Source organism: Thalia democratica, chromosome 2 (genome assembly GCF_965202585.1).
Source record: "Thalia democratica chromosome 2, ktThaDemo2.hap1.1, whole genome shotgun sequence".
Classification (NCBI taxonomy): Eukaryota; Metazoa; Chordata; class Thaliacea; order Salpida; family Salpidae; genus Thalia; species Thalia democratica.
In genome coordinates this window covers 84,776,456-84,848,544 of record NC_139166.1, presented here as the reverse complement: position 1 = coordinate 84,848,544, position 72,089 = coordinate 84,776,456, and the positions used below count along the sequence as shown (strand labels likewise).

At 26.2% G+C, this 72,089-nt stretch overlaps 2 protein-coding genes across 2 annotated transcripts; one reads left to right on the top strand and one right to left on the bottom strand.

Moving 5' to 3' along the window:
• Positions 1–5,710: 5,710 nt before the first annotated feature.
• LOC145829052 (serine/threonine-protein kinase pim-1-like) lies at positions 5,711–7,650 on the bottom strand. The gene is made up of 6 exons (XM_082936790.1): positions 7,332–7,650; positions 6,957–7,094; positions 6,685–6,797; positions 6,344–6,475; positions 5,908–6,116; positions 5,711–5,729 (listed from the first exon to the last, which is right to left on the bottom strand). The coding sequence occupies exons 1-6, from the start codon at positions 7,648–7,650 to the stop codon at positions 5,711–5,713; spliced, it is 930 nt and encodes a 309-aa protein (XP_082792916.1).
• A 38,197-nt stretch (positions 7,651–45,847) lies between these two features.
• On the top strand, positions 45,848–46,261 carry LOC145829051 (histone H3.3A-like). The gene has a single exon (XM_082936789.1). It carries the CDS (start codon positions 45,848–45,850, stop codon positions 46,259–46,261), a length of 414 nt encoding a protein of 137 aa, XP_082792915.1.
• The last annotated feature ends 25,828 nt before the right edge of the window (positions 46,262–72,089 follow it).

The following is a 72,089-nucleotide window of genomic DNA, read 5'->3' as shown; positions in this document are numbered from 1 at the left end:
GTTGGGAGTTTTCAAGTTAAAGAAACAAATTTATTAGAAATTATCTTTTATGTGCTTAAATTGTAATATATAAAGTATTTACTTACTTTAAAACCACTCTATATAAAATGTAAATATCTTTTAAAAAGCAAGCTTTTAATATTTTATTATGATTTAATAAAGAACAACACACAGTATTGATAAAATTAAGAACATTTAAAAGTTTTTGATTGCTGAATTATCCTTTATATGTTTTATAAAAGTTAATTAGAGTCAAACAACTAAAAAACGTTTGTTTTTTGTCAGATTTTCTTAAATATTGAAAGAAAGCCATATTTTACCACTTTTCTATGGGATCAAGCACCATTCATACCTACCAAATATAAAAAATAACATTTTGGAAACTATATACTCTGAGCTAAAATATGAAGTATAAAACATTATTATAGAAGTACAGTAAATTTACAATTAGGCGTGAAAACTGAAAATATTAGTAAAAACGGTACAAATTAGACCGTAATTAGAATGACACTTGTATTTATAATATCTAAATTAAAAATTTTTGTTTCTCATAATAAAGTTTAAATTTTATAAGTATAAAGAGAATTCACATAAATGTTGTAAAAAGTCTTATGACATAAATTTTTGGTTTTCTCAGTTTCTGTTTTTAGTTAAGGTATTATTGCCAAGTCAAAAATAAAAATTTAAGATTTACTGACTAAAAAAGTGTTTTTGTTAAACATAATGAGTTTATTGTAAATGAAAATACTAGCATAAGAGAAATCACTCCAGCAAGTAACATTTATAAATTAATTTTAAATAAGAAAATAAAGTTTTTCTCTACTTATTGTAGCATGAGCAAAATCTGCATCTATTGGCCCGATTTTGGAAATTGCTTTTCCCATTTGTTTAAACATGGAAAATAAGTACAAAAAAATAGCTTCATAGCAATTATTCTGTTAGAGCAAAACACTTTTGAAAAATTTACTCAATATCTTAATTTATAAGTTTAATGCAAAAGAGTATATTTTTTTAAGTTAGCTTATTTTGTAGAATTTATAGAAGGTTTTTTTTTTCACACTTACTTAAAAACAAGCTTTTGTTAATACAAACAGCCTATGCATGTAATTTCTTTTAGTAGAAGCTACTTTATCTAAATTTCATTTTCTCTTAAAAGATAAATTAAATTTTTGTGAATCAAAGAGTTGCTTTGCAACCTTCTCAGTGTGCAGTGCATTTTATTGAATCTCCAATAGATCAAAATGGCTTAAAGTTGACCTTTTAAGCCATGAAAGAGTAGAGATAATATCGTTTTTGAAAAAGGACCTATGAAAGTTTGCTATCAAAAACAGCTATATCAAATAAGTATTTAATTAATTTTAAGTTAGTTAGTTTATGTAACACCACAATACAGGGTTTCCACTCTCTTACTATTCTCAGGATAACTCAGGAAAGTTATAAATTTATTATATATGTTTTTAAATCATTTTAATTTTCTTACTTAATTCTAACTCTGAAAAGTTTGCTTTTTCTTAATTTCTATTATTATTTAATTAATTAAAAATACCATTACATTACTTCAAAATTGTTGTTTAGAGAGAATCAAAACTTTTCTAATGAGTATTTAATTTCTTCTTTAAGTTATCTATAAACTTAATTTAAATTAAGTGACAAAGAGAAATAAAATAGAACCACTAAAAGAGTAAATAATAAATATTTGTTTAGTGTTGAACTATTTTTGAAGAAACTTGAAGTATTTTGTTTTAGATACTATTTCTATATAAATAACTATAATATAACAGGTTAACCAGTTTTATAGGAATAATTACTTTCTAGGTGATTGGTGTTTTTATAGAAGGTTTAAATATTTTCTAAAATACTTAATAGTCTGCAAGTTTTAAAACACCACTTTGAAGTCTGCAATGAAATGGTTTAGACAATACTTGAAGTTTATTGATTGATTATAAGACTTAATTTAGTGATAACTACTTCATTAATATTAAAAGTTAATTCCCTTTAGCTCAAAGATTTTTTTTGTATTCATATTTTTTGTGTATTTTAACATTGAATTTTTATGATATTTATTAAAATATTTGATACAAAGTAAACCTAAATTTGATAGAGTAATAATGAGGATACTTATTGACATTATTTACTTCTATATTATATTAGAAGTACTGGGCAGTTTATTATAAACAAACTAGTTTTATTTACTAATATAACTTAATCTATCTTTACTAATTAAGAATTTTATTTTCATATGAAAGAATGAGTAAATTAGTAGAAATTTTTATTTTTAGTTCATATTGGCTTAGCTTAATTTTAATAAAACTTAAAAAATTACTATACAAAATCAATGTGTACAAAGATTTTATATCTTTCTTACTAATCATTACTAATCCTATAACTAATTTAAAAGACCTGTTAGTATATAATTTTATAAATTTAATTTTATTTATTATTAAAACTCATAATTTTTTTTTGTGTATCCTGGTGATAAGAATAACTCTGCGGTGAAACTTAGTAATTGTTTTTCCTAAGAATAATAACTTACTTATAAAAGTTTTTAGGAAACATTTCATAACAGATTCATAAGGTAAAGTGCAGAGTAGCTATTGTTTCAGATCAAATTTTTAACCTACTATTTAAAAATTTCTTGATAATTTTATGTCTTCACTTAGGGATGACAATTTAAAATAAACTATTAATGATTTCTTTTTTATAAGAAGTTTTTTTTTTGTTTCAATCGTTCTATTAATGCATGTTGATAAGATTTATGATTTCCAATAAAAATAGTTGTTATTTGAATATCGTTGATATCGTTATCTTGTTGCTATCAAACTATTTTAAATGCCAATTCTTGATTTCTGTTTGTTAATTTTACAATTTAATGATATACTAAAGTTTTTCTTTATTAAGGGATAAATTATTTTAACTTAGTCCGTAATATTTTCATTAAATAAGGAAGTTTTAATTTGATATTTTATTAAGTTTTAATAACAAGAATATTCTTTTGGAAAATGTTTGCTTTTTTTTCATAACTTATGTTTATATGCATAGTATGTTAGCATTATTTCAAAATACCGTAAACATTTACAATTCTCTTAACGTATTTAAATTTTGGAAATATTCCTAACTATTGACACTTTGAAAGTAGTCAACAAAATAACTCAGAGTTGGACAATATTAAAAGCGATTTGTTTTTCTTTTCTTATTATAGAACTAATAAAAGTTAACAAACTTTAAACTTCTAAGCTTAAAGTTAAAATATTATATAAAAAATAATTGCTAGATTTAAAAGATATATACAAAAATAATGGAAGAATTAGAACCAACACCCGGTTTTTATGCTCAAAACGGATATGGAGACTATGAAAAGCTATTTCTCCATCATGCAACAGTTAGTATGCTTAATATTTATGTGTATATTATTCATGTAATCTAATTAAATAAATTTTATTTTATACTTTTTATAAAATAAAAATAAACAACATTTTGGTTTAAACTAATCTTTTGCATTTTAAAAATAGTTTAATTTATACAGTATATATGCAGAAGTGTCTGCAAAAATTAATTGATTGTTTTTTTATTATATACTTACAACATTACATCAAAATTTATTAGGCCCTTAACAACTATAAGTGGCCTAAAATGTCTACTTTTGATAATCTGTCAACAGTTCAACACAATACGAATGAAGACCTAAGTTTAGAATAACAATAACATTTCCAAATGAGTTATAAAAGAAGTTAATTCATAATAACTAGCTATAAGTAAATTTTATGACCCACTAAGTTTTGCAATCTTTACTTTTTTCTTTTTAATTAAGAGTTTTATTCTGAAAGCGCCATTTCCATTTAAGCCACTTTTAAATGATCATTTGTAGTTTGCTACTTGAGCTGAACCCAGTTTCATCAGTTCGAAGCTGATGAGTCTCACGTAGGAGATCAGTGCCAAGTGTGTCTGGGAGAAGTCGAAGTTGGAAGATTGATGAAGCAACTGGACTGCGGAGGTCAGCATTCATTTTGCTGCGATTGCATCGATACATGGTTTGCTGATCACAACACTTGTCCTATCTGCAGACATGTTGTTATATGATTCTTAGGCAAATTAATGTTTTAATAATAAATTAGTATAACAAATACATTTAGTCTTTTCTTATAAGTACTTTTGGTTTTGTTAAGAGCTTATTTAAAAGTGTTAATTATCGCCTTCTCAAATGCTATAATATACTAAACTTTTGGTGCTAGTTTAACTCCTTCTTATTTAACTATACATTAAAATTAATTCAATCTGTTCTAACTGACTTATTAAATCCATGTACACACTTTTATTTCCCATCCGATCAATAATGAAAAATATTAATTATAGTTCAAATCGATTACTACTAGTATTATTTCCAGTTACAAAACCAAATTAACCCGCTTATATCAGATCCGAAGGAGTACAACTGTGTTCAATTACAGTATATCATACATTTATATGATGAGTGTAATCTAATCAGGTCAATTGCAATATATCGTAAATTTAAAAGTTATATACTAAGTCTAACAACAAAAAATTAATATATATATAATTTTACGATGATTGTAATAGGTAAAATTTACATTTTTGCTTTTTATACCTTGATCGAAGTTATTAACCTCTTTCCAGTTGTATATTATTTAGAGTTATACAAGTTTGTTTTGATTAAAAAATGTAGAGCTGTTATCAAAAACGTGTTTTGTCAACTATATAACTGTTCATAACTACTAAAGCTTTTTTTTAAAAGAGTACTTTTAATTTTTCTTGTTTAAAATTAACTCAGCTACTAAATTTAAAAGTTTAAACTTAGCTTCACAATATGTGATTTCTTATACAATCAAAAAAAAATTAGAAATAAAAATTTAGAGTCTTATTGTACTAAAGGTGCTATCCCTAGATTTTATGTTCCATTAAATCAAAAATAATTAAATCTTTACCTATAATAAATAACTAATATACGCTTTCAAAACATAAATTTTACTTGATGTTTTTAAAATTTTTAACTATTCTTGAGAGTTTTACTTAACGTTTGAGCCCTATTATTAAAAAAAAAAGAGCTTATTCAAACAAACTTTAGTCATTTATTAAAAACAAAAGATTCAAATTCGAAATGAAATTAATACAAGTTAAACTTTAAATGCTTAAAATTTAGTAAAATATACTATATAGTTTTTTTTAGTTCAGAACTTTTTATTTTTTTATTTTAAACAAATGTACTTATTTCTTTAGAAAATAAGTCAGAAATGATAATTTTACTACTAACGTGTATTTTTTACAGTGTAAGTTAGCTTTGTTTTACACCATACTCAAACTTTCATTTTCGTTCAGTAGTTTTCTAGAAATTGGTCCAGTTTAAAAGCCTTGATGTTTTTTTAGTCCGGTAGAACTACAAAAACAATTTCTTCTTAACAAACTTTAAATGTGTTATAAAATTAGCATACTACCAGATAGTAGAAAAAAATTTCAAAAAAAAATTAAAAAAGCTTAATTAATGTTAAAAAAACATTAAATAGTACTTAACTAATTGTAAAACCGCTTAAGTAATAATAATCTTATATGATAGAATAGAATAAACAAAAAGTTAAATGAATTTTTAAAATTTAAAACTTTAATTTAATTATAAATCAGAACCACGATTTTTTTTTTGCTCGAAAATTACTATGCTTTTAAACAAAAATAAAACAAAAAAACATTTTAGGTAAAACATTTAGTTGGGGTCATCTTCACTGCATTAATTTTATCAATGTTTATATAATTACACAAAACTTTTTTTACTCATGTTAATATTCCTAAATGATTTCTTCATCTCTTAACTAAGGATTTTGTAACCAAAAGTGGTTCCATACACTTATTTTATTGAGCCTTTTAAAGCGGTCTTTATGCAGCGCTTCATACAAAAAAGACCTCAACTGCAACGACAAGTCGCCACAATAAACTTGTTTCTTTTTCATAATCTCCATGGGATTTCTAAAAGCCTTGTTGCCTTGCACCATCATGTAAAGAACCAGATTTGCGCCCCAAAAGTCCAACTGTTCACCATTGTAGCGCTTAGTGTTGAAGTACTCCGGTGGATAGTACAACAATGTTCCCTTGAAATCTTCAAAACCAGCATTCTAGAAAGCAAAAAGTTCTTTAGTTTTATAGAAGAAACTCATAAGGTGCAATTTATTATCTGGGGTAAAAAAAATTATTTATACATTAAAGCTGAAAAAAGGTATGTTTTTTTCTTCATTCAGAATTTCATTTATCTATACAACACAAAACAGTAATGTAACTAACACAATACTTAGCTTTACGTTATAGTTAATTAATTATGTACTGCAATTTGTATATGACCTACCTGTTTACAAACTGCGCAGCCGAAGTCAGGGAGTTTTATATTTAAGTTTCGTGGATTAATCAGGATATTTTCTGGCTTGACATCGCGATGAACTACTCCGTTTGAGTGAATCACTTCCAAAATATTCAGTAACTGTTATATATTCAAATGTAACATCTTTATTCAAAATAAGGATTTAACTTATTAAATTTTGTAAAAAAACAAACATTTAATATATATCTTTATAGTAAACCTATAACTATACACCTATTACTGAAAAAACATTTAAATAGTTTTAGTAACACATATTAACAAAGAAAATACGTACATCAACGTAAATCCTTTTTGCGTTTTTTTCCAACAAAGCCCCTTTTTACGTGGATGTATTGCTTCATAGTAATAAAGCCCTTCGGTTTTTCCATCACGATCAAAAAACACTTTTCATATTGAAACCACTCGAATACCTTAACAACACCTTTAAAAATGTAATGATAACTAGTTTAGATTGCTTGGAACCGTTTGAAAAATTAAAACTTGAATAACAAAAATCGGTGTATTACATTTTTCAACTAACGAATATTATTTTTTTTTAAAGTAGTCTAATTGTTAAAAGACTAAAAATAACAAAACAAACCTGGATATTCTTTATTTCTCGTTGCCTTATAATAATGTACCAAGTCTTCTGGTAGATTTTGTCCACCACAAACACTTTCTTTGTAAGATGCGGCGTTTAAACATTTAACTGCTACTTCAAATCCAGTACGATTTTTACCTAAAATAATAATTAATTTAGAATTAATTGATTATAAGTTACGGGTTCGGCTTTGCTTACAAAAATATATATAGTTGCAAAAATTACAAAAAAACATATTTTGTGTGATTTCGGTTTTATTATAAGATGATAGGAGTGCAGCTTTTTTTTTACTTCAGCTTTGTTTTTAATAAAGTCAATCGTTTTAAATTGTTAAATTGATAAGATTATGTTGGAAAAACTCAATATAAGACTAACCTGTGTATACACTACCCTGGCCACCTTGACCTAACTTGGGCCCAATTAGATATTTATCTTCAAACTTACATCCATAACTAGAAGAAATGAACTTATTGCTTTCATTCAACAGTTCATTAATTGTGTTTGCTTGTTCACCTAGGTTTAATTTCTTATCGTTAGTTTGAAAGGTTTTGTTGTATTTCGGACCTCTTTTCAACATTTCAGCGAAAGTAGGTTTTACAAGGTCTCTTTTGTTGGTTAGGACTCTCAAACAGACATAATGTTTTATCTTGCTTGTTGTTGTTGGTGGAAAATTTTTGTGCGTGCATTTTTTCATTTGTTATTATTTTATTAAAAATAAATGCTAAGAAATGGTTAATTTTACATAATGAGCTTTATATATTATTACTTCTTATTTAAAAAAATCAGATTTATGTAAAATTTAATATAGAATAAAAAACAAAATGTATAGCAATCTTTTAATGAATTTTAAGTTTATTGTTCAATTAACTAATTAAAACTTTTCTATAAATCTATAGCGTTATTACTTTAAATCTAACAAAAACCTACACTTAGTTTGTTAAAAAATGTATTTAGCTTTAACATTTAGGCTTTCAATCATAGTTTTTTAGATATAACTAATTCAATAGAATAGTATCTGATTTAACTTAGTTTTAGATTATTTTTAATTAAGTTTAGTAAGTACTTGTAATTAGTGGATTAACAAAAAGTACTTACTAAAACTAACTTTACATTAACTTATTTTATTAATTTTACAAAACAACATGCCAAGCCCGAGATTTTCTCATAATTATGTTCTAATAGTTAAAAATGGTTTAAATACTGATAACTAAACTTAAAAAGTAAAAGTATTATAAGAAAAGAACTTTAAGTAAATAGTTTATTTAAGTTAATAATAAAATAAAAATGCTATAAAAATTAGCATAACATTTTTGATATACCAAATTTAACCAGGATTAGCAAACTTTGAATTTTTGAAACCAACTGAACCAAAAAGTTACTACTTTTATTTTTATTTTTCGTTTGATTCAAAAGTAAATATATACTTAGGAGTTTTACTTTTTTTAAAAAGTAGCACAATAAACGGTTTGTCTAACTTGTGTAAATAATTTTTTTTTAAATAGATAAGTTCTCAAGAAGTTTATTTTAACTAGGAACCACTTTTAAGTTCCTTAAATTTACTAAAACAAGTAAAGTCACGATAATTTTGTGTTTATGCAAAAATGGTATATATTTTAAGCTAAATACTCAGACAAAATAGAATTCTTTATTAATTGAAGTAAATTAAGATGAAAAAACAAAACAAGTTCTTTAAGAACATACTTTTTATAAATATGTGTAAGCAGAGTCTACAATAGTTATACAAACTAAGTAAAAAAAATCTTCTTACAAGTTTAGTAAAGTTTCTTTCAAAGCAAAATTGAAATGCTATACAGGAACATTTTACAGGGAATTGTTATTTAATTAGAAAGAGAGTATTTTAAAAAATATGAGAAATATCTTGTGTGTTTTTAAAACAATTTTTATAATAATTATATATTCATATGTTTATTTAGATGTTATGCTTGTTTTGAGGTTAGAATAAATTTCATTATTAATAATCAAGTCAAAAATTCTTCATAATTTTAAGTTATATTATGAATCAATTTAGCAGCAATGAACAAGTTATGTAGTTAAAAATTAAAGTTAGGTGTCAAAATAGATCATTTAATTAAAACCAAGGCCTTAATTTTATGACAAATATCAATTAGAAAACCTACTTTCACTATTCCGTGCAATTGAAATAGGAATTTGTAGAAATCATTTTTCTGGTAACAAGAAAACTAGAATTCATCTGACTAGTATTATCAAGTCTTTATAATAATAAATAATATTTATTTTGTATTTATTCTATCACAGTTTAATTTACATTAACTTTAAACTAAATGAATAAATTTTAAACTTAAAGTTGTATTAAGTGTGGGAGTACATAAATACCATTTTGCATAATTCATTGTTCCAAAAATAAAGAATAAATTTAATTTGAAAAATGAAGAAATATCTTTTTTTTTAACTTTGTATGACATGCGTGAGTAATTATAAAATAATTTTCAAGTATAAACATTGTATCTAAGCTATGTATCCTTAAATATTTATGATTTTGATAACATTAAAAACTGTATTTTTCTATAAATGTTCATGTTGTACTATATTTTAAGTTAAATGAAGAACGTTTGAATTTGTATAGCTATCTTAGAGTGGCTTGAATTTTCTGGAATGCTTATTTTTTAGGAAAATCATTTACATTCAGAAACCCTGTTGAAACAAGAAATTACACAAACTGATACAAAAAAGTATTACCTTTTATATTAGACTAGCTTAATATCAGTAATAAAGTTTTTAATAAGTTTATTATATCAAAGTACAATAATTTGATTAAAGTTTTTAAAACTTGAAAAGTCTAGCTAGTGTTTAGTAAACACTGTTTACTTACTGGAAAAAAGTAAATAATATTTTCTAAGCTATTAAACTTAAAAAATTGTGCAGAAATATCAAAAGTTATAAATTTAACTTTAAAGAGATAAGCAATGTAAAAAAAAATTAATAGTTAGAAAGTACTCTATACTACTTCCTAAAATATTGTAAGCACTATTAATACACAAAATACATCTAAGGTAAATAAATATTCATACTCAAAAATAAAAATAAAAAAAACATTTCTTTATACACTAAAATGAGTTAAAAATTAATATTATTAAAAGTTTATGAGTTTTTCAATGACAAACAACAAAAAATTTTAAAAGCAATAACTACTTACTTAAAATTATATTTGTATGGTAAATGTGTTACAGTTATTTACTTTGTATAATTAAGAAAAAAAACAGTGCTTTTAATTTTCATTTTTGTAAGTATTAAAACATTAATTAAAATATTTAGTAACTATCAATTGCTTTTTTTGGTGAAGCGAGGAGTATTAAAGATTTAGATAATGATTTGTACACCAACATTGTAAGAACCCATATTTGTAATTCTTTCAGGGCTGTTTAATTCAAAAATACTAAAAAACCTAAAAAGGAAAATTACATCTAGTTTGCAAAACTAACAGTTAACATTTATTACTTTATAAAATCTTTTAAAGAACTTATTATTTTTATTATTAAAGCTACTCTAACTTATAAAATATTAGAAAATTTCGTGTAAAACTTTTCTACCATAGTTTTATTTTGTTAACGTATATTTACAATAAGTTATTTTAGTTTTTGGTATGAGTAACTTACAAAAGTTACTCGCTAAAAATAGTATGGTCTAAGATAAACAAACATTCACAATGTATTAAGCGTTCTGTTTTCCAAGCAACAAAAGAGTCCTGGCAATCCTGGCTTGTTGAGTAATAATAACTAAACTCTTAATAACTGCTATTCTGAAGTTACTTTTCTGGACTTTTAAAATTAAATGCATATATGGACTCTTAAGATGTTAATTAACCCTTTTTTAATCTTAACCAAATATTTAGTTTTAATTACCCTGAAAAGCCTTTTCTCTTCTTCACAATAAACTTCAGAATGTCTAGTGTAAATTTCATATTATGGCCTCTATAGCCACCTGAGCCTTTTTTACTACTTACTATTACCTTTGGATCTTTCGCATTCTATGGTCTCCTAAATTTCCGAATGAGCTTACTTTTGAAAACCCTGAAATAGTATCAACTTAAACCTGACTTTAATTGTAAAATTTTTATCATAAGCTCATTCATGCTTATCCGCATAAAACTGCATGAATATGAAGTTGTCCTAGAAGTTAGTCCTACAAATTCAATTCGTTCTACAAAAAAATACATATACATTATAAGCAATTACCATTTAAACTAGTTTATTATGGTAAAGTAAACTACTATCTGTAAAATGGTTATGGAATACCTTTTATGTTTGCTCAAAATTTTAACATTTTCAGTAAACATATCATAGTAGTTTTACTTGTAGATGACTTTTTTTTACAATCAATAAAGCATTTCATTTTAAACTAAAACAAAAAACTGTTTGTTTACTTTTAAGTAATAATTTTTTTGTGTGTTATTTTCAGAAAAACTTTATTGTGTACATTTATTTTATTAATTTTTTAATCGATTAAAAAGTGGTTTTAATAGTGTTATATTTACTTTAAAAAGTATAGTGCTATAAATTATGGTCGCATTATTACAGTATAATTGAAGCCATAATTAAAAAATTCTTAGTTCAGAATTTCCAAGAGCTGAATAATGAAATTCTGAAACTTCCCTTTTTCTTCTTCATTTACTTACAAAATTTTCTTTATTTTATTTGTTAGTATTTGGCTCAATTTTGTATTTTAATGCAATGACTCTTACATGCTGCTAAATTGATATATAACTAAATATAAATTTTTGAAGACTTTTTCATCTTTGAAATTGATATTAAAACGCTGTCTAATTTCAACATAACATAAAAATTTAATATTTTTTTGTTTAACGTTTAAGTTAAGAAAAAGCATATTAGACGATTTTTACTGCTTTTTAATGCCCTCATTTTTATTTAAAATAAGTACCCTGTAAAATATTTTGTTATTGCTTTTTAAATTTATGCTTTCAATTTGACTTTGTTTTCTACTCTAATCCTAGTATTTTCCTTTTTTTCAGAAAATTGTTTATATTGAAATTTGTGGATGTAGGTACCTTTAAAAGTAAATTATATTATACTAAATAGTTATATTCAATAATACTTAGTAACTCAGCTACTTTATAAAATAATCAGCATGACAATAAAATGAACATGTTGTATTAAAGAACAATTGCGAAAACTAGCAAATATATAAACAACATCATACTTTGGAAACTACTTTAAATGTGGTCAAAACTTTACACACGAATCAATCTAACAAGAATATTCTTTAAGAATGTATGACACAAAACTAGGTTCAACTACTTAGGATTTAAATAATAATTAATATAAAAATACTTATAATAACATAAAAAAACAATATAAGTGTCTATTCAACATGAATAACATCTTTGCTGCAGCAGGCTGTGGCTAGGATCCCCCACTGCTTTCTGTGGGGGATGTTTATATAGCAGCGTTCTTAACTTTTTGCAACATTACATCAGTAATTTCTTGTCTGCGCTTTATTTTCTTTACTGTATTAAACTTGCATTACTATAAAACTTGACTTTGCAAGCTTTCTCTTAACTGTTTGAACGAGCAATGATTTTAGCTAAAAACTTACAATCAAATCTAAGCTGTAATCGAGTGCAACTTGATATCCTGTTACAATATAATTAAAATCTATTTTTTGGCTTTATTGTTCATAATAAAAGATTTTTTTACTATGATGAAGTTTTAAAGTATTTATAAGGTTTAAAATTGTTTGTGTTGATACAATACTTTTATTTAGTTCAGCAAAAAACTTGTATACAATAAGCTAATATGCACAATGTTCATAAACTTGACTGGATACCTGGTGAAATAAAAATATATAAACTTTCGAAAACTAATTCGGTAGGAAGTATAAACAGTTAAAAATTTTAAAATTTTGAGCGAAAATCATAAAAGTACTTAAAACTTTTACCATTTTTGAATTGAAAAGATAAAACTGAGAATATAAAGGAAATAAATACAATACATAAAAAAAAAATAAACCAACAAATATTAACGAGAATCATAAAATATTTTTGAAATGAAAATTGGTATCCTTTTATAAAAAAAGGTTTAGGTATGCTTAAAAAAGATTTTGGACGGGATAGTTTATGAAAAATAAAACATAACAATATTTTGTTTAGGCTATAATGAAATAACCAGTACATAGATATGAAAATTGACCAGTAGATAAACATGACTTGAATTATAGAATTATTTTTTAAAGTTCTTAATAAATATTTTAGTGTTGCTAGTTTAACACAATTTTTAAAAAGGCGTTGGCAAACTATTTTTTGCTCTGTTAACTGATTACACTCTGTTGTTTGCTTTTAGTTAAACTGAAACTCTTAATTTGTTTAAAAAATGTTTTCAATCCAGAAAAGATATAAATAGCTCCTTTTTTTATTTGTTACATGAAAGCTCAACTTTTTCTTTACATAATAGCAACTAAAGAGTCTTATATGTTTCTAAAATTAGGAAAACAAAAATCATTAAAAACAGAGCTTAAGAGACCTTTAAACTTTTTTATTTTTACAGAGCGTTTAAAAAAGTATAATTGCAATGTATTACCGGTAAATGACTATTTTTTAGTATTTAAATAGATTGAAATTTATTAAATGACTTTTATATTTAAGTCAACTAAAACTATAAATGTCTTTAAGTAACAATATATTTGTTGTTATTTAGTTTTTCACTAATTTATTTCGTTTTTATTTTAACGGAAAAATTAAAAAACATAATTTTTATTTAGTCTAACAATTTCAAGCTTGTGTTTTATTTATTTTTTTTAACTAGAATGGTCTGTATAATACTCTAGAAAGTATTAAGATTTTGTTATTCCTAGGAATTTTTTATTGCATGTTTAAATTTAAATTTAAACTTATTCGTGCTACTAGTTTAGATAAACTGAAGTTGTGTTTTTTCAACATTTATGTGAAATATGAGTAGCTTACGAATATAAAAACTTAATTAAATTTACTGGTTTAAAAGTTTATTACAAAGTAATATTCATCAACTTACTTAGAGACAATGAACACAATGAATAACATAATCAATGAAAGTTAAAATTTACATTAAAAGTAGTTTATTTTTCTTATAAAATATATTTTTATTGGTCAAAATAATTAACAACTTAGAGTAAATTAAAAAAAGATCACAACATTTTCAAACACTTTACATAACTATGATTAATAATAAATAAACTGTAAATGACTTCTCAAAAGTAAAAGAAGTAAGAAAAAAAAAGAAAAAAATGATATTTTTGGTTCAAATGCAGACCGCAAAAGAAAAGTCTGCAGCCTGCGAGCATGTAAATGTGGCCTGATGGATAAATTTATAAATTAAGTTAATATTTAATTATTATATGAAAATTAAGAAACTATGATTGATTAATACGTATATATTGGTATGAAACTAAAACTTATTTAACTTATATTACGGTAGTTTCATGCTAAACATTATGTAATCTAGCTAATAATTATTTAATTAAAGTAATAGCTCTATACGTATAAAAGTAAAACAGTGAAATAACAGGAAAAAAATTGAAGTTAATTTCTGTATTTTATTTCTTTTATTTTACTATGAAGCAAACTTTTAAGTATTATATATTAGTACTTTTATTCATTATTAATTATTATTTATAGTTTTAAGAAGTAGAGCAAAATACTACATTTGATATAAAACAACTAATATGTAAGTATTTATTATCTTTTCTAAAATTATACTATTCTTAAATTCCAGGCTCTTATTGAAAACACCACTAGTACATGTTAAGTTTACGAGTAGTTTTGTAAAAAGATTCAATTTACAAACATTACCCATAATGTGATGCAAAAGAAAGATTTTAAACAATTCACAACGTACATGCGCAGCGTTTATGAAACCATATTTTATAAAAATAAAATACATCTAATACATCTAAAAGTTAACATAGCCTAATTAATAATAGACAATAATTGGCAAAAATAGCAACTCAAAACTTTATAATTAAACTTCAAATAGATATTTATGCTTACTTGTCTCGTTTGTTTAGAATTGTATGACTACAACTTTTTGAAAAAATAAATTATTTTTTAAATAAGCTAACTATAAGTAACTTGAACACTCTTAGCTTTTTCAGTATTTAGTATTATCTATTCTAACACATAATTATTAAACAAGTTATTCTTTACTTTTAATTTAATATTTTTTAATTGGACAAAATATAATTTTCAAATAGCTTTAAATGCCTTAAATAAAATGTAGTTTTATTTATCCCCACAACTAATATAAAGATTGCTAAATAACTTTTAAAGTATTAACTAGCAGAAGTCTAAAAGCTAAAACTATTCATCAAAATACAAAGCAAACATGCTTTACTAAAATAAAAACGTTACAAGCTAAACATGTGCCTAAGCAGGTTAGTCTCACAAATTACTAAAAGGAAAAAAGTTTAAAAACTTAAATTAAAAGGCTATCCCAAAAAATATTTGCTACAAATAATAAAAATTTTGCAATTTCTACAAATCTAAATTGCATAATTATACATAAAATGAGTGTTTTGTTTGTTTTATATGTTGCATTTAACCACCACTTTATACGTAAACGACCGTAAAAGAAAAACATAGCTTTTAAACAACAAAGAACTATTAAATAATATCTATTTTATTTACTTCTTTGTACTTATCATGATTGAAATAAAAACTAAAATGTCCTATAAGTTTTTTTCCATACAAAAATAACGAAGAAAATAAAAAATACTGGTTAAGAACTTAAGAAGTATTATATTTACATACGTTTTTAGTTGAAATTTTAAAATTCCATTAACTAAACCTAAATGTAAGCAGTCGAAAAAATTACACTAAAAAATAATTTGAGGTAAATTGAAAATCTAATCATTTAACTGTCAAACTGTATCTATAAAGAAATGTTTACAGTATAACTTACTTTTTGTTTAAATCACGTTTAAACACTATTTATTAATCTCTTAATTAAGCAAGTCTTTACACTGTCAGCTTTAAAGTATTTTTATAGTTACTTTTACTTCCAGTCGAAAAATATTTAATATAAAAACTAAAAGTGTGCTGTTACTGTGTTACGGCGAAAGGTTACTGTGTTTGATAATCTTAAATAAATTTTTGTTTTTTTAGTTATCTAATCTTCTAATACACGTAGAAAAGACTATAAAAAACAGGAAACTAACTTTTATCTTACTTGTGACGTGATAAAAACAATTTTGAAACTAATTTATCTGTTCAACTGTAAACATTTTACTTATTATATTATAAATTTGAGACAAGTAATTAGCTTCGAAAATGTATATCTTTAAAATATTAAACCTATTTATTTACTTACTTAACTTACACTTTTCAAATATTTGTTGTGTTAATTACTTATGCACTATTCTTATTTATGTTTAAAAGAGTTAGATTGCATTAGAACGTTTTTTATATTATTAAAACGTGTTTTTTGTTTGGTTTATTGCTACAGTTCAGACAAAACTTAAAATTATTTGATTTTGTTACAAACTTACTTCGCAAACAACTCAAAACTTTATTACACACATGTTTTATTTGAGCTAAATCATTTTTTAGTTAGGTAAATTTAATCTACTTTTAGTTTTTAGTAGTATGGCGATTTAAAATCCTAATTAAACTTAATATATTTTATCAGTTTTAAGAAATTAAATACAAAAGCATTTGTACCATAAAACCACACAATTATAAGGTAAAAGCAACAGTTACACAATGTACTGTATCATTGTTTACATGATAATTTCGTTATTAATTGCTTCAGCATGTGCATTAGAGTGCGATCCAAGATTTTCAGGTAGTGGAAATTTCTTTGAAATTAAAGAATTCAAAAACTTTTATAAGTTTACGACTACAACTCCTGGTTTGTTTTAATTAAACTACAAAAATATAATACAACTGTTAAAAAATACGTTTAAGGTTTATAAACTGTATTGTAGATTTTTAAAACAAAACTGGTAAACCAATTAAATAAGTTTGATAATACTACGTACTTTTCGCTTATATATGCTTTGTTTTCAATAAATTTAGATAAATAGATTAAGTTCTTATATTTTAGTTTTAATTAAACTAGCATATTTGTTTTATTATTATTTAGAAGGACTTTATACAGCTAATACTGAATTTTAGTAAAAAATGTTACTTATTACTAAAACTCTACTTTAATGTTTGTAAAATACTTTCATTGTTATTCAATTCTTGATTTGAATAATAATGTTCTTTGAAATTAAACTTAAAATGTAAACTATTTATTTATATTACTTTTTATATTTTTTTAGTTACAAAAATATCAAATTTCTGTTTTATTAATGAGTATTAAAAAGATAAAATCAATAAGTTTTTTTTCGGAATATGAAAAATAGTTTAATCTTATATTACCAGACTTTATAACCGGATCTACTTCTGTACATCAGGTAAAACAAACATACGATGTACAAAACCATATAAAAGAGATATCCTACAGAGATTCATCTGTAAAACCGTACAAATTAAAAAGTTCTATTAACTACAAAGACAATCGTCGGTACGACTTCAATTGTGAGTCAAACCAAACTTTAAAATTAAGTTATAGTATGAAGCTTCTTATAAAATATTACTTTTATTCTACATTAAATATTGTTTCAGTTTTAAAAGATAAAATAAATTATTTTTGTATTGTTTACAAAACTTTGTTTAAGTATATATATTTATAAGTCATTCAATTTTGTATATAAGGATAAAATACTAGTAGTACTAATAAGTGATTCTTATATAAAAAAATCTTTTTTTAAGTAAAATAAGGAGTTGATTTTCATTTTTTTAGTATTTTGATAAAGTTTGCTTGTAATAAAATTTATTAGTGAAATTATTGTATATTTTTGTTTTGTTAGTAAGAAAGTTACAATTATTTTTTTTCAAAGACCAAAGCAAAACTGAAAAGTGCAAAATTGACTATATGACGTATAATGAATCAACAATTTTCCATCATAATTTTTCTATGTACAATTTGGATAGCACGGAAGGATTTTTTCTAAATAGAAAATACCCTGCTATAGTTTTAAGAGTGAGCATTCTCTTTTATTTTAACTTTATTTCAATATTTTTATAATTCAAATTGTATAACATGTAATAAAAACTTTTAAGTTTTTTTTTTTTACAATTTTTTTCAGTTATTGTCATTTTATTATTTTAAATGTGTTTATTTAATACGTATAAAACTTCTCTATTATAAAATATTTGAAACAGAAAAAAAGTCCAAACTCAAAAATAAATGAAACGTTTGAAAATGAGCACTACTCAATGTGTTTTCTTTCCGATGACAAACACGTTAAATATAAAGTTGAAGTTGAAAAAATGAGCATTTCCAGTTCTCACATCTTAAATATTGTCATCCAATTAACTGTAAGTTTACATTAGTAGTTAAGAGTTTTTTTTTATATACGAAAAACTTCTAAAGTTATTTTTTTAAAGTTAAAAATAGTAAAATAAATATTTTTTTTACTTATAAAGTATCTGAAATGTGTCAACGGTAAAACATGGCATTAACGTAAATTATGTTATATAATCATACTTATTGTAAAAAATTTTAATTTTTTTGTGATATGCGTTATAGTGCTAAAAGTAAGGCAATTATAAGTATTTAAAACTATTCTTTGAATTTTAAGTTTCTTATCAAATAAAAAAATTTGTTTAAATTATTTAAACGTATTAATTTTTTTTTAATATTAAGGTTTAATGTTTTAAAGCAATACGGGTTTTGTTAGTCATAAATTGACAAATATGTTTGGTATCTTAAAAGTAACTAGTTTACTGTTCGACAGGTAACCTTTGAAAATGGAAAAGATAGATCTTTAAGCTACCTATTATACGACTTCTCAACTTACAAAGAACACGATATAGGAGAACCTTACAAAGTTTTGTGTGAAGGTAAAATACTCAGTATTTCAAAGTTAAAAGTAATTTCGCTAGAAGACGGTTGATGAATTTAAAACAAAATTGTTTTAATCTAGTATAATTAATACATATTAGCTGGTTTGTACGTAAAAATATAAACAAGTATCCACAAATACTTTTATTATAAAACATAATATCGAAAGCTGTCCTAAATAACTTTTCTTTTTATACGACTTAAAAATTGTAATAACCATGTCAATTTTTGCTAGGAAACAAAAAAACAAACCAGTTTACAAAAATTTGTAGGCAGAAGAGAAAGTGATTATCCGAATATAAGACTGCCACACCAAAACAGTGGTAAGCTACATTTATTAGCAAGCGAAATTTTTAACGGAAGAGAGTTAATACCGTCACTCTCTATTGACTTTTACTTTGATAGCAGTACACAATTGTTTCGCTTAGATGTTGATTCGGACACTGAATAGTAAGTGATAAACTTTTATGATAACCATAAGTTTTACATATTAATAGCCTCATAATAGTTTTGTACTTAATACTAATCTTTATGATATTGTTTACAAATAAAAGATAAGATAAAATCAAAGAAATAAAGTAACCATTACTTTTTGTATTTAGTGAATTTAACTAAAATTAAAACAATAAACTAAAATTCACAAATAAAAACAAAATATTTTACAGTGTATACGACCCCGTTAGCCAGATTTATTACAAATATTCAAAAAATAAATGTAGTGTTTTAGAAGAAAATCAAATGTTTTATGAAGAGATTTTTACAAAAACCGATACTTTTGTTAGTTTTTTTTATGTATACTAAAAGTGAGAAAGTCATTTAGTTTACAACTAACATAGTGATCTCAGTTGTAGATCAGTTTAACTATTAAATGCAATGTATACTTAGTGATAACATATGAAACTAACTTGAATTAAAGTTATTTAATCATGTAAGTTTAAATAAATGTTTTACTAAAATAAGAATAGATTTATAATTTTATAAAATACACTTTCTTTTTGGAAACAAGTTTAGTTTGTAAATTTTATATTTTTTTAATCTAATATTTGTACATAACTAAGTTAACAATCTTTTTTTTTTTTGCTTACTGCAGTATTTAATGTTATATATATAAATAACATGGTTGTACGTTTTTGTCAGTTTTCACCCTACGGGTTGGTAGGAATACTTTTATTTAGAAATTACGAGTACGCAAACTCCCATAAAGAACAGACACATAACAGTATCGTGGAACACTATTATATTGAAAAACAAGGAAGTAAACAGGTAAGCTGTTTTATAAATTGTTAAATAACAAACTAAATATGTAAACTTTTAATTTTGTTTTCTTAACTTTTAGGTAAAATATGTTTACAAAATATACTATAACTATATTCATCTGCCGACTTATTCTACAGCTTAGTTTAAGTTAGTAATTTTTAAGTATATAATAATTAGCGTAATTCACTTTAGATCAAAATGGCCCTTCTCTTTTATTTTCAATCACATAGATAATTTCTATTTCTAACTTCAACAAATTTAGTTTTTGGGTGTTTTATTTTTATTTTTGTCAACTTGTATCTTTTCTAAATACAAAAATATTTAAGCCAAAAACCAAGTTAGGTGTTTTAAAGCGTTTGTACATTAGATTAAGAGTCGGAAGATTTTATAAAACAAACTTACTAGTAAAATATTTTGGCGTACTTTCTACGTAAAAGTTAAAAATTTTAAAGGTCGGCATATTCAAAAAACATTTACAATGTTTTGTGTAACTATTTATTACAATATAAGCATAATTTTAATAAAATGATCAAAAATTAGCATTACTGTTTGCATACACTAACTTAAAACAGAAGCAAATATAAATCCTAATGATTACAAAAATGCGTAGTCTTATTTATTTTGAACAAGTTGTACAGTAAGATAAAAATACGTCGCGGCGAAAGTCTCTAATTTTGCGTAATTAGATTCGGCCGCAGAGCGTAGGTTGTTATAGATTAATATTAGTCATTTAAATTCACTGCAAAAGACTAAAAATAATGTTTAAACTTTTATATTTTCGGATATTTTTTTTTGATTAGTAAAGTAACGGTAAGTTTTATTTAGTTTGTGTTTCGTTTAAATTTAAGTACACAGTTTAATGACTTTAAACAAACTATTGGTTTTACATAAACCAAAATAAAATATTTTAAACAAATAAAATAATCACATCTTAAAATATTTTTTACCTGCATATAAATAAGAGTTAGTTTTTGTTTGAATAGTTTGAAAATGTTATAGTAAAAACACTAAACCGGTGATTTAACAATAAGTTAAGTAATCTAAAATAACTTAACATACATGATTATTTTCAACAAGTAAAACCTTTCAGCAGAAACGCTGGACAGAAAACATATTAACTGTAAAGCAAGACATTAAAACTGAAGAAATCTTGCCAACACAAATCGAACACAGAATGTATTACGACATTGATGTAAGAACAGAAAACATATTAAGCTTTGTTATAAGTAAAGTGTTTAATTTAAAACGATTTTATAAAGTCCTACAAATAATTTCATATTCCTAAGTTACCTGTAAAAAGTAATAAGAAAGTATTATCTAACTAACTAAAAGTTTTACAGTAGTGATTTTTTGACGTTATTTAATTTATTTTTATACTTTAATTTCAGAAGTACAATTCTACACTAGTACTTATAGAAAAATTCGACTCAAACGTAAAAGATGAAGACTTTGACGTTTTGAAGTGTTATACGAACGTTACACCAACGAACTTTACTGTTGAATTCGATAAAGTTTCACACGAACAACTAGAAATAGTAAAGAAACAATTTCCTTTGTTTAAATGTTAGTCAAGCGGACATTGCTGTGAAAAATTTCTAGAAAACTTAAAAGTAACATTAATTAAAAGTAAGCTTTAACAAACCCTTAGTTTTAGTTGAATTATATTTTTTTCAAAATTACTAAATGTTTATAAAAGTTTTGTTAAAGTTCTAAAGAGTATAAACAAAGAACTTTGAAAAAGAACTATATTTAAACTTTAAGAAACTTGGGATTAAATACTGACTTTACTTTTTACAGACTATTTCCTTGATAAAGTAGTCAAGAAAACAAACATTTCCCGTTTGCGAATTGTCAACTACATAAATTATCACACTAAATATGACAGCACTTTGTTTGTTACGTTTTCAGTATATCCGCTGTTTTCAACACCACAAAATATTTCATCAACAAGTAAGTTTGTATGAGTTTATCGCTTTTTAAACTAAAATTTTATTAAAGTTTTCAGTTAGCAAATTTCAAAATAACAAGTTGCATAAACGAACGTATTATCTGTTTTTATACTGATAGTTAAATTTTCCGTAATACTAAACAACATGTTTAGATAAAGTACATTTTTTTAACCACGTTATTTCTCTTGGAGGATTATTGATAATATTTTTGATAAAAACCGCTGAAAATTTCAATAAAAAAATTTTATCGCAAAACTACGTCATAATCTTACTACTCACGCCAAATGCAACATTTTTATCAGTAGTACGTGATATGTTTTACAACCATTTCTTAACTAGTACAACAAAAAGTTTCATTCTTAAATTTGTTTGTATGTTAAGTTAAAAGTCAAATAATTAAAGCTAGCCTTATAATTTTAATTTTATACCAGATAAATCTGAAGTACTTAACAATCTATCCGTAGCAAACTTTAATAAGATACTAAAGGAACTGATTCAAACAAGAAACTTTACCATTGAATACAGTACCAACAACAAAGTGGTATTTAACTTTTTGTTTTATAAATGATGTTTGAAAGTGAAAAAATGTTTTCAAAATGAATTGCAGAATTTTTTTATTTTTTTCAATATATCCAAAGTATACCAAAATAAATATTTTTTTTTTATTTCGACATACTTAGTAAGTACTGAAATCGAAATTTTGTTTCTGCAAATAGTTAATATAGCAAAATTCATAAAAAAAGTTTTGTAGAGTTAAAATACAATTTGTTATATTAGTTTTTACAATTTGGTTTTATTTAGAATATCACCCTGAAGGCTGTCGTCTTACATGAAAACGATTTGAAGAACAGTTCAAAAAGCAACAAAAATATGACTTCATGGATACTTCTTATAACAACACTATTAGTAATTATTATTTTGTTTGTTGTTTTTAAATTTAGGAAAAAAATTCCTCTGTGTCAAAAAGTTGATATCGATCAAATTAGACTTTTGCTAACAAGTAATAGACGTTTTGATTAAGATAGTTTTTCAAGCAATCTAAGCTTTTGAAACGTAATAAAAAAATCTTATAATTACTAAGTGTAGTATTTTAAAGTTTTTTGAACTACAAACATATTAAATTGAAAAAAAAGTTAGTTTAACTAATAACTTGGGAATTTTTTCATCACGAAAATTTATTTTAAGAGGTATATACAAACTGAATTTTATTTTTTGAAAACATTTTAAAACAATAATAAAGAGTAACTTCGAAATATCTGATGTGAAATTACAGTAAAATTTGCTTTGATTTAGTTTTTTATGCTTTTACTTTTATTTTTAATATTGCTTCATTTCAGCGACGCCTGTAGCTTTACAATTTTTACTAAATCATACACTATTAAAAAAATCTTAAAACTACAACAATTTTAGTTTTGTTATGTTAACTACATACTTAATCACTACTTAACAGAAACTTCAAAATAGTTGCTAAACTTAAACTATTCGAAAAACGCAAATCAGAATAAGAACAAAAATTTATTTATATAACTTAACCTTTATTTAACGTATAGTTCAATAAGCTTTGTAACATTTAAGTAAACTTCTTGGATATTGTTACCAATATTGTATAAACTTTTTAAGTTTATAAATTAATCTCAATCATTCTCAACTAAAAGTACTCCTTATCGTAATAACTTTATGTATTTTCAAGCAAAGTAAATATCTCGATTGCTTTTCAAGAATTAATATATTTAAAATAAACGACGAATATTGAGGCTACAAAACTAACCATTTATTAATTATAGTTTATAAATGTTTATCGTGTAATAAACTCTTTTAATAAATATATTTTAAGAAATAGTTTAAACAAACATCTGATTTGATTGTGTAATTTAAAAATATCAACAGCTTCAAAAAATTTTAAAACTAGACCCATTAAATAATTTTATAACAATTTTAACTACTTATCAAACTATTTGAAATAACTCGTGTTAATTTTTGTATTAGTATTATACGTTATCCATAGCTAACTAGACAACCACTTACTTTAGCAGTTTTTTTTAATGTTTGTTCTACTAACCACATTAATTAAATCTTCTTTAACTATAACTAGCCTCTTATAGTCTTTTGGCTGATTTAATGCTCTCAGTCGTACTTAATTGTTTCAAATTTTATTACACTTCCTAGCTGAAAAGCTTCTTTACTTTAAGTTTACTTTATTGTTTCAACTGTTATTATATTTGCTAGCTGAAGAGCTACTATCATATCAATGTGTATTTTTCGCACTCAAAGCTTAAAGTTACTGTCTTCAAAGTAAAGCAAATTTTTTTCTTTATTTCCGCCGTATGTCGCTTTTTTCTCAAAGTACCAGAAAAAATACCTAAGGCACCTCATTTTGCCGTAGCAGAACTCTTTTTTTTGTATTTTAGTATTTTATTTACTTTTGATTTGTGCTTTCGTACAACGGTTATTTTTTGGCAAAAGTTATACTCTTGCACCTAGACATTACATTAGCTATCTTGTAATTCAAAGAAAAACTCCCTATATTTTTTTCGTATACCCCAGAAACATAGGTTCACATAGTTATTAAAAAATTAATTTTTGTTTAGTTTGCATTTGCTTGCACATTAAACATTACTAACAGTTACAAAAGCCCAAATAAATTTTGCTTTTATACTTAATAGTTATTCTTGATAAAACAATTTTGTTTCATTTGTTTAAATTTCCAGACACTGAACTACTTTTAAACATCTTGGCTCTATTGAAATTAAATAAACTTGTTGATTAAGCGCAAAAATTTTATTTTTTTATCTTATTTTATCAATCGTTTCTTTTTTCGTTTTAATGTTAAAGACTACATAAATATAAACTGTCAGAAAACAAAAGTTAAAATAAGTTATGATAAGTTCTAATACAGGGGTCGGCAAACTGCGGCCCGCGGGCCAAATGCGGCCCGCGAAGGGTAAATCTGCGGCCCGCGAGCACGTTATTTTTTTGAATGGAATGCGGCCCGCGAAAGAAAATTTTGTGGCCCGCGAGTATGTAAATGTGGCCCGCTGAACAAAATAAAATAAGTCAAATTTATTTGATAAATGTAGTTTAAAGTTCCTGTATAACATTTTAAAAAAATTAAAAGACTTTATTTATTTAGCTTATAAATGTGAATAAGACAGGTTAGCATTCGACCAGGTTATTTTTTTTTAATTTTATAATAACTTTCTTCTTACAAAAGCAAATTATTTTCTGAAAAAAGAGTGTAGAAAGTGCTTGAACTAGTAAGAAGTTATAGAATACCTATTTGGTAAAAACTAAATGCAAATGTTTTCCGTTTTGTTCAAAAGTAATGTCCAGTAATTAAGTAAAATGTCATTTCTTTACAGTTTAGTTTTTTCTACACGTTTTTTATACATAAGTTTCTATTACAGATGTTTTATTTATAAATTTTAAATCCTAGTTTAAACAAAAAAATTAAAAATAACACAATAATAATAATATTAATAATAACAAAAATAATAAGAAATAAGGTTAATTTTATTTTGGTTTTAACACCTTTGATTTTTTAGAAGTTTTCTTTGCATTTTAAATTGATTCCTATGCACACCAATAAACAAATATGCTCATATTTTAAACCACTTGTTATTAAATATTTAACGAGATAAAGTTTAGTTAATGCACAATTTTCTAACACTATTCTTTCTTCATGTAACATCTAAGTGTGTATAGACACATTTAAAACAACATATATGATATAAATTAAAAAAGTTTTTGTTAGGTATACTTTTTGATTTTTCAAACCATGTTTTTTGGCAAAATAAGTGTTTATTTTTATACGTTGCATACTAATATAACTAGTTGCTGTTTTTTGAAACTAACTATTTAATACAAACTAGATTGAGGAATGGTAATTTATTAGGTTTGTACATTTTTAATCAAAATAGTTCAAATTCGATCAAATAAACAAATATAAATTGCCACATACTCAGACTATGACTATTTGAAGACTTCAAATCTCAGGCCGATTTAGTCATTTTTCAGTTTTTGGCTTGAATTGCTTTTTGTATGCTAAAATATCAGGCTAGTTTTCGTCACTCGGACTGACTTTTTTGCGTTAAAGAGTGGTAAATTAAATTTTAGATGTGTGTTTTGTTCAGTGCACAGTGTTGATTTGAATTAAAACATATTCTAAATGTTAAGTCTTTCAGCTGATATAACTTGAATTAATATTTAACTAATTGTATACATATAAGTGTGAACAATTAGTGTTGCCAAAAAATCCTTGAAAAGCTTGGAATTTGACAATTTATACTTGAAATCTGAAAAAGCCTTGAAATTGAGAATTATTGAAAAAACCTGAAATTTTAAATAGTTTTTACATTTAAAGTAATGAAATTTCGATTTGACACTAAAATCTACCATATAAATATTCTTTATTAAAAAACACATTTTAAGTATCTTAACAGTATCTTTTAAATTTTTCAATATTATTTAAGACATTTTTTATTACCTTTAACTTAATTATATACTAAAAATAGAAACAAAAAGTTGTACTTTTAAAAACTTTATATTGGTGCATTGCACCTTTGCTTTTAAAATGTCTTTACCTATTGTTGTGCTTTCTATTGTAACTAAACCTAGAAGTTCTTCTAAAATGTCAAAATTAGTAAAACCACCTGTATTAAAAATTCTAAAATTAGCAATATCTGTTGTTTCAGTTTTCGCATCTTAACAGATTGGGTTAAGTCCTAATTTGGTTTATGCGGCTTTATAATCTTCAGACATTTCCTAAACACGACTTATTCTTGTTATTGAAGAAATAAACAAAAATATTTTACTAACGCAAACACAAATTAATTAAATAAGTTTTTAACTCTCAAGGTATCTTTTTTTAGTAATTACTTTTGCTTTTACTTTTACTGAAAATGATTATGTGCGTTGTTGAAACTGACGTAAGCGATTTTTTTTTTCTCGCAATAACTCCAGACTAACGTATTATAGTTCTTATAGCTCGTCTTATAATTCACATTTGCTCTTTTTAAATGCAGTATTTTTATTGCAAATAAAGAATTTCTATAATGCTCAATAAAAATAGGTTTTTCAAATTCATTAATAGTTTAATAAGTTTTTATACATATGATAAAGACGTTTAAAAACTTATTCGTCCCTTCAAGCTAAACTACATTAACTTTTTAATTATATAATTAATTAACTGTTAATAAATTTCGTTATATCTTTATTTTGTGAACTTTATATTAAACATGGTTGCCAAACAACATGCTAGTTTTTTTTTTTTTTAATTAAGACTAGGTTGAAGTTGTTTAAGAAATTTTTATAAAACTCAGGTCTATCTGAAACTTTTATTTCAAACACTTTGAATATGTCTTCGAACTCTCAAAATAGTTTTTATGACTGTAATGTAGTTTACTATTTTAATATTTTGTCTATTTACATATTGTGCTTTTTTATAATAATAATATTTGAGTTATGTATATAAGCCTGATTAAAAGAAACTTTTTAGCCATTTTAAGTTTTAGTAAACTTTGAATATAACTTAGATATTTTTGCTTTAAAGTGGCAACCGTGTAAAAGACTAACTAGTTATTAATAAGGTATTTTATAAAGTATTATTATCTAGCTTTAATTATGCTAAAAATTTATATTTACCTTATCTACAGTATAAATAGGTGTTAATTTTCTTAATTAATGAATTTTCTAAAGAGCGCAAACTATTTAAAACGCAAAAAATATTTACTAAAATTAACATTTTTAAAATATGAAAAGGTAGTTCATAATATATAAAATGTATAAAAGTGACCCATATATGTTTTCAAACTCGGTTTTTATAGAGAGTTAGGTGGTAAGTAAAATACTAAAATTATTTTATTAAGTTTAACTTATTAAGTATTTAAGAAAGTACATATTTTATAAAAACTTAAGTATATTAAACAGTGTAAATTCTATTACAATAGATATTTATATATTAAATAGGCATTCTATGTGTAGCTAAAAGTCAATTAAAGTAATTAAGTGAATAAAAGTAAAACTATCTCTGGTGTGACCAAAACTAAAGCCAAAAAATTATTCAAATATCACTAAAACTAAAACTGTGGCCCGCGAAGATTAAGCAAACTTGAAATTTGGCCCGCGAGCACCAACTGCCTGCCGACCCCTGTTCTAATACTACAACCAAAAAACATAGAAACGAAATGTATGAATCGTTTCTAAAAGTAAATTTTATACTTAATGGTAAGTAAACATGTACAAATGCTAAAAAATTTAATTTAATTTGGTTTGTTTGTTACTTATAAAATAAATACTTTTTAAAGAAGTTTTTTATTTAAAACTATCAGATATATTTAACCAAACAAGTTAACTTTTGAGTTAAAAGGTAAAAAAGTTAATATTGAAGCATATGTATATTTATCATAATTAAAATTCAAATAATTGTTTTTCAAAGTCATCGAAAGTTTAATTTTAAATGAGCAAAAAACTGTATACATAAAAAAAACGTAAGTAAAATTCAATAATTACTTTTTTCAGTTATTCAAAAAAATTTTTTTTTTTATTAAAATTTTCAAATACTCACTAAATCATACTGTTAAAAGAAAAAGAAAATTTAATACAATTTCTAATAATCTTAAATAAATTAAAGCGACGACTAATCGATTAAAATTAAGCATTTATTTTAAAAAGAATGTAAAAAACACTACCGTTTATTGGAAAAAAACATAATGATTAATTTCGCACGAGTAAGAATTCAGATAGAGTAAACAACTTCTAATAAAAAAGTATAAGATCAATAAGCTTAAAGATGAAAACGTATTTAATTTCAGTAATAAATTTAGAAGTTTATTTAACTTAAAAAATAACTAACGACAAAATTAAAAAGTTTTAAAATTGTCGGAAAAATGAACTAATAGAATTCGAAAGTTTTGAGATCACAAAAATTATTATTTAAAACTTTAGCTGCCGATTGTATCAAATTTAAACAGTTTAGAAAATAAAATTAAAAATAAATAAACAATATTGCAGCAAACAAAACAACTTGTTTGCAGAAACATCGCACAAAAACAAGTGCAGCCATTAACAAAATACTTTCCAATTGCCCGCAATACACAGCGCAAAACTGAAAACGACCACAAAAAGCCGGCGCCAAGCTGAATTGAAGCAGCGTTGAGAAATATTCAATGCAGATTATAAAGTTTGTATGAAGAAGCGGTTTTAACGAGCTTATAACTAGATTTTTTATTAATGGAAATAACAGGGAGTAATACAGAATGCGGTGTTTTGATTCATTTTTTGTTTGTGTTACTTTTCTTGCTTTTTTGTTCATTGTTAGCTTTATTTAAACTTGTTTTGAATGTTACATAAACATTAGCATTTATTAAAATAATATTTCAAGTTTTATAGAGTTATAAAGTTAATTTTATAAAGCTTTTTTTTCAAATAACTAGTTTCTGAGAGGTTTTTTTTTTCTTTGATTTAAAAGTAAAACAACTGATACAATACATCAAAGTTATAAAAGTTTAAAGTTTTAATTTTTTATTACTAACAATTTTTTATACATTTATTTTTAGTTTTACTTTTTTTTCTGTTTAACACTATTATGTGAAAGTGAGATTAAGTTGTGTTTGATGTTTTATCTGCATATTAGAAATAACTGTAATAAAATATTCAAAGTATAATTTGTTTGATAAATATAATTTAGTTCGTACTTTGCTCTAATAAAATTTGTTTATTAAAATAATTGAAATTTATCTTTTTGTTATGAAAAATGTTCATTTATTTACTATGTAAAGTTTTTATTTACTATATTAAATCTGTTATAGCTTTTTATCTTCTGTTTAAAAGTTTATTTTTCAGTTTATACTTTAATAATTACTATGAGTAAAATTTTTAGTAGACATTATAAAATTTAGAAATTAAGCTTATAATTTTTCATTAATAATAGCACTTTATAAATTTACTTTTGAGCTCTACAATACAATCTTTTCTGTATAGCATTTTTATTTGGCAGTCTACTATTTGTGTTGAAAAGTTTTTAAGGATGTTTAGATTTATTTTCTATAAAGTTTTAAGAACAACAACAAAAACTTGTAGTTTGTTCATTAAGTTCAATACTTTTTGATTATTCAAATATTTTCTTTTACTGAAGTAATTTAGCCTAATGCTCATGAGATCTGCCTTTTTAAAATATTAAGCAAACTGTTTTAATTACTTTAGTTTTGAACCAATCAAAGTCATCAATAATTGGCAAAAGATAAGATTAAAAACCTGATAGATTTATTTGCCCTACAAAGCAAGCGAGCGAGCGAGACAAAAATCAATACATTTTTCGTTTCTAATTTATAAAGTCACGCAGAATGTTGTTGTTATGCGAATACAAAACAAGTGTGTTACGTTTTATGTGTTTCATTCGTGTTTTGTATAAATTTTATAACTCTTCATGGTAAAGTAATTTTCGAAGTCTTTTCTATATCATCGTAAAAAAGTATTGTATTGCTGTTGTTGAACTTTTTCAGTTAAGTGTTTGATGAGCGTATAAGTTTAATTTTTAGAATAATAGCCGTAAAACTGGCCTTAAATTATACTATTTAGAGATAATGTATGGTCAAAATATTTTTTTTAAAGGTTTTACATGATTTACTTAATACTTATACTTATTTTGCTTTTTATAAACACAAACAAATACTTACATAGATTTAATTTAATTTGATTGTTTATTTGTTCCGTAATAACATACTTTAAAAGATGTTTTTTTTATGTAAAAAACTTTATAGAATTTTGCTCTTTGAATTAAATAAATTCCAAACAATTTTTTCCATTAGATGTTATAACCTTCTTACAACTAAATGTCTTCTATTGGTTGTGTTATTAACAAAACTTTATTTTAAGTAAATGTTTATAATACTAATGATTTTCATTACATCGAATTTTTACTAAAAGTTATACGAGTCAAAACGTAAAAGTTAAAACCAGACTATCACCATTTACTTCTGCCAAGAGGCTTGGTTTACTTTCAAACAGTATTCGACTTGTGAAAATCTATCTTTGTATTTGTTTGGGTATTTTTTCAAGTTGTGGTGTCAACAGTTAAATGTCAGCTTGGTAGGAAAAAAATGGTGAGAGTTAAATCTGCAAGGTTTAAGGTTATTTTCGTTATTTATTTACTTAACAGCTTATTTATATTTATTCTGATGTTTATTATTTTAAAACAGTATAGAGTTTTGAAAAGTTTGAAACAAGTGAAACTACATTTTTAGTGATCGTATCATTCAGTAAACATTATTTAAACTTTAGAACACGGTTCGATCTTAATTAGTTATTTATGTTTTATGTACTTGTTTCAATTTGATTGTTTTTCAGTTTAAGATAGTAATAGTTTTTAATAATTTATAGACTTTAGTAGGTTATGAAAAAATTTTGTTTTGTATGATTAGATTTTCAATAGTTTACACGTTTTGAGTAGACGTTATGATGATTTTTAGTCTAATATGTTTTGTCAGATTATTTATTATCATTTATTTACTAATATAAACATTTACTGAATTTAAGTTTTTAAATTTTAATGATAGTTATTATGTCATATATCTTTTTCAAACTTAACAAACTGATACTGATTTTATTTAAAAAAATTTTACGTTTTAAGTAGATGTTATGATAATTTTTAACTTAATATGTTTTATTTATTTATTATCAAAAGTTTACAAAATTTAGGTGTGAATTTTAATTATAGTTAAGAAGTCAGATGTTTTTCTTATCTAAACAAACTGATACTGATTAATTAAAACCAGACTATCCTTATTTACTTCTGCCAAGAGACTTGGTTTACTTTCAAACACTGAACTTGTAAAAAATCTATTTTTGTAATTATTGGTTTGGGTATTTTACAAATTTGTAGTGTCAGCCTGGTACAAAAATTAAAAACAAAAAAGTTTAAAAAAGTTAAATTTGGATCTGCGAATTTAAAAATATTTTCGGTAGACATTTACTTGAAAGTTTATTCTACTTATTTCTAGTTCAACTTTTTTATTGCCTATGTAAAATAAAAAATAAGTAAAATCATAAATTTAATGATTATTGATGGTTTCAGTCAATAAAGTTTATTTAATTTTAGCATTAAAAACAATTAGTTTTTTAATAGTTGTATTACCTTAAATTTTATTTTAACAATTTATGAAATTTTTTTAGTTTTTAAGTAATTAAAATTTTTATATTTACTAAACTTGAGTACTAAAAATAGTGTGTATAGCATTGTTTAATTTCAAAATTTTTAACATTGTTTCCAAATAGACCTTATGGTATTTTTTGAACTAAATATTTTGCATCATTTGTTTTAATTATAAGACTTGATAGAAGTAAAATGTTTAATGTTTTAAAGACTTATTATATCAGATGTGTACATAAAGCTAAACAAGTTGACCCTAAATAGTTGATACCAGACAGACTATCACTCAGCTTCTGCCAAGAGACTTGGTTTACTTTCAAACACTGAACTTCTAAAAAACTGTTTTTTTTTTGTTTTTTTTTTGTATGGTTATTTTATCAAGTTATAGTGTCAACAGTTAAAAGTCAGCTTGATGCAAAAAAAGCAAAAACATAAGAGCCTAAAAAAGGTGAAAGTTTAGTTTGCAAGTTTACGGTTACTTTCAATAGGCATTTACTTAAAAGCTTGTTTATAATCTGAAATTTTGTTGTTCAAAGTTATTTGATATGAGTTTAAACTACGTTATTATTGATAGTACCTATCACTAGAAGTAATTTAATTTTGTTCTTAACTTTTTTTTATATAAATTAGTTTTAAGTTATAATATTTAAGGTTTTGTTATCTTTTACTTTACTATTTAAAAATTATTGTTGTTTAAAACTTGTTTAAAGAAAAATTAAATTACTTAATATAAGTTTAAAACTTTATATACATAAAAAGTCGTTATCAAAATTTGACTTTTCAAGCCTAACCTTAATCATAAACATTATTAAAAAAAATACAATAAAACATATACTACTGTCAAAAATGATCAAGCCGTTATTATTTTTAAAATATAAATTTATTTTAAACAGTTTTAAATTTTATTTCTCATATTAATGTATTTTTTATGAGACCTAGCAAAACTAAACTTTACTCAGTTTTGACAACTTTTGATTTGTTTTTTCCAATTGTTAAGTATCAAAGCAAAACACAATAAAGGCCTTTTGGCTCAAAAGTTTTATGTTGTCTGAGGAAGTTTAAAAAATTTACAATAAATCCGGATTTGCTTGTTTTAAAAACATTTTACTATTAACCAGTACTATATTTTTTATTAAAATGTTTTTCGAAACTCTTATGACATTTTAAATCAATGGTTTTTTTTTACTTCTATCGTAATCTTTTTCTTTTTAATATTACCTACTTTACTAAAGTAATACTAATTGAACTAGTTAGTCTGTATTTTTTGTAACAAATCACAAATCTAGAATTTTTAGTAAAATTATTAAGCCTTCAAAAAGGGAAAATAAACATTAAAATGCTCAAATTTACAGCAGTGTTGCTTGTATTGATTTCGACAAACGCCGCCGAGTATCCATTGCAAAATGGAACTAACATCACAAACGAACATTATGACGTCATAACAGTTAGTTCCGGATATGACGTAGCTTTGAAAAGTTATAATGCCACTAACAACACGGAAGATAACACTAATAGCTCATCTATTCAATCAATTGCAAATGCGGATAACGATACGACCTTTAAACGAGAAAAATATTTTACAACAATGAGCAATGACGTATCTGGAACTAACAGGATCGCCAATATGACAACTAACAAGGATAAAAACAACTTCACAAAAGTTAATGAAAATGCAGAAAATCATATAGACAACTCTAAAGTTAGCTTAGAAAACACAACAGAAAGTAAAGAAACTCTGACAGAACAAAGAGAAACGTCACAAAAGCAAAAACCGAAATCACAAATGGACAAACTGGAAACGTATTTTGAAAAAATGACGCTATCGGACGTCAACATCCAAGTGCTTTACAGCAATACGACCAAACCAAAACTCCTTAAAAAAGTCCTCATGCGGGCTTTTAGCGACTTCTACCTGAAAAATATCAACCTCAAAAACCTCACCAAGAAAATCACCTTCAAGATGGTTGACTGCCAGTCGAAGAAAATACCCTTCTTCATGTCGGACCTAGTGGCAATGTTCAAGAGGGCCACTTTGGTCGTTGGGCCGGTGTGCGATCGACCGTATCAACCGATCGGGCTGCTGGAGAAATTCTCCTCGGTCGTAGTAGTTCCGGGCGATCAGGTAGATTTGTTATTTTAATAAAATTATTTTTTGTCATTATATTAAAACTAAATGTTATGGAAAGTTATGTAAAATATTTATATTGGTCTATGTTATTTTTTTAGGTTGTTTACTTAATGCTTTTCAGAACTAAAGCTAACATTTTTTTGTTTTTTCTTCGGTGCTTCCCGTTGATCAGGTGGATTCAAGGTACGGGACCACTAGACAAAGGGCGGTAGAGGGGGAGTTGAGGGTGATCCCCACTTTGCTAGAAACAGCATACAACATCAGGAACTTTCAGGGACGAATTCCTGCAAAGAAGACTGTGGTGCTTGCTGAGGATAATCTGAAGGATTTTGGTGAAATGAACAGGTTCAGTTTTTTTAAGTTTAAAACTTGTTTAAATTAAGCTTCTACGTATTGTCCTTGAAGTAGAAAAGTAGCAAGTTTCAGATTTTTTTTTATATGAAGTTAAATCGAATTCATTATTCTGGTGATTTCGTTATTTAATAACCAGTATTTTTTTACAAACTTTAGCAGTAAAGAAAACTGTACAAAATATTTGCTTTTGGTGTCTACTTACACAGCTTGGTTAGTTTCTTACAAATTCAAGGCACTGCTACCACCTGTCGGAAGCGATATACCACGAGTACGACAGAGGGACTGTAAAAGGTTATGACGTAAGTGAGTGGAGCGAAAACAATATAGCGGGTAGGCTGCTTGAAATAAACAGAATGAAGCAGGTTCGTCCGCTTGAGACTTACGTGAAAAACAGTGGAAATTTCTTTCTGAATAAACATGCCGATACAGGTTTGATGATAATTGTTTAGAGTTAACTAACTAATAAACAATAATAATTTTTGAGTAGGTTTTACATATACTGCGTTTGATTTTAACATGATTTATCAGTTTATTTTGTAAGATATTAACCTAACTAGGTGGACATCATCAAAACGCATCTTGAAATTTACTGTAAACATTTTTAATAATCGGTTCACTATAAAATTATTTCATAATACTTATTTTATATCTTTATATGTAAGGTATAGTTAATAAAATAAATTACCGAGATGTGTTAACTGTATCTAAAATATAGACATAACTATATTCTAACGATAAATTTATAAATGCACCAATTTAAAAATGTACTATTCTATAATTATCAATATTTATTATTTAACACTTTTTATAGAAATAAGTATAATTAAGTTTTTAAAGAAACCCATTTTGCTTACTGTAGTGCGACGGTTAAACTTTGATTTAGCTTAATTAAACTTAATAACCACTTGAGAACTAAACTTACTTACCCAGCTTTTTGTGTGTTTTAAAGAGTGCTTTGCATAAAAAATTGTTAAAAACTTTAAAGTTATTTTGTTTTTTAGTATTTTTAATACATTCATTTTTTTATTTTTTAATAACTTTTAATACTATGCAAATTTATTATTAAAAAATTTAAATAAACTGTTATACAACTAGTTGGTTTTATAACAGCATTGTATAATGCTTAATGGTCTTAAGTATCAATTTAAAAAAAAAAACTTTGTGCAACCTTGAACAACATTTTATATAAAATAAATTTTTCACCAGTCTACATACTATGTGCATCAATGAAAAAGACAAGGCAAATTTTGACGGCTGCAAGCAAACTCAAGTTGAATGATTGCAGCAATTTCAAGTGGCTTGTTGTTGATTTGTATAATAACCTAAACTTGCAACAAATTTACTCAAACAAAGGTTTGACCTTTTTTTTATTGTAGTCATAAATAAAATGTGGAGTTAATAAATTTAAAATAATTACAATAGTTTTATAAGTTTATTTTGAACTAACTTTTAAATTTTTTATAATAGCAATTTTAACTAAATCCAGTTAAGTAGTTTAGTACTACATTATAAACTTTCAAAGTTGTTTTTCAGGGAAAATGTTCAAGAAATGCGTTTAATTAGATTAAAAAAGCTAATGTATAAATCATTCACAGAAAGAAACAATGAGCAAGAATATTTATGGCCAAAAGAAAGCAGTAAAGCTTTTGATAATGCCATTGTGTTTACTCTAGCTGACTTTACAGTTAATAAAGAAAATAAATATCTAGAAAAAAATTATCCAAATATAGTGAGATAATTTCATTTCATACACAAAAACATTGCGAAAAACCACTTTCTTTGTATGATATATACTATAATGCAGCAATATTCCTAAAAAAACTAACTTATGAACAAAAAAAGTAGTTTTTTTAATGAAGTTTTCCATTTAAAGCGTTACTTCTTTAGTAAAGTTTTCCTTTTAAGTACACACTATTGGTTTGTGTTTATGGTGCATACTCAAGAAAGCAAGTAATGCAAATTGTTATAAACTTAAATTAAAAAAAGTAGGGTGCTGGATATATTTTAAGTTTTTATTTTAGTAAAAGAAGAATTATACATACCTACTTAAACTAAACATATTAATAAAAATTTTTAAACCAACCAAAACTATTTGTTATTGTTTATTTAATATTAAAGAACCATGTAAAACTTTATAGGACTATTATCTCATTTTAAAGTTCTTAAATAACTACTTTTAAAAAATAAAATAAATCTAAATTTCTTTAAAAAAATCAGTTTATTTACTTGAATTGCAATGAATTTTAATTACAGTACGTGAAATCTGTGGAATACTTTAGAGACGCGCTGATTTTGTATTCATACGAAATTGAAAACAAATTAAAATCTGAACTGAAAATAGTTAATAGAAAAAACCTGTTCGATTATATGATCAACACCACTGTTAAACGTTAGTGTTTGTCATTATTTATACTAGTTTTACTCATAAATTATTATTTTTAAGTTCATCTGTTTGATTTGTTAGGAAAATATAGATTAATAAATGTTTATTATAAAAAAATAACTAGTTTTAGTATTGTTCACAATATGTTTTTTATTTATTTAATAAACTTAAGTATAATTTTTATAAAGGGAAAGAGAAAGAAATCAGCATTGATGAGTTTGGAGTAAGAAAAGAAAAATACCAACTGGTATTTCCATCTGCGATCTCGAAAAATAAGAAAAATGTTTGTTGTTTAAGTTTTATGTTTTAGTAAATGCATCAAACAAAAATTTTAACTAGTTTTTTTTTGTTTTGAACATTTGTGTTTTAGAACGACTTTTTTTTATGTTAGATGTAATTAAAAAAATAAGTTTGTAAGATAAAATAATTTTAACTAGTATTTCCGTCTGCGTTCTTGTTATATGAGAGAAACAATTATTGGTCAAATATAATTTTTGTAGTTAAACACTTTATGAAAAATATATAAGTCGGAATACTTGTGCAAACGTATGTTTTTTAGTAGTAAAAATTGCAAACACTTATTAGACTAAGTTTTCAAAACAGTTAGTTTGCTAAGTTTGAATGTTTTGCATATTTGAGGTATTTTTCTTTTATCTTGTAAGTTAATAAAGTTAAAAAAAAATAAGGTAATATTTTGATTAGGTATTACGTATAAAAACTCAAAAAGTTAGCTATAATATTAGACAAAAAACAAAAACTTTGTTTTATGTTTTTATAAAATACCGAATTAAATTCACATTCAATAAATGTTCACATATAAAACATTATTCGAGTATTAAAGGTCAAAAGTTTTTTTTTTGTTGATGCGACCATTTACGATAAAAAGTTTATTACTTTCGTCTTTTTAAAGTACCACACACATTTTATTTAAAATGTCAAAGTGGTCGAAAAAACCTAAAATTTAAAATTTTATTCCGTCTCCGATTTAAAAAAAAAACAGTAAAAAACATACTTGTTTTACCTTTAAAAATAAGATTGTTTTTATATACTTATACAAATGATATGAAAAAAACATGTTTTAGAGAATTTTGTTTCCTTTTAAGAGCTCTAGAGAATCGGTATTTTAAGTTCCGGGAAAAAACTGCCTTAATTTAAAGTTTATTAATTAATCAAACTTAAAAAAAACAGTTTTATTTTTAGAATACAATAACACCTGAAAGTGCACCTAAATCAATATGTGAACACGCTGCGAAAAAAAATCATGTGTATTACAAAGGAACAGAAAGAAAAATGCATGAGTTTTATAAACGCATAAAATGTAAGTTTGTGTAGAGTTTAGTAAACTGATATATTTTTAAAATAGTTTAAGTTTGAGTTTTGAACAGTAAAACTCTATTTGAGTAAGAGTTTATTTTTTACTGAATGGCTCTTTGAGCTCTATTTAGAAGTTAGCATACAAGTTTAGGATGTAAAATTATATTTGTTTGTTGAAAAATATTTTTAGCTTTTTACGTCATCAAACTGTTATAAAATAGTTTTGTAAGTTCCATTAATCACTTCTGTAACATAAGTTCTAGTAAACATTTCAAAAATTTTTTTAACTGTTTGCAAATTTTAAGTTAAAACAAATACTTTGAAGTTAAAGCAATTATATAAAAAATAAAAGAGTTTTTAAGTTAATTGCGTTACAAGAATGTAGAAAAACACATTTTTGCTTTTGTGCTTGCGTTACGTAAAGATTAGTAATTAAAATTTTGATTTTTTCTTGACAAGAACTTGGAACTTTATAAATGTTAACTCAAAACTTTATGTAACACTCGACTTTATCAGCTTTTATCAATTGAGGAAATTTATTTTCTAATTGATGCTTTCTTTTTATTTAAGTTAAACTTACAATAATAAATCTTATTCTCCCCCGTATAATTTTTTAAAACTGAAAAGTTTAAAAAAGAACCTTAAAATTACAAAACTTTAAAACATTGTGCGCTTAATTGCTTTAATAACTACGTGCATTTTAATTTAAAACTATATGGTTGTTTTATACTCAACTAAACTTGAAAAGTAAACATTTTAAAGATGGAAATTCTTATGGAATTCCTCGTTTAAGCGAATTACGAAGAGAACTCAATGGTTTTTCCGATTACAAAAGATATGAATCATCCAGCAGTTAGTTTAATTACTGAAATAGCTATACTTAAAGGTCGCATGTTTAAGCCTCGTATTTCATGAAACTGTTTCATTTAAGTATTGTTTAGTTGAAACTTCTAGTTATCATATTTTCTCAAAAAAGTGTTTTTTTAACATAATCGATTTTTATTTATTTAGTAGCTAACAACCTAATAAACACATTATCAAATTAAAAGTAATTAATTCAATTTTTATCTTTTTAATACTTTTAATTGAATTTTTTTTATTTTCTTAGTTCTTTTTATTTTATTTGAGGTTTTTTGTTTATAAAAACTAAAAACTACTAATCTTAAATTTTTACTCAAATAATTTTTTATACTTATAGTAACAAAAATATTGTACACCCTTAAAGGTAATTTTGAAGTAGATTCGGAGGTGAGAAACGAAATCATTTTTATTTCCATCATGTCTGCTTTTGTAACCTGTATTCTCATTATTTTCCTGCCTCTAATAGCCAGGTTTGTTTAATTTAAAACAGACCAAATTTGTTTATCGGGTTAAAGTTTTTAAAATTAACCATTTTAGTCTATTATATATGTAGTAGTTTACTCAGTTTAAAATATATTTGTGTAAATAAAAACGTATATCAGAATAAAACTTTTCTGATTAAAGTGCATGTAGATAAGTTTTTAAGTTTTCCTTTTTAAAAGCATTTATATTTGTAAAACTACTTTTTTTTTCTTTGTATACTTAATGCTTAATATAATAACTTGGTTCGAACTAAACTACATATCGTAATAGCAATTATGTATTAAAAAATTGACCAAAAAGCACATTTACTTACCTTGAAATACTTTTTATATTCTTTAAACTAAAAAAAAAAAAAATTAAAAAATATGATGGTATTGACAAAAGAAAAAATGCGTACTACTTTTTTAAATGCAGCGATAACTGTTTTCTTTTAAGTAAATGAAAATTAGCAAAAAAAAACTTTTATTCTCTAATTCTAGTAGCTACTAGTTGTAATATTAATAGACTATCTTCTATTTTACCTTATTAAATGTTAAGAAGAAAAAAGGTTAGGAAAGCTAAATAGCTATTCGTAATTCGATAGATCTAACTTAATTATGCTTTTTTTAAATCACAATTTTCAACCGTAATATATTTTTTGTAAAGTCTTTTCTTTTTCAACAAAAACTAAACATAAATTATCATTAATAAAAACAAAACTTAATTTTTAGGTAAACTTAATAATATTCACCACAGACTGTACAGAGCGAGATTCACTTCTAACCACCTTGTCAAGTCAACCGAATCGTCTACGTCATCATCTGAAGAGAAAACCCCCTCAATAGAGGTGAGAAGAAAGAAGGTGCTGAAGCAGGAGTCCTCGGCCACCCGGATGTCATTTCTCCTCGAATCCGAAGACTCATCGTCCTCATTCGCCTCTAATGAGAACTGACCAAATAGGAAAAATGATTTTTTTTTTGATTTCAGAAATATAAAGCAGTAGTAAAATAAAACTCAGTTTTAATTATTCAGAAAAAGTTTTTTAGTATTTAAACTGAAGTTTTTAAGATTTCAATTTTTTTGAGTTGAGACACTAAACCTGAAATTTTTGACAGCTAACTAATAATTTGGAAATCTGAAGAATAACTTTTTTTATATAAACAATTTACTATTAGCCAACTATAGCCCCAGAAGTCTCAAAAAGCTAAGATCCAATTTTATTTTTATAAAATATTCTTTTAGTTTTTGTGTTGGAACTTTCCAACCATTAATATCTAATAATATTGTAGCAGTTTTTTGTTTACCAAGGATTACTGAAGCTTTATTAGTTTCAATATGTGGTTATCTCAAAAAAAAAAGAACTAAAGTAGATTTTTATTTAAAAAAATTAAGGTAATTGCAAACAAAAACAAAATAAATCTTTGTCTATTATTCAGCAAAATTTTGTTATTTTAACATACTATAGATATTAAATTTTAAATAAAAACATAAGTGTAAATATAATATTTAGAAATTTATTCTCTTTCGTTAAAATAGATTAAAAATATATTTCATGGAGTTTAATGTTTCTTGTTTTTAATTTTTAAATAAATATTATTGAAGTTTTTAAGTAAATGGATGTTGTAGTAATTTTTTATAATAGATTTTTAATGTTTTTTTTTAAGAATCTTGTAAAATTTCTGTAATTGCTGTGACTTTTTTAAACAATAAAGAATTTAGATATAAGCTCAAAAATAAAATTAAAACAACCCCGATTTATTGCTTGTAATATTATCATTCAAAAGATTTTCGTTAAACAGCCAAAAGTGTTTAGAATATTTTTGGTCATATTTTTTGAAAAATTTGATTTTTAAGCGGAAAAAAAATATCTATCTATTAAACTTTTTAAACTTAAACTTTTAAGTTAAAAAGAAATAGTTTCATCTGTTGAATTTTTTAATTTATAAAGAAAAAGTAAAAACAGGTGTATAAACCGAAAACATTTACTGTTTATTATAACAAAAAAAAAAGAAAAAGAAAAAATAAACATCGTTAACCATAGGTACAATTTTTTTTATAAGCTGTTTAGAATAAGCAATTTTCGGTTGTTAATATTGGTACTACTTCAAAATTAAACAGAAAATCAACACAAAAAGAAATCTAATTTAAATGTTTACTCATAATTATGGATCATAAAAAAACACAATTCTAATTAAACAAATATACATTTTGTGAAGTAGGACAGAAGGACTTCCATGGGATGTATTGGCCAACAAACGTTGGCCTCCAATATATTGATGTAATGAAACAACTTGATGTTTTCTGTAATTACACATCTAAAAAAGGTAAAACCGTCGACTTCATTTTCACGAATGAATCAATGTCAGGGATGTAGGTTAGAAATTTTATTGACTAAGTTTTCTACGTTGTAACCATTTTTTTAAATGAAAATATTATCTTCATATCTAAAGTGAATTAAGGGCTTACCTATATTTTTGAAAAAAAGAGATTCAAAATGCCCGATGAAAATATTTGATAGTTCAGAACCTAATAGGCTACCCAAGGCGACACCATCAATTTGTTCTTAAATAAAATTGTTAAGTTTAAATACAACATTCTTTACAGCAATATATAACGTGCTCTTAACTACTTCTTTGAGGACAATCGGTAGATTAAGGTTTGAGTTGTAAAGTCCTTTAATACAAACTTTAATCGTTTCATCAAGTGGTATATAGGCTTTTAATGTTAAAAGAACACATTTGGTCTGATGAAATAGAGTTGTTACAAAGAGTTTCAACGAGTTGAGTATTTAACAAAAAATTGAGAAAATTTTTTAAAGATTTCATTTAAAACAGAAATCAAAACTTTAGCTAAATTATACTGGGCAGAAGTTATCATATCTAAAATAGGACTGCAAGGAATACCTTCCTTATGAGTTTTTTGAATTCAATATAATTAGGGGCATTGTGAGCTAGTTAGTCTAATGGACTCATTTAACTTAAGGAAATGTAAATTTTAACTTAACAACCTCTCAATTTTCGTTGAAAAGATTTTTCAACTTTAAAAATAGAATCATCTTTTAAATTTCTTTTGCTTTTTTGCTAAAACTAACAGTTCTTGAAAGAATATCTCTAATAATTTCTTTTTAACCGCGAGTAGAATACTTTATTAAGATTATTGTACGCTAAGAACTACGATTTTAATTTTTTTTAAGAAGCGGACAAATGTCAGCATAATTAACGGTAAAGAATGATAATGAGCCAAAGGCATAAAGTATTTATAGTTTATAGAAACAATTTATTTTAAAACGTAAACAATAAACAACAAAAGGCTTTTTCCAAAACTATTTTACCCATTTTTCAAAACAGTTTTGTTTATTCTAAGGATTTATTAGTTTACAACGGATATATATCGGCGTTCGCTTTTCGAGTGGGACCCAATATCTAGTGCAATGTCGCTACCGGCGTTTATTTTTATATGTATCAATTTGTTAAGTAATTCCATTCGTTTTAGCTTGGAGTTTTGACACTTGTCGAAGCGAAGTAGGAAAAACTAATCCTCTTATAGCAGACACGCAAAAGTAGTTCGCCAACGTTACTAAAGTAAACGAAAAGTTTTACCGTTACCTATATTTTAAAAAAAATTTAAATTTTATTTAAGCGGTTTTAAAGATATAATTCATACAAGAACTGTAAGTGTAGTAATTTTGTTTCACCGTCAGATATCGTAGTTATAAAATTGTGTTCACTTTTTTCTTAACTTTTGAAAAGAAAAAGATTATACTAAATAACCTAAGGTTTTATAATTATAGTTAACAATAGTTAAATGTCAAACACCAGCCTTTGCACCAAGTCAATAAAACCCAAGAATAAATTTTCAGTGTAACGAAGAGTTACTTGGGCGAGAAGGAAGGAACAAGAAGTTAATTAACAGCAAATAGACCCCAACGCAGTTAATAAAGTTATTAGAAGAATTATAGTTATTAAATTTTGTTATAAATAACGATAAAAACATTTATCTTTCACTAGTACGACAATATTTTTGATAATAAATATTTATTTATTAAAAAATGCTAATAATAATTAATCTTTTTAAAAGTTAAATACAATTAGTTTGTCTTAATTTTGCAAAATTGTTGGCGCCTTTAAAATGCAAATACACTTAATTTATATAGGTATAAATGAAAATAAAATGTTTGAGTAACAAACTATTTAAAAGTTAAAGTAAAAAACAAAAATAAACGCAGACTGCTGTATTACATATTTGATAAACTTTTCATAAACAGTAAAACAAGATCATATGTATAGCTACTTTTTGTTTAATCATATTTTTAGGCCTTATAAAAGTAAAATATTATAAGTATTTAACAAAGAAGTATGCATTATTAACTTCGTTGATTTTAACTTATTAAAAAAAAGTTTGATACTCATTTTTATAGTTGAAAATATATTTTTTAGAAAATTAAACATTTTTTGACACTTTAATAAATTCTTTCATACAATATAAATAAGACTCTATTTTTTTTCAGAACAATATATATTTCATGCTTCTTTCGTCAGTTTTATACTAAGCAATAAAAATAAAATTCCAAATCTAGCTTATATAGTGAAAATGCAACCAACGTAATTAATAATAAAGCAAAGAGTCATTAAGAATACATAAGTACCTGTAATTACAATGCGACTAAAAAAATTTATAAAACAGAGCAACAACTTATAAAACAGTTTAAGAAAACAACGAAACAGTATAAGCAAAATCTTTATGTTTGCACAACTTAGGTTTTCTTAACAAAATACAAAAAGCATCAAGTTTAGTTAAATAAGAAATGTGAATTTTTTTTTTAATAATTTTAAATCTTTTTAAATTATAACTACAAACACAATCAAGGTTATTTACTAATTGTTCAGCAATAGCAGATCTTTTTGAAGCATTTTTTACTCTAATAGTTTTATTTTTTTTATTACTCATACTAAATTCATCGATACTTTTTGGAATATGTTTTTTAAATTTTTTTTTAAGTTGTCTTGAGATCATCCCGACATTACTAGCTTCACAGAAGCAGTTAAACTTATAAACTACCATACTTTGTTATTAAATTCTGCTATCGGATCTTAGTATCTTTAGGATCTTTTCTATGAGTAATAAGAAAACTAAGTCTATTAGAGTAATAAATGCTTCAAAAAGATCTACTATTGCTGAACACTTAATAAATAACCTTGATTATGCTAGTAATTATAATTTAAAAAGATTTAAAATTATTAAAAAAAAAATTCAAATTTCTGATTTAATTAAACTTGAGGCTTTTTGTATTTTGTTAAGAAAACCTAAGTTGTGTAAACATAAAGATTTTGTTTATACTATTTCGTTGTTTTCTTAAAATATTTTATAAGTTGTTGCTCTGTTTCATTAATTTTTTTAGTTGCATTGTAATTAGAATTACTTATGTATTGCTAACTACTCTTTGCTTTATTATTAATTAAGTTGATTGCATTTGCACTATATAAGCTAGATTTGAAATTTTATTTTACTGTTTAGTATACAACTGACACAAGAAGCATGAAATATATATTGTTCTGAAAAAAAAAGAATCTTATTTATATTGTTTAAAAGAAATTATATTTGGTTAAAATAGATAGTCTTGTATTATTTAAGGTATGTGTTTATATTATTATTTCTTTAGCATAACCTATTTCTTATTAGTTTATAAAAATAAACTTTTAATGAACAGTAATATAAATTAGACGTATATATATTATTAAATTATTCCCTTCTTTATTAAAAAAAATAATTTAAATGTTATTTTTGTTAAATGTTGTTTCAACAGTTTAGCTCAAACTTATCAATTAGTTTCATTCATATATGTGTAAGTTATAAAGCCGACCTGTTTAGACCCAAAAGTGTATCCGTTTTACATTTACGTGAAGTTTAAATTGAAAGATTTATTTAGAACGAAAAATGTATATTTAAAATTTTATTTGTGAAAACATATTCCTGATTTTCTCAACCTTTGTTGAAAACTTATTAACTAAAGTTGTGAATTTTGAATCAGAAAAGTCCAAAATCGTTTACACTTCGTTTACGTCCGTAACGCATTTAGATTATATAAGTAACAGTTTAGAGTGATTCTACAGTCGAGACAACAATGGCCCGCACAAAACAAACCGCCCGCAAATCAACTGGAGGAAAAGCTCCCCGCAAGAAAATCGCCACCAAGTCAGCACGCAAAAGTGCACCAAACACCGGTGGAGTCAAGAAGGCTCATCGTTACCGCCCAGGTACCGTTGCTCTTCGTGAGATCCGTCGTTACCAGAAGTCCACTGATCTTTTGATCCGCAAGCTGCCATTCCAACGTCTTGTGCGTGAAATCGCTCAAGACTACAAGACCGACTTGCGTTTCCAGAGTGCGGCTATCGGCGCTTTGCAAGAAGCTTCCGAAGCCTACTTGGTCGGACTTTTCGAGGATACCAACCTGTGCGCCATCCACGCCAAACGAGTGACCATCATGCCAAAGGATATCCAGTTGGCTCGCCGCATTCGTGGTGAACGTGGTGCTTAAAAAGCACACAACTTCTGGTGTTTCAAACACCGGCCCCACGGCCCTTTTAAGGGCCACCAACTATATAACTTTAAAGTGTAAATTTAGTTTAGACCTTAAAAAAAATTAATTCAATTAAACTTTAAGTTATTCTTTTCATTAGATAACATTTCATAGTGCTTCTAGTTAATGTAGATAATTTAATAAATTCAACTAAAAAACTAAAAGTGTTTACAAGTGGTAAACAGTGTTTTATTTGTCTAAAAACTTTTATAGCTATAATTTAAATTAGTAAACACATCTCATAGTATAAAACTAAGTGTTCTCAACTAGTTACCGTTAGTTACTAGTAGTTACCGTTTCTCAGCAGACGGTGAATACGACCAACAGTAAACTGAAATAAAACGCGTGATGAACCTATCCTTGGCTAGGATTGAAATGTTATTCCCTTTCTGCTTCCTGACATGATGCTCTGATGAATGATTAAAATTCTTCATATCTGTTTATATGTAGTACTGGTTACGAACCTCGGCTAATGTAATTGCTTTATCGCCCACAAGTGGTCAAACTGTTCTTTGTGAACTTATATTAATTTTACTTCTTAAATCGTTTTATGAAATACATGTTATATTAATTATAAGTTAAAATAAAGCTAAACTTGACAAAATTATTTGTATAAAACAATCTTTAAATATATGTGTTAGTTTTTCATAATATCAAAAATGTTCTACTTTACAGAATACAGAATTATAAAACTCTCTTATTTACAAACTATCGGGTACAACTTTAATTTATTTGTAATACAACTAAAATTGAAAACGTTGTTTGCTGTTAGAAAAGCGTAATTAAAAAAAAAAGTATTCCTTTCAAGCTCGTGTAGTAGGTGTCTGCTTTTGTAATTAGTACCCTCAGAGACAGCGTGTTTAGTCAACTAACCGGGCAACAAAAGACGTACAGCAGTTTGAGTTTCACGAATGCTTGTGGTTGATCGCTTGTTTTAGAAATACAGGCGGCTTTTCGCTTAAATCATGGTCATGTCCTTGCTGGCAATTCCAGTATCAGGATGTAGTTGCTTGAGCATATTGTACACGAAGATGCTAAAGTTTTCCTTGCGACGAGATCTGCCTTTCTTCCTGTCGTCAGCTGGTACATACTTTACTGCTTTGATATCAGTGTGAATTAATAGTTGACTAAAGAGTTTTATTTTATATTGCATCGTTACGAACCTCGTCTAATGGTTAATTAAAACGCCCACTAGTGGATTTTTTAGAGTTCTTATTCCTTTTTCTTTATGTTACGTTTAATAGCAATGGCTTATCTCGTTATAAAATTAAAAAATATTTAAAAGGAAGAAGATGAATTAAATCTACATTATGAACTAGACGTTGTGATAGAAATAGATTCCAATCCAAAATTTATTAAAGGAAATAAAAATAGAATTTTATGACTTTATATTTAAATGCATTTTAGTTTTTTCTTCATCATATTAGTTTTAAAAAATATTTTTAGAAAAGTATCATTAATTTTCATTCAAACATTTTTTAATTTAGATTTTAGTTGTTTTAATATAATATTCTAATTAAATAAAAGAATGAAACAAACACTATTTTTTCACCATGTTATACATTTAAGGTGGTTAAAATTTTAAAATATTATTATAAAAACTAAAAACTTAATTAATTAAAACTACATTAAAAGTTTTTAAAGTTTTTAAAATTTCTATCCGTTTAGCTCAGGGTTTCCCAAAGTGGGCCAAGTGCCCCCCTTGAAGGCCATTTGAGCAAGTCAGGGGGCCATAAGCCGTAAAGGGGCCAAAGGGGGGGGCCATGACTAGAAAAGGGGCCATAAGGGAGCCTTTTCAATTTTTGGCCGTCTTTGAAAATTACGTAAATTTTTGCAACAGCAATTTTAGAATTTTAGTTTTTGGCCCTGAGTTTAGATTTAAAATCCATTTTGTGTAAGTTTATTCTAGAAATAGCTTTAGTGCTTAGGTCAGATAACTCAATGTAAAGTTCAATCTTTTGCCAATTTTATTTACAGTATATGTTTACTTTACAGTTTCAACCAATTAAATTATGAAATTTACAGTCTAAAGATGTTGCTTAAAAAAAAGTTAAACATCAGCTGCTCAGTTTTTAAGTAATTTAAAACAGTTCAGTTTTATAAGGTAATGTGAATTATTAGATTATTAGCTTATCTTATATAGAGAGATAGTTATTTGTGTATCAAAACTGCAACTCCTACTTGATTCAACATGCCAACCAGGCAATCTCATCAAATGTATTTCAAGTATGTTTTCATATATTTATACTCATGTTTTAGCAAACAATATTTTATTAAAACTAGTTGTATTTAAAGTTATTTTAAATTTACAATATGATGAATCAGCAAAAAAAAAAAGTTGTTTTTCATGTTATTTTTTATTTTATTTATTAAAGCTTTATTCTTTGATTAATTTCTAATATGTATGGGTAAAGTGGGATAGGGATAAGGGTAAAAAAACAATAAAGCTTTAAAAAAGTGTATCGATTCTGTAAATATGCATATCAGACTGACCTTTAAGTATACTATTCATTAAATTTTAAATTGTAAGTTCTTAGAATTTTTAATAACTAACATAAAACATAACTTTTCAAAATTCAATAATGTAAACAACTTTTTTTTTAAATGTAGATTATTACTTAAATTAATATAGATTTTTTTTTTATGGTTGACCCTATAAGTTATAAAATTGTAACTTTCTAGCATATTGCTAGTAAAACTATTTGGTTTAACTTTTATTTTAAACCAAACCACATTTAAAAAATAATTTTTAGTTACCTTAAAAATTAAGTAGTAGGGTACCATTCTTAACTACCACTCTTATTAAATATTTCCAATAAACTCTGACTAACTCTTTTTTTGGTTAGTATGAACCATTTATTATTCTTACACATGTTGCCTTGAGCTTATTTTTTGTACAATTTAAACTTAAGATAATTAAGACTTAAAAAAAAAGTCAAAAGTTGTTTACAAAATTAATGGTGTGAAGTTCATTACCAAAATGTTTTTCTCCACACTAATCCATTGACCTTAGTTGTAAGTGTTCACATTTTTCTTTCTTACTAATCTTCATCTATTTTTTAAATCTTTACAATAAACTTTGTATATACTTGTTAGTAATGTTAAAAGTGCTAATAACCTATTTTATCTATTACCAGTTATAAATGAGATTTTTTTCAAATTATTTAAAGTATATATGAAATAATATAATAAAAAAAACTTAATAATATTTGAAAAGGTTTAAATTTTTTATCACTGAAACCTTGTAAAAAATATAAGAGTTTAATTTCACCTTTTTTTTATTTAATTAATCTCTTTACTTTACAGTAAATTTGAGCAATATTTTAAAGTTTAGTCAAATAAGTATATACATTTTTTTTAAACAAGTCATATGGTGAAATTGAATGTTTTTTAATTACTTCTCAGTTTACTTTACATTACACTTAACATTTTACATACAGGGTTGCTAAATACTTGGTACACTCAGAATAAATCAGGATATTTTGAAACTTTTGAAAATCTAAGAATGACTCAGGACAGCTTAGGATAACTCAGGGTTTTTTCTAACTCAGACTGACTTAGGATAAGTTTAAATAGAATAATAGACTGAACTATTATTTTGAATTATTGAAAAAGATTTAAGATGCCATTCTCAAATTATAATATTTTTTGGAAAAGTAAAGTTGCTCTTGTAAACTTATAAATAACCCATGGATTGCTCTTTTTATTCTTCATACAAAATTGTTTAAAACTTTTCAAGATATGGCTAAAATAAATTTTAAATTATAGTATTTTTGAAAATAGCTAAAAAAAAAGAACCAGACCCAAATAACAAGTATGTTCAAAAGAAGTGTACACAAAACATTGATGACGGTGTATTAACTTTATGTTACCTGTCTTTAATAATTGCAAAACAAGGGTTACCTCACACCATTGGGGAAAAAGCATTTATTCCAGCCATAAGAACAGTACTTCAAAAAAATGTACATATCAAAAACATTAGCAATGTTCTACGCATAATCCCATTGAGTAACAACACAGTTAAACGACGCATTGATGAAATGGGACAATGTGTAGAAAAAAAACTAATTACATTGATGTGTACCAACTTATTTTCCAAACAAGTTGACGAGTCTACTTTGTCTGGAAATAAGTGTCTACTTCTTTTATGTGTACGAATGGTAGTTGGTGACAAAACCTATGAAGAATTAGCTATATCTCAGCTAATGGAAACCCACAGCACAGGCCAACTTGTTTTTAATAAGATCAAAAACTATTTTGAATCTAATAAAATACCTTTAGAAAACATCATAGGTATTGCAACAGATGGTGCTCCCTCCATGGTTGGTAGGCATGTTGGATTAATCACGTTTTTTAAAAAGGTTACTCCTAATTTATTTACAATTCATTGTGTATTCCATAGGCAACATTTAGTTGCTAAAAAATTAAGTAATCATCTACACACCTCATTGAATTTAGTTATTAAAGCTGTGAACAAAATTAAAAGACATGGTTTGCAAACTCGTTTGTTTAAAGAGCTTTGCAATGTCAATGAGGAGGAGTTTGACAACTTAATCATACACACTGAAGTCCGATGGTTATCAAAAGGAAACTGCTTGGAAAGGTTCTTAGCAGTTTTTGATACAGTAATTGAATTTTTTTCTACAAAAAACAGTGAGTTATCAATTAAACTGCAAGAAAGAAAAATTGACATAGCATACTTGTCAGATCTCTAAGGAAAATTTAATGTTCTGAACAAACTCCTACAAGGAAAAAATTTAAATATCATAAAAGTCAAGGCTAGTCTAACCAGCTTTACAAACAAACTGGAACTGTTTGAAAGAAACTTTAAAAAAGATCAATTCTGCCAGTTTTCAAGCTTAGAAAACTTAAAACATCAGCTAAGTAAAGATGAGGTAGAAATTTATACATCCCACTTAAAAGAGCTAAAACTTGATATAGTTCACAGATTTAAAGATATATTTCAATTAAATGTTCCAAATTGGATAGTAAGCCCCTTTGAAGCAAGTCTTGATGAAGTAAAAGTTGAATTACAAGAAAAGTTCATCGAACTAGTTGCTGGTCCTGAGCTTAAAGTAAAGTTTTTGCGATTTGGGTATGAAAGTTTTTGGTTGCAAGAAAAAGTTAGACAAGAATATCCAGATATTTGGGAGGAAATAAGTCTTTTATTCATTGCATTTCCTTCTAGCTATGTAGTTGAAAAAGCTTTTAGCTCAGTTATAAATGTCTTAAATAAAATATCAAACTTAGACATATCCAAAGGAGGAGACTTGAGGTTGTATCTAACTGAATTAAAACCTAACATAGAGAAGTTAGCCAGTAGTCATCAAGCTCATCCTTCACATTGAATGGTAGGAGCAGACCAAACTTACTGTAAGTTTTTTTTAATACAAGAATTAGTAAATGTTTTTATTCGAAATAGATGTTTCTAGTGTACATTTATAAAAAAGTTTTACATATAATTTTGCAGTTTGATATTGTTATATTTATAGTATTTAAAATAAGCTTTTCCAATATACCTATGAACAAAAAGAATTAACTATATGAGCTCCTTTTTTTTTATTAGCTTAAAATATTTCAATCTGGTTTAAAAAAGTTAGAAAAAAGTTAAAGCATAGTTGTCTAAAAATTATAAAAATGTTATTATATACAGAGAGATTTGTCATTATATATATAACATTGATTAAAGTATTCTAATCAAGCAAACATTTTTTTGATTTTATAACCCATTACTTAGTTTACTGGTTGAAATGTCAAGAGTTTTTTTTTTTTGATTATTTATTTTCAAGTACAAATTAAATCAGATTTTAATTGTTTTTTGACTTATTCTAAAAATAATTTTTATATTGATTTTATATAATTATAGTACTATGCATATATAAGACCACATAGAATGTTTACTTATGAATTTAAATAGAATTGTTTTTTTACAGTTTTAGTTCAGCTTTTATTTAACTAGTATGGTTGCCACACAATCAGACCACCTCAAATGTTTTGAGTTTAAAAAATTAACTCCAGCTGGTTTGAACTTAAAAGTTTTATTTTAAATTTTCTTATTTGTCACATTTTTTCTTATTTTTATACTTTTAAGCATTTCTTTTTCAAATTTTGGCTGTTAGTTTTTTTTTTCAAATAATGACCAGGTCAGTTTTTAATCTTTCGTGATGATTTTACTTTATTTTCAAGAGTGGCAACCCTCACTTAATTAAGACCAGTTTTTTTCTTGTTAAGTTATCTTAATTAGGTATTTAAAATAGCTAGATTTATAAACTAAGTACAAATTCAACAGTCTTTAGCAAGCGAACTAGCCACATCAACTAGTCTACAGCAACGTAACTAGACAATCCAGCAATCAACACCCTAACAAGCAGTTTGCCTATCCAGAGAAAAGTGTCATCTAATTTTATAACTCAATTATGTTTTATGTTTGTTAAATAAATTAATAATTTCATTGTCCTGGACAAGACGTTAAACTGTATCCAAGTAGTGTACAACGCGATTACCGAAAGGTTTTTTCAAATACTAGTACATTGGACTAAGTATTTTTGAGTTCTTTTTTTTCATTCCACAGAATATTAATTTCTTTGCAATTTTTATGTTACAACCAATTAAAAATATCAAAATGTTTTTGATTAACATTTCATTTTCTAAATTTGATATATAAGGTACGAACTAAATTATTTAATTTGTTGCAACTAACATTTACAAAGACATTTCAAATTAATAAATTGTATTTATTCCAAGTTTTTATTGTGATAGAGTAGCTTTTATTTAAACAACATTTTTGTTACTATGAAAATTATTTATTACAACCAGATGTAATGTCAGCGTTAGAAGCGAATTAAGAATTTGAATGAGTCACCTTAAAAATTCAAAAATAGAGTCTTTTAGTAACAGTGGTATTACGCTGAACTAATTAGAATGCACCTATTCGTTTTTAAACGAATAAAAAGAGTGAACAATATAATTTTGTGAAGCCATATTGTAGGGGGGCCATGGCCTTTTAAATTTACTCGAAGGGGGCCATTAGAAAAAAAGTTTGGGAAACCCTGATATAAACCATTTAAAAATTACACTTAGAATAAAAGTTTCAACATTTCTTTTTATAGTAAGGAGTATCAAGAGTTGTTAAAAGTATATTGATCTACTTAATAAACTATTTTTAAACAGTTCATTTTTTTATTTTATTTAAAATTACGATAGAAATTCAGCACTTAAAACGTAAATAGCTTAAAACAGTTTAGCACTTTTACTTTTGCTTGTAGCCCATTTGTGTTAATAATTCATGTACCTAGTTGTAGCAAGTAAAAAAAGAAAAAAATACTAAACAAACAAAATATAATTTATAAAATCTATGTAATTCACGTATGATAAGCTGAATGAAAATTCTTAATCTTACAATTAGTTATCTAATAAAAACTGCAATGATTTAATAAACTTATTTTAAAATGAAATCTTTTGAAAGTTTACTTTAATGAACATTAACAGAGGGTATTCAGACTGTTTCAGACATCAGTTAATAAAAAAGACTGATTCAAATATGTATTTGTTTTCTTTTAGACCTAAGCAAATTTAATTAAAATAAGATGGAAGAAAACAAATATACACCAGAAAATTCAAAAATCTGGAAGAAGCAAGTTATAGATGGTGTTGTTTATTATGAAGTTGAAATGAAATAGTAAGTTTTTATATAATATACAAAACGAAGTTACTATTATTATTTGTTTTACATTCTGTTTTGTTTAACTTATTTTTCTTTTTAATATTTGACGCTTTTGCCTTATTGGCTTAATTGTGCTTACTTTAGCCTAAAATATTCAAAATGGGACAGCATTGTCCCCCTTTGATATTTTTATTCAGTAAGTGGACAATAAGTACTAAATTGAACGACATAAGTTCAGTGAAATATTTTTTAATTTTCATTTTACAAATATTTAACTAAAACAATAAACATACTTAATAATATGTATATGTAAGAAAAAGGTAAATAAACACATGAAGCTTTATTAAACCGATTCCTTATTTAAATAAGTAGAAAAGCAATTTGTTTTATTTTTCTTAATAAAAAATAATTAGATGGACTTAACGGTGTAAAAGTTTATTCATTATTCAAGTTTTTGTTTTAGCAGTTATAACTTCTTTCAAGTACAGTCTTGTCCCTCATAAACTTTGTGGCTTTGTGGTTGTGCTTTAGTGTTCGAAGAAACCTTTTCATGTATTTAGTAAAACTAATTTAAACAGTTTTTGCTTGAAAAAATAACTAGTTTAAACTAGCTTAAATACACCTGCTTTATAAAACTACATTGACAATATAATTTTTAACACAAATAAAAAAAAACAACTTACTATGTAATTTACAGCTGTAGAAACGATAGATTTGTGGTACCAGAGACGAAAATTAATCAGCATTTGCTTGAAGAGTGGAATAAGAAAGAGGAATGGGCGTTTGAAGTGAAAAAGAAATTGAGGTTTGTTTTGTATTTATTGATAGATAAAATATTTTTTTTTTAATTAACAAGCCAATTTTCACATATTACTACTTTTGACTGTCATGTGCTTAATATAAAGGCCAAGTATTAAGTTTTAGATCTAGTCTAAACTAAATACTTTATCATTTCTATCTTATTTAACCTTTTTGTGTTTTTCAGAACTTAATTACTTTTCATGTTTTAAAGTAATTTCAATCTTTATTTTTAGTAGTTTTTAAGATAAGTAATTTTAACTTTTCAGTGTTTTCGTTATGTTTTGATTTACATGCAATTGAAACTTTTTTTGTCAAAGAGAACAATGGATACTAAAACCAATAGTTATACACATATTTTAGTATAAATTTTGCTTGTTGGTTCATAACTTAGTCTCAAATGGTAGAAGCGAACATAACAAATTTGAGAAAATAAAATTGATAAATTTTTTTTTTATTAAAATTCCAATTTGCATATACTCAATTTTTAGTTTGTATCTCTTTGAAATAGTTTTTTAAAGTTGAATTAAAAGACCATTCAAAAAAAAGATTAAGTTTATAGCTGCTTTTTGTATAAGTTTTGCAAGTAAAAATAAAAAGACTCCATACCAATTTTTAGTGTTCTAATAGTTACAAATAAAAGTTTATATACATTTCTACCACAATGCGGCTTACTAAATTACATGTAGGGTGCACTGAACATTTTTTTTTTCGAATTAAGTGTGCACAAATTTATTTTTGCTCGAAGACCTTTGGTACACATCGCTTAGCTACTTACAGGCTATTTCAATAGCTTATTTAAAATACATGCTCAAATTATTATGGAGTTTTCGCATTGGCGTGTTTAATCTTTACTAGAATGCACATAATTTTACAAAAAATGAGCTTGATTTTGTAGCAAAATGGTTATGTTCTAAGTTAAAGTCTTATATGAAGGCAACTTCAAAAACAAACTTAAAACGTTAAAATAGTTTTTTTCTTTTCAATTTTTTTTAGGTGGAGCAACTGCTCCAATGCCTCACTCCACGCTTTGACCCTGGTATGTAAGTATAGGTTCAATATAATCACATGTATAAAAATCAAAGTTTCGAGTTTTTTGTTTTTAAAAACTAAGGATTAATTTAATTTATTAGTTTATTCGATAGTCAAACTTACTAATCAGTTTTAAATCCTGCATATTCATAAATAAACGAAAGTAAATTCATTCAAGTTTTGTTTTACTTTTAAATACTTTGGGATAAATAGATATAGGACATTATATATTTTTACATTAATGTTTTTTTTTACTATTAAACGTCTCAATTAAAAAAATTGTTATTAAGTACTTAATTTTTGGAAAGTTATCTTTTGCATACTCAATGACAAAATAAAAACATACTTTACTTTATCACAAAAACTTTGTTGTCTTTAGTTTATTATGCACTAAATGTATAAAATTAAAATATTGTGCACCAGGGTTTCCCAAAAAGTTTTTCAAAAGGCCCCTTTTAAAGAAATAAAAAAGTTATGGCCACCTCTAACAAGATTTCCCAAAAAGCTACCTTAAAAAAGATACAACATTGTTTTATTGATCTTCATCTTCAACTCCAGAATATCTAGTGAAAGTTTTAAATTATGACATCATGGCCCCCCTTGGCCACTTTAGTGCTCATGCCCTCCCTTTTTGGCTCCTTTGCTGCTCATGGCCCCCTAAAATTCTGTAGTGTCTTCCAACGGGGTCATTTGGTCAATTTTTGGTAACTCTGAACTAGAATCAACGTTTAGGTACAGAAATAGAAACTCATTCTATTATAAACTACATTTGAGATTTATTAAAAGTAGATAATTCTGAACTTAATTCATACGTTTTTAAAGTTACTTCTTTTTAGAAGTTTAACGGTTTAAGTTCTATTCAAAAACGTTCTAAACTTTGTATTAATATTGATGTATGATTTTTTTAATGTAAGTGATGTATCATTTTATGCTCTTTAGTAATAACAAAGCAACTAATGCTTTTATCTATCATTATAGTTAAAATTTAAAGCAACAATTACAAAAAGGTTAAATATTTTGGAGTTACTGTAAATTATATAATAAAATCATAGTCTAAATATTAAGTACAATTTCATTTACAGATTTTTAAAAGAATCATCTTTTAATAAAAATTGAAAAACAATCTTATAATTTACTTTTTTTCAAGTATAAGTGCTTATTACTGCTATTTTGAGACTTAATCTTCAGAAATATAAAATTAAAGTTTTGAATTAAGAAATGATTTCTTTGATGAAAACATTTAGTACATTTAAAAGTTTTACGTTTGGTTTTTTTAAATTTTCTAATGATTTTATTTATGTATTTATATACATTAAAAAAATTACTCAATTAATAATAATATTTTGAAGCTTATATTAAACTCATATTCACTTAACTTAAAATTGAAAAAGTTAATTTTTTTTAATTTAGAATCCAAACTTTAACAGCAGTGCGAACTCAATATTTCTAAATTTAACCGACTTTGCAAACTCAAAAAACGCGAACCTAACTTATAGACTTCTGCATTTGAAAATTTTAAGTATGAACAAAAAACTGCGAACAGCTTTTAAATCAACCAAAGAATGATACCGGAATTTGTAGTTATAGTTTGCAAGAATTATTCTTTTAGTATCTTAGTATAAAGAAGTTAATTTCCGTAAACTGAAAGTAAATAAAAATATCACTATAGTATAGTGTTTTATTTGTAGACTAATTCATTTACAGAAATTAAAAGAAATCCAAACTTAGCTCTTGGGCGATACTTAACAATTAAAAATTTATGGAATTTGAAAAGTTGCAATTTTCATTCAAAAATTAAATGAGGGCAAAAATAGCCGAAAAACTCTGGCAACTATGCTTGCGACTGTTTGTTGTTAAAGTTATGTGTACATTTTATTTTTGTAACTTTCTCTAAACCAGGGTTTCCCAAACTCATTTTCTAAATCGCCCCCTTTTCAGAAACTTGAAAAATAATCGCCCCCCCACGAATTTACAAAGTAGTTTTTCTCTTGAGTACAAACTTTTGAGCCGAAAAATTTGTGTTCGAAATGTAATTTAGTCTGGTACTTCTTAAGCACGCACTTTTGGGCTGTGTTCAAAGTAGTTTCAGGACTTGAGAAAATAAGTTACGTTTGTTTTCTTGTAAGCCTAGTAAAGTGTATTAAAGTACATAATTATTAAAAAGCCTTGTGTTATCTGTAAACAATCCTGTTTAGATATGGATTGTTTAGAAACTAATGAAACTTTTAGGGCAGTGGTGGACAACTTTTGTTGTCAGCAATTCATATTTACTAAAAAATCTTTTCTAGTTCAGCTCATTAAAAAATGTAATTGCGGGCTGCATAATTTAAAAAAACAACATATAAGAAAATTGAAACACTCGAGCAAAATGGTAATAAAATGATTTAGTATTATTGTGGTCTAGGAGGTACTATTGTGAACAGAAAACCAAATTGAAAGCGTATTTCAAAAGATTAAGTATCAAAAAACAAAATTTTGTTTATTTTGCACAAGTAGTTTTCAATTTAATTAGCGGGTCTAAACTTGACTGGATTTTAACCGTACGTTACCCATATAAAATCTTAACTGAAAGCTGACATTATAACAATCACTCATTTAAGCCGCACAAAATAGTCAAATTATTTTATAAACAGACATATTCTAAAATTACTATACCATAGATTAAAAACTTATAAAAGAATGAACAGTTTATTTTACACATAATAAAATAAATATTAAAACATAATATCTAATCTAGTTTGAGGAAGTTTGACCGACTGGTTGATTATCTCACATGAAAAGTGGTTTCATTAACAGTTTCAGTTAAATATGGAGTTAAAAATAATTAATACAGTAAAATTATTGATTTTATTGCTAAGATACATTATAAGTAAGTTAGTTGTAAAGTTAAAAACTTATAATGACCTTTAAAAAAATAACCCTTAAATTTAACATTTACTTTTTTTCTTAAATTAAATTAGAAAAAAAAATCATAAGTTTTACAGTTAGTTCTGTGAACAAAAAGTAATCAATAAAAAACTCTTTTAGTTATGTTAAAATTTTGTTTTGTAACTGTAGCAGTCTTTTTTATGGTTTATTTAATACTGTTTAATTTTTTTTTCTCTAATTATTAGCCAATTAGCTAAAATTTGAAGTCATTTTAAATAGAGACCTCAAATCTATACTCTTTTGAAACAAAAAAAAAATTTGAAATAAAAACTTTAAAGGTTATCAAAGTTTTTTTATTTTTATACAGATTAAACAAGTAGTAACAAAATATGTCAAATAAATTTCTTTCAAACAAATACTTTAATCACTATGCTATAAAAACTTTTAGTGTATTTAAAACGACAAATATAAACTACAAAATTAACCAGGTCTAAATAAAACTATTAACAGATTTAAAACATAAACCACTTAATAAATTATGAAGACTTCCGCTTGAGTTCTCACTTTGAACAAAATCAAAAAGTGCAAACTCAAAATTATTACCATTTTTTTTACAAAATGAGAAGTTTAAAAATGTTATATACAATAACGTTATAAATAAACATGAAATCAACTAAAACATAAAACAAACATTCATTAAAAAACTATTTATATAAGCTAATAAATAGTATGTATTTTTTGTTTTGTAAATACTTAGTTAGTAATAGACTTTATTTAAGTTAAAATTAAGAAAATATAAATTTGCACTTTTTTTTGGGTAAAAAGTGCGAACTCAAGAGCAAGTCTACCGTAATTAATATTTATTAAGCATTATGCAAACCTGTTGTAGAATAAATAACTTGATAAAATTTTAATTATAAAAAAACTACTTAAATACAATACAAAACAGGTTAAATAAGAAGTATTTTAAAAGATCAAATAAAGAAAAAAACTTTCATAAAATAATGTCTGCTACTGAAGTCTAATATAGTGTGAAGGATGAGGCTCATGACTGTTTGCAAGTTTTTCTAATCTGATTCTGAATCAGTAAGGTATAGCCTCCTTTACAAATATACAGATTATATATTTTGCTCAAGTTGTTGATAACTGAACTGAAAGCTTTCTCAACAACATAGCTAGAAGGAAAAAACTATAAACAACAATCTAAATTCATCTCAAATGATTGGATACTTTTGACTTAGTTTTTAATAAGTCCAAAAGCTTTCATATCGTTCTTTGGAAAAATTTACTTTAAGTCAAGGTAAGTTTGTAAGTCTGAGAAGGTTTTTTGTAAGTCGTTTACTTCAAAAATATCTGCCTCGAAGGGATTCATATTTTTATCTTTATGATATCTTTTTTTTTTAAATCGAAATTTTACTACTTAATATGTGAAAATGTTAAAAATTCCTGATTTTTGAGTTTTTTTTTGTCTAAATTGTCAAATTCCAGGTTTTTTCAGGTTTCTAGGTTAGTTGGCGACCCTGTATAGTTTTATTTCTTGGTCTAACTTAGTGACTTTAAAAAAAATCAATTGGAAATATCATGAGGTGATAGTTAATAATATATAACATAGATTTTTACAAACCATTTATGATCCCAAATAACATATATGTCGGGTTATAAAGTGATAAGAGGGATTCCGATCGTCTATGATCTATGTAATTGTTAGAAATAAATGTTAGAAAATATATGAATGAAAATATGTATTTTACTTGAAAGTAGGAGTAATCGTGATTTTTAACTCTATATTTTACATAAACAAAATAAACTTTTTTTGTTTAAGTTTTACCTCAGGGTCAAATATTTAATAGCAAGATAAAATTAGTAAAATAGCAAGCTAAAATTAGTAAAATAGCAAGATAAAAAGTTAAAATTTTATGACAGCCCAAAATTTTAAAATCGCCTTCTTTTCGCCCCCTTACTAGTTATTGCCCACCCTTTCGCCCCCTTACTAATTATCGCCCCCCGAATAACCAAAATCGCCCCCAGGGGAGCGATATCGCCCACTTTTGGAAACCCTGCTCTAAACTGATATTTGGGAGCCGATAATTTCTACTGTTATCACTTCTAACCTGATCATTTCTAACCCGATCATATCTAACCCGATCATTTCTAACCCGATCACTTCTAACCCGATCACTGCTAACCCGATCACTTATAATCCGATTAATTCTTACCCGATCATTTCTAACCCGATCATTTCTACTGTTATCACTTCTAACCTGATCATTTCTAACCCGATCATTTCTAACCCTATCATTTCTAACTCGATCTTTTCTAACCCGATAACTTATAACCTGATCATTTCTACTCAATCTTTTCAAACTTGATCTAACCCGATCAAATTTAAACCGATCTTTTCAAACTCAGTCAGTAAGAGTTTCTTTGTTTTAGATTTTTTAATTAGCCTTTAATCTAAAAACGTATATTTCTTTTCAATTTTGGTCATTTTTGTTGTTAAATGTTTTGTCTTTAATTAGGTCTTGTTGCCTACTCAATGTTTTTAATCTAAAATCACTTACAAAATAAAATATTTTTATAAAACATTAAAAGAAAAAATGGAACATTAATTTATTTTAAAGTTTTTTACAAAACTTTTTTATTGGTCAAAAAATTCAGATTTTAATAAGTTTTGTGTTTTTGACCGAGTAAGATTGAAGACAAAAACTGGTAAAAGTCAAAAATTACCATTATCCAACACATATTAAGTTTATAAAAAAAAGTACACTGACTTCTAAAGTTTATTCACTGAAAAATATTGAAAAGAAAATTAATAAAAAATTGTATGTACATTTTAATGGATGTTTGTCACTTTTGCACAAGGGGACACTTTTGCACGATGTGACACTTTTACACGGCATCACTTTTGCACGAGCGTCACTTTAACTCTGATTTTAAAACTTTTTAGAAAAACATTTAAACTATAATACAAAAAAAAATTAGACAACAATTTAAAACATTTAAACAAACTTGCTGCTATTGCATTCCTTGCAAACAGTTTCATGACCCATTTCGTCACCAAGATCCATCAAGTACAAATGAATATCAAGATCGTCAAGACATTCCTGATTGTACTTCTCTATATCTTCTAAACTAAGATACTTCTTATCAATTAGTAAATAATCTATATAGTATCACTGTTAATCACTAGATTGTTAGTCCAAACGTGATACCTATTCGGATTATTTCTGTAGTAAGGATCATAAATGTGTAACGCCTCTGGCTAAAAATTAAATTTAGCAAAAGAGTTTTCTCTAATTAGGGGTTTTTTATTAATTTGTTAACTTTGCCGCCTTTAGTTTTAAATTATGAGATTTGAAAAAGCTCAAGCTGAACTTCCTGGTGCTAAATTGTGAGTATTGTCATTAATCTATTATTTTCTAGTTCTGTCTCTTAAATTGAAATTTCTAAATTAGTTAAATTGAAGTTAATTTTACTGTGGTTTGCATAAATTTGAATAAACTCTGCTGTTGATAAAATAAAATTGTAGTTAATTGTACTTTTGATTTTGCATAAATTTAAATAACTAAACTTTGGTGTTAATAGATCATTATATTGAAATTATCTGTAAATTGGTTATATAAAATTGAATAAATGAGCTTTGTTGTGGATAATTAGTTAAGAAGCAAGCTGCTTTTTGGTGCTCTTAATAATCTCTGAAATTTACAAACCAAATTTGATTAATCTAAATATCTAAATATCTAAATATCTAAAATATCTAAATTTAATTAAATAACTAGTGGGCCATACCTAACTATTATATAGTATATAGTGGGTATAGCATAATGAGTAATAGAGCCAAGCCCACCAAAAAGGATAGTATGTTCTCTAAAGAGAACATACATCATACCTTAGACAAGGTCAACAACCCCGAAACTCGCTGTAGCCAGCGAAACATTGACAGAGGAATCAATAAAAGGGGTGTTGACCCACACTCTTCGCGCCGTAGCCAACCTGGTCCATCAGAGCAACCACAAGCAGCGCGTGAAAGATATGGTGACCCGGACGTGAGTGAACACGCTTTAATTGAGGGTATAGAAATCAGTGCCGAGATTGACATGAACTTAGGGGAGGATCAGTCAGGAAATAACCAAAAGGGGGAAGAGCCCCAGGCAGCGATGGGCAGTTATCAACAACCTAGAGACCAGCCTAATCCAAGTGGTCTGCCAAGGCAAAGCTACCCACCCCAACAAAATTCTACACCTAGCAACTATGGGCCTCCACCAAGGGTGACAGGACCACCTAGCAACAGCTCCATTCCTCCAACAAAAACCTCTCCTTTGCCATTCCAACAACAATTCCAACCTAACAACTTAAACATGGACTATTCCCTCCAAAACAACAGGAGACCCCCTATTCAAGTGCCACCTCAAGAACTGAGTGCCGAGGAGATAGTACAGGGGATCAAAGATTTGAAGGAACAAATTCGACTGGCTGAACTTCAAGAGGAATTTCGAAGATTACAAGAAGAATTACATGAATTGAGAAGTCCAAATCCATCCACAAGGACAAATCACGACATCTCAACTCAGGGTAGACAGAATACATACATGGATCCTCAAATCCAGGTTACCCACCAGGTTTCACACACCTCAAAGGCTCAAGACCTACCAAGGAGCCAGGTGATATCTCCGCCTCATGCAAAAAACGAGCTCCCAAACTCTCCGCAGTGAGAGGGAGAGTGATTGGGGCTACACTATCTCACACCCAAGCTGTCCAGTTTGTAAATAAAACCGCCCCTCGACAGCAACCCCCATCTCAACCGAGATCAACCAGAAATGCCTCAAACTGCACTATAAGTCATCCAGGAAATGAAGTGTCCACACCTTCAAACAAACCAAAGATGACTTTTCATATAAAGCAAACAGCCTCACGTAGTGCAGCAGAAACACCCGATGAGAACCAAAGTTCTGAGCAAACACAGCCAGCATCACCAGGGCCAGCGTCAACGGTCAGCGCCACCTTAGCCAGCACCTCCACGACAAGCGCCAACGATCCGAGCTACCTTAGCCAGCACCACAATGGTCAGTCCCAACGGTCTGCGCAAACACAGCCAGCATCACCAGGGCCAGCGTCAACGGTCAGCGCCGCCGAAGCCAGCACCTCCACGACAAGCGCCAACGATCCGAGCTACCTTAGCCAGCACCACAACGGGCAGTCCCAACGGTCAGCGCAAACACAGCCAGCATCACCAGGGCCAGCGTCAACGGTCAGCGCCACCTTAGCCAGCACCTCCACGACAAGCGCCAACGATCCGAGCTACCTTAGCCAGCACCACAACGGGCAGCCCCAACGGTCAGCGCAAACACAGCCAGCATCACCAGGGCCAGCGTCAACGGTCAGCGCCGCCGAAGCCAGCACCTCCACGACAAGCGCCAACGATCCGAGCTACCTTAGCCAGCACCACAATGGGCAGTCCCAACGGTCTGCGCAAACACAGCCAGCATCACCAGGGCCAGCGTCAGCGGTCAGCGCCACCGAAGCCAGCACCCCCACGACGAGAGCCAACGATCCGAGCTACCTTAGCCAGCACCACAACGGGCAGTCCCAACGGTCAGCGCAACCGCAGCCAGAACCACAACAAAAATCTCTCGACACTACCAATCACAACAAAGATAAAAGTGTAGAAAAATGGACATTTCAACTGAATAAATTCCCTGCACCCAAACCGAAGAACCTTCTCAGGGCCTCCTATTTTTAGCGGATTCAAACACAAATGTTATCTTTTTGGTTGACAGCGGATCCGAAATTTCAATCCTGCCGAAGGAATTGACTAACGGTATAGACAAATATTTTCCTAAACAAAGTAGAACCATCCAAGGGTTTGGTAACAAAACAACCCACCCTATTGGTAGCGCGGATGTCGAACTTCAATTGGGGAATTTAGAACCCATCAACCACTCGTTCTGGGTTATTCAAGAATCACGCCACTTTGGCATTATTGGCATGGACCTGTTAAGAAAGAACGAACTAGCGATCCTGCCATCTACCTCTCAACTATGCAAGATGGGGTCAAACGAATCAGCTAGACTGTTCGCACCTGCTGAGTTGCCCACCCCTATAGTCGCTTCAGTCAACCACATCAATCTGGGTGGTAAGAATACGACTCCGTTAGAAGAAAAATGCAAAAGACTATTAATGGACTTCCCTGAAATTACCAGGAAGCCAACCTACCACGCAAAGCCAAAACACAACTACGAGCTCGAGATAATATTGGATAATTACAAACCTGCCATGGTCAAAGCCAGGAGACCTGGTGTTTTTTTGTACAAGCATAGAAAGATATTTGGTATTTTTTAGATGAATACTACTTAAGGGCTTATTCAAATAAGCAACAGTTGATTTTCACTGATTATTTTGTACAACACCTAGAAGCTGCTTGCATTTTTTATATTACTGTTAAATGACTTAACTTTTTAATTTTCTAATTTGAAAATTAATGGGGTTTTTGATTTTATATTTATTTGTACAACCATTAAAAATTGGTATCTTATAGACATGTTTTTTTTGTAATTATCTTAGCTAAAATAGGTACTGTGTGATATTGTATATAACAATCTAAAATTTTCTATATTCATTGAGTTTTGGTTGTCTCCTGTTTAGCACTGGGAAAGCTTGCCAAGCAAATTGTAAAAATCATGGCTCAGTAACTTTCACTCATTTAGTTTGGTGGGGTAAGTCGAACTGCCACACCCCAGAGACCTCAGAATGAACCATTCTAATAGGAACAGACTGCCACTACGTACAGCAGAATTGTAGTGACGATGTCGATTCTTATGGAAATGCATACATGGCAGCACACCTTCGAATGCCATGGGGGGCAATGCCAACCCGTCTGCTGATGATGTCAAGCAGACCCTCAAATCCGTTGGCGTTGATGACGATGGTGAACAACGCCAGGTCGCCAGCGATTAATTCGCGGAGAAGGACGTCAGTGGAGCCAAACTTCCCGCCAGAGTTCCGGGAGAACCGCTACAAGAAGAGCGGCCGCAGCTGGAGCAACCAGAGAAGAGGAGGAGAAGGCGAGTAAGAAGAGGCCGAGCCTCAACCTCCAGTGTAAGAGTAAGGAACCATCATCATGAACGGTAAACATTGACTTTTAAACAAACTTTTGACTCATGATTGTAATTAGGAATTTGTAAATTTATATTCAAAAAAGTCTTTTCTTTACAATTTCTTTAGAATTTCTTTTTTATTTTGTAAAAAAAGCATTTTTACCACACTTAAAAAGTGTCTTAAGCATTTACTACATTTAAATACTTATAGTTTTAATTTTACTTTAAAAATAGCTAGTAGAGTGTTTAAATCCAGATTTTGAATTAGCTCAAAAATGTTGTTATATGCAAGTACGTTTTAGCACATAAAGTTGATGATCATAAGTATCTCTTAAAATATTATTTCTGTTTATTACATGTAAATTACAAAAAGAAAGTTATAAACTTATGTTGCATGCTTATATATCTCTAAGTTGAGTGCTTTAGTGTATAATGGTTTTCACCTGGACTATATTTAAAGTTTTTTTCAGTTTAACAAACGTTTAACACCTTAAAACTAATATTTATCTAAAAAAACCTAAGTTAAAATTCTAAAAATGTTTAATAAGAGGGGAAAATGTAACGCCTCTGGCTAAAAATTAAATTTAGCAAAAGAGTTTTCTCTAATTAGGGGTTTTTTATTAATTTGTTAACTTTGCCGCCTTTAGTTTTAAATTATGAGATTTGAAAAAGCTCAAGCTGAACTTCCTGGTGCTAAATTGTGAGTATTGTCATTAATCTATTATTTTCTAGTTCTGTCTCTTAAATTGAAATTTCTAAATTAGTTAAATTGAAGTTAATTTTACTGTGGTTTGCATAAATTTGAATAAACTCTGCTGTTGATAAAATAAAATTGTAGTTAATTGTACTTTTGATTTTGCATAAATTTAAATAACTAAACTTTGGTGTTAATAGATCATTATATTGAAATTATCTGTAAATTGGTTATATAAAATTGAATAAATGAGCTTTGTTGTGGATAATTAGTTAAGAAGCAAGCTGCTTTTTGGTGCTCTTAATAATCTCTGAAATTTACAAACCAAATTTGATTAATCTAAATATCTAAATATCTAAATATCTAAAATATCTAAATTTAATTAAATAACTAGTGGGCCATACCTAACTATTATATAGTATGTAGTGGGTATAGCATAATGAGTAATAGATCCAAGCCCCCACACTCTTCGCGCCGTAGCCAACCTGGTCCATCAGACCAACCACAACCTACGCGTGAAAGATAAATGTCGTCTGGCCCTCCCTGGGATGTCCTTTTAACTTTGAATTTTCCGTCTTTTCCGAGCACTTTAAGATGCTCGCCGTTATCATGTGACAAGAACTAACTGTTTTATAATGTCTAATAGTTTACTTTAACACTACTTTATTATATTATCATAGGATTTTCTTGTGTATAGTTAAGAAGCAGAATTTTCAAAGTTGATCTTAAACTGTTTATGTTTATGAGGATAAGTCTATTTTGTTCGTTTTAAAAAATAGCATCGGGGAGCTGAGTCTCATACAAAGCATTTTTATTGAAAATTTTTATGTATTTAGGTTTGTAAAGAGTTTTTTAGACGTGCAGCTTTGTTATATTTTTGAACATTTTACATTAATGTTATATGTATATTAATGTTATTATGTTTTTTATGTGATGTTAGTAAGTAACTATTTTAAGTTTTTAAAAGACTTTTTATTGATGTTTTTAATGTTTTAATATTCAAATTTTACCAGCAAGGAAACAATTTTTTCTATATTCTACAAAAACGGCTAAAAAAAGTTTGTTGTAATACCTAATTTCGTGTGATGAAAATTTAAAGAATTTATTTATAAAGTTTAAAAATAAATAAAAATAGTTAAGTAACATACTTTAGAGTTAAGAAACAAGGTAGCAAATATAACTATAAAAGACTATTTCGTCTATAAAATCTTAATTATTATTAAAAACTAATTTATAACATAAAATTTTAAATGAATTACTATACGAAATATAAAGTTCATATATACATGGTAAATTAATACCTATTAAACTCAGATGAAAAACGTTTTTGTTTTTACAAAACTGTCACTAATTTAAGCTTTATGTATGTGATTGTTTATTTATATTAAGAATTATAAAAAATAGTTTTTGATTAAATATATGACTTAGTTTTGTAGTCTGACACTATTGAAACTTAAGTCAATTCTAAGCCTTTTTACTTAAAACTTGATTGTGTCTAACCACTTAAAATTTAAAAGTTTTTCAAAAAAAAAAAAGAAATTTAAATAAAGTAATATCGTAAAAAAGCAAATTTGTACATTATTAATTATTAAATATAATCAAAAATTTACAACTCCTTGTATGTATATTTTATATCATCTATAGTTTTAGCTTGTCTGATAAACAAAAAATAAGATTTAACTTTCATTAATTAACTTTGTAGCATATAAAATTGACGAGAGCCGATAATTTCTAACCCGATCACTTCTAACTTGATCATTTCTAGCCCTATCACTTCTAACAGGATCACTTCTAACCTGATCATTTCTAGCCCGATCATTTCTAACCCGATCGCTTCTAACCCGATCACTTCTAACCTGGTCATATGTAACCAGATCATTTGTAACCTGATCACTTCTAGCCTGATCATATTTAACCCGATTATTTATACCATATTTATCATAGATTTTTTATTTAGGATTGCATTAAATAAAAAACTACACTTCACAAAGTTGTTCTCTTATTCAAATTTATGCTTTCTGTCTCAAACAAAACTTAATGTTTATATTGTTGAGTTTAAAATATACTTATAGTATTAATTATATTTCAAAAATTTTAGTTTAATATAAATTTCCTTATTTCCTTTTTTTCTTTATATCAAACTGACTAAATCGAAGATTTTCTTTTGTTTATAAAAGATATACTACACGACATTTATTCAAAAATAAAGAGAAATTAGAGTATTCTTGCTATTTTTTTTCTTTATCTAAATTCACCGACTAATTAAATAACTTTGTTAAACATTAAAAAACAAACGCTAACTTTTTTTGTTTTAAAAATTCTACGCAAACTATTAACTATAAAACGACCTATAAATGTTTTCACTTTCTGTAACACAAAAGAAAATAGTTCATTAGCATTTTTTAAACAAATATGTCGATATTCGTCAATAAATTTAGATGTTCTTAATTTTTGTTTGACTAAGTAAGAAGGTCTTAAATAAAGAAAAAAAACTGAAAAAACCAAAAATGTCCTTTATTTCAAAAAAAAAAAATTATATTAAAACAAAAACACTTAACTATTAAAGTTAATTTACTGAACTATATTAAAACTTATAAAAGGTAAGAAGTTAAATGTATTTTTCGAATCATGCTACGCCATAAAAAATTAAATTGTCACAATTTTTCTATGTGCTCTATTACCGACGCAATACACCCAAACTCAAAAAAAAAAACATAATTTGTTTTAGCAGTAACATTTAGCTATTAAATTCTGTAAAAATTTAATTAATGAAGAAAAAAAGTTGTTGTGTGTTGAAATTTTTAAATCTAGAAATATTTTTTAAGCTTATTCTAATTTTAAAATGATTTTTATTTACTAAACTGTTTGAAAACTCTGCTTTGTAACATTTTTAAAGTAAGCTGTTATAATTCTTTTTAAGTTGGATGCCTTTTTTTAGATATGTAGCTAGAATATTTTTAATGTTAAACGTAAAAAGTTTATCTTGACTTAGATATTTACAAATGTAATATTTAGGTACAAAGATTAGAAGTGATCGGGTCAGAAATAATCAGGTTAAAAATAATCGTGTTAGAAGTGATCGGGTTAGAACTGATCGGATTGGAAATGATTGGGTTAGAAATAGTCGGGTTAGAAATGATAGCGGGTTAGAAAAGTTCGGCTCCTATTTAGTTTATAAAAAATGCTAAAACACTAAATTTTTAGAAGGACAGTTAGATAAAACAAAAAGTTAATTTTGATTTATGTTTTTACCATATTTTTAAGCTTGAAAGTTTCTTGTCGTAAATGCATAGTACTATAACAAAATGATATTATAAATGGGTGGGTGTCACTTTTGCACGAGCGTAACTTTTGCACGAGGGGACACTTTTGCACGCGTGGTAGATTTTTGCACAGCGTCATTTTTGCACGAGAAGACACTTTTGCACGGCGACACTTTTTCACTATGACAATTTTTTACGGCAGCATTGTTGCACAACGATAGTTTTGCTTAACGTCATACTTTTACGATGAAATTTTTGCACAGCAATATTTTTGCACGGAACATCAATTTTGCATGCAGGCCGATTAAAAGTTTTTTAACTAGTACCAATTCTGTAACATAAAAAGACACTGAAAACTTAAATTTTATAACATAGTTATATTAAAGGCAAAAAATAAAATATTTAAAATCTTAAACAGTAAAAGTAAATGTTAGAAACAAACTAACGAAAAGATAAAATAAAATTATTGATAAAAGACTAATACCAGGGATGAAAATTTATTTTAATTTGAAACTTAGATAAACAAATACTTTAAGTGTAAGTACATAGTTCTAGTTTATTTTGAATTTTAATATACTAATTAACAACTATGCCTTTTTATATATCTTACTATACGATTACAAGTTTATTGTCCATATGATGGACCTAGGCATCAAAATCTAGACCACTTAAACTGAAAGAAACATACAGACAAATTAAAAATAACAAAAAAAAAATATTTATTTAAATGTAGATAAAAACATAACTTGATACAAAATTTATAGGCTAATATAAAAAGATAAATTTTAATCACAAACTTATACTTGTTTATGCTTTGATGTAGAACGATCAACATTAAATATTTAAATGCATTGACTAACAAAAAAAAATAAAAACACAACGCTCCAAGGACATTAACAATCAACTGACCAGATGAATAATCTTTAAACACATTGAAAAAGGTCTCATCAATTATAGAGTAAAGGTGCTGCTAATAAAACTGAACAATAAACTTAGCTAAATCTTAAAATCAAATCAACGGTTATTAGTTTTACTAAAAAAATTTAATTCAAATAAAACTTTTTTTTACTTTAACCAATTTTTTTAAATATTATGCAAGTTACTAATTAATTTTGAAGTTTGTTTCAAGAATCCCGCAAAGCCTCATTATTGAAATTTTGCAGCGGTTGAAGACTAATATGGTATATTTTTTTGAACAGACTCTATGTGGTTAATATCTTTTTAAATATTGTAGGACAGATTGGAGTTTTATATTTAAAAAAAAATTATCAAGGCGGTTTATATCCGGAGACTGAAAGCTTTTTAAATTTTGAAAAGATTTATCTGATGCAATTCGGAAAACGTAGTTGTTATGGTGATCCATTTAAAATTTTTAGCAATAAAAATTCAAAGATCATTAAACACTTCAGTTGAATAGTTGATAAGTTGATATTGTTTATTTTAAAAACAAAAGTAGAGATAGTAGTGTTTATTTTAATATTCAGAACTTGACATTTACTAACGTTTTAGTTTAGTCTGATTTACTTAAGCTAATCGTAAATTGTATATAAGGAATATTGTAAAGTTGCGTTCGATTAGTAAAACATTTTTTTGTCATCTGCGAAAAGGCTAATGTTGCTGCTAACATCAACTTCTGAAGCTATATCATTTAGAAACTTTTTTAACTAACTAACCAGACTACTATAAATTTTGTATTGCAACAATATTTTGTTTTTATTCAAATGGAGAGACAGAGTCAAAAGCACTTACTCTGTATAGATAACTTAGTAGAAATACTGCTTAAAAAAGGTACTAACCAAGAGTATTAGCAATCTAGTAATCAAAAACAGAACTTTCAGTAAGGGAGAAAACCAAATTGTTTAGGGAATATAAGGTTGTTAGAAAAATAAGATAATCAGGTATTTTTATAGAAATTTAATATTAAAAGATTCAGCCAAAGAAGCTATTTGTCGAAGGGTTTTTTCTGTTATTTGAAGGGCTGTATTTGCTGCCTTATTTGTGTATTGGTATTGCAAATGAAATTTTCCATTGCTTTTGCCAGAGAACAATTAAAGATTGGTGATATATTTTAAAAGTTAAAGAATTAGTAGTAAGTTTAATAAAACACGAATGAATATTATCTGGTGTTCGTACTAATTTATTTTTCAATTAATTGATAAATTTATTTATCTCATCATTGCTTATGAAAAAAATTCACTTCTAGACTGTTTCATCAATAAGTTAAAAAAAATTGTTTTTTAACTTAATAAATTCGTAAAGGCCTTATATAAAATAAGGCTTTATCATAATCAGATTTTATTATAAAATTGTTTTCGTTATGCAATACTGAAAAAGCAAATGCTATCTTAAGCTTAGATTTTTTTCTAAATTCTCA

Coding starts and splice junctions, on each gene's coding strand:
- LOC145829052 (XM_082936790.1), bottom strand. CDS start 7,650: ATGAAAAAATGCACGCACAAAAATTTTCCACCAACAACAACAAGCAAG. Junction 7,095..7,331: donor CCAGGGTAGTGTATACACAG/GTTAGTCTTATA, acceptor TTATTATTTTAG/GTAAAAATCGTACTGGATTT. Junction 6,476..6,684: donor TCCACGTAAAAAGGGGCTTT/GTTGGAAAAAAA, acceptor AATATATAACAG/TTACTGAATATTTTGGAAGT.
- LOC145829051 (XM_082936789.1), top strand. CDS start 45,848: ATGGCCCGCACAAAACAAACCGCCCGCAAATCAACTGGAGGAAAAGCT.